This window comes from Armigeres subalbatus, chromosome 1 (genome assembly GCF_024139115.2).
Source record: "Armigeres subalbatus isolate Guangzhou_Male chromosome 1, GZ_Asu_2, whole genome shotgun sequence".
Classification (NCBI taxonomy): domain Eukaryota; kingdom Metazoa; phylum Arthropoda; class Insecta; order Diptera; family Culicidae; genus Armigeres; species Armigeres subalbatus.
Genome location: NC_085139.1, coordinates 303,046,032 through 303,118,120, shown reverse-complemented (window position 1 = coordinate 303,118,120; position 72,089 = coordinate 303,046,032). Strand labels below are relative to the sequence as shown.

Genomic DNA, 72,089 nt, shown 5'->3' with positions numbered 1-72,089 from the left:
CATGTGGAAAGGGGATAGGAGTCTCTGACCGTACATTCATTTAGTTTTCGCACATCCAGACAAAGGCGAACCGTCCCATCTGATTTGTCCACCGGGACTAAGCGTAAAGCCCAGTCACTGTAGGACTTTTCAATAATTTTGCATTCCAACATTTTGTCGAGTGCTTGGTTGATCTGTTCTTGCTTCCTGGGAAAAGTGGGAAACGGATTAACTCTTGCGGGTGGAAGCTTCTTGGCTTCCTCCATAAGTTCAATACGGTGACTAATCCACCCTGTTGTCTCCAGTACCCCATCTGAAGCAAACTTTGAATAAAGACTTCACTTCATCTAAGCAAGTTGCTCTTCGGTCAATTCTATCACCGAACCGCCGTTCGATACCAAATTTTTCGCCTCCACATCTTCATCAATTGCCACTTCCTCCACCTGAGATTGGCCAACAGTGGGACGAATTTCGAATGCCAGGCAAAAGTTCATCCCGAGAAGGATTCTTCTTTTGAGTGAGGGTACGATGAGAGTTTCAATTATCTTAGTAGCTCCATTGAAGGTAACTGGCAGGTGGACTCGACCAGTGATTTCCAATTCCTGTCCATTCGCGGTGCGAAGACTTACGTCAGACGGAAAAAATTGAAGTCCACATTTACATTTTTTTTTGTGGCGCCAAAGCCGAGAATGCTTAGGTGAGCCCATCCAACAAGCCTATGAGAGGAATTTCAAAGATAGATAGTTCAACGAACGGCCTATTATCATTTTCGACATTGATAATCGCCTCATTAATCTGATAGTCGTGGGTGTGTATATAGACCGAGGCTGATACTCGGTTGAAGCCTTGGTTCTGTAGAGTATCTGCAACATCGGTGGAGTTAATAAGGGACGTTAGTTTTGGTTGAACTGCCGGCCCTCTGCGACAGTTTTCAATTCGTTTTTTGAACACTTCTGGCATGAAGCTGTTTCAACATTTTTGAAACCACACTTCTGGCAACACCTTTGCCTTGGACGATCACAGTCTCGAGTATGATGTCCTTTGGCAAAACAGTTTAAACAGTATTTAGAAGGTGGTTGAGTGAATTGGGAGGTTGTCGATAAACCACGCTGTTGTTTCAATTGCGCCGCGTTTTCAGTTTGTCTCCGCGACGGATTGTAATCCTCATCCGACCCCCGAGGGTAAGATGACGAGTTATGGAACGTGCGCGATTTCTGTTTCCCGTATTCGCCCTTAGGCTTCGGTTTTGGTTTTGCACCTGCGTTAAGCTCATTAACTTGAGAGGGTTTCCCGCGCGTAATAGACGGCTCATTAGATTGAGTCTGATATTTAAACCAATAGGTAGAGTCCAGACGTCTACCGAACTTTTTAAGATCGGCAAGGTTGTCGATTTCCGAGGACACCGCATGTCCTTTATAATCCGCGTGCATGTTACGAAACACGATTTCGAATTTGCGTCGTTCAGTCATAGGTCGGGTAAGCGAATTGAAAATTTTCTGTAATTCCAGAAAATAATCATGAAATGTCTCCCGTAGTCCCTGTTTTCTCGAAATCGCCCGTACTTCGGTAGAGTGATTATGGTCGGGACTCAAGAATTCCTTCTTGAGTTCCTCTTTTAGCTCTTCTCACGAGGTAAAATCCTCGTTATCAAAGCCTGTCATGAACCATGAACCGAAAGAGTTCTCTGTTTGACATATTTTCCGATTTCGATTAAAACTCCACCTCTCGTAGAAATTTCAAGACTTTGACCGTGATCCGACCCGTCGTATTTGAGCTTCCAATCTAAAACTGGTCGCCGTTTCCCCGATTTGAGGAAACGTTTCTTTTCGCGTGACGAATTTTGCGGCTTGTCTGAAGAACTACCGGCTTCCGTGTCAAAGGACTTTTGCGATTCTGAGCTCGACCGTTGTGACGAATGTTTCGACCGTCGCGATAATTTGTTCCGAGAATCTTTCGAATGTACGGTTCCCTGCACCACACTATGAGTTCGGCTTGCATTAGCAAAATATTCCGAAGCTTGTTCCCTCACCATCTGCTGAACCCAGTTTTGAATCTGTGGATCTCGCATAAACCACTGTTGAAGGGCTAATGGCATGGCATTTGCCCCACCATCCAGCGAATTGGATTGGTTAGGCGTATTGTTTTGGATTGATCTGTCGATTCGCGGTCGCGTGTTCGATGATTCTCCGCGCGGATTGATTTGTACCTCGGAGTTTGAAATCGAATTTTGTTGTTTACCGTTATTCGACGCGTTTTGATTTGTAATCAGAAGACTTGAAATCGATTGATTCAACTTCTCCATCATATCGCTGGACCCTGCCGATGCGTATGTCGAAAAAGGATTATTGAATGTTTCGCGAATACATACAAATTATCCATCTATCCCCGCGAGTTCATCGTCGTTATCTGTAATTTCTGTTACACATTTAGTTCGCTTGTAATAGTGAGCTAAACGTGTTTTTAGGCTTTCGCGTAAACCGTCGTATTTATTCTTCGGAGCCAGGAAACTCCGGATTTCCTTGACTTTTGCAATAATATGCATAATCTCGATTCTCGGCCTCTGCCGGAGCGTCGTACCGCGAAATGTCGATACCGGCGTTGGAATCAGTTCTAATGTGGTCTTTCAAACGTCTCATTGAAGCCGCGCGCGTTTCAGTTTCCTTACATGGAAGACCACGAATCGCGAGTTCATATACTATCTCCTCTCGTTCGAGGTGGTGAAGTAGAAGATTTTGGTACAGTAAATCAAATTCGACGTCCATTGCGATCAACGAATTGATTTAACACTTCTCAACTTAGAAAAACAATCTTCGTTTGGAGGACGAAGAAAAATTAAACCTGTGGTGTACGAACTAAGGGAATGCTTGCTTGAAGGAAATGCGCTACTTAGTCAACTTTTACATTAATAGGCTATTTATTGCCCCGACATGGGCTTTGAACATTAGTGACGTCACAACATTGTTGGGATACATGCGGTTGTTTTAGCCCCTGGGGCACTTGCTGACAGCGGCCGATGGTACTAGTCGGTGGGACTTCTTTAGCGATAGCGACTGGAGCGACGTTTCGATGGCGGGCGGGGATGATTTCCGGTGCGACATTCGAGAGTAGCGGACGATTCGAACGACTCCTGATCCCACCGTGCACCGGTGGATGCGATGCTGGATGCTGGTACACCCTTCGGGTGCCGGGGAACGGAATGCCGAGGATTTCGGCTCGATGGCGGATGGTGTGGCGGTTGTGGCTAGACGGTGCGGTTACGATGGTCAGCGACGATTTCGGCTCGATGGCGGATGATTCGAGCGGGCTATAGTTGACGGAGGCGTTTGAACTCGACTTTCGCCTTTACGAGTTGGCTTGTGAAGTTGGGCGATGGTCTTGGCTCGATTCGCTTTCAGGCTGTACGAGCGGGCTTCCGTTGACCCTGGCGTTCTCACTTGACTTTCGCCGGTAGAGGCGGGTTGGTGGAGTTCGAGGACGATTTCGGACACTAAATGTTGGTTTCGACGTGGCTGGCTTATCGTTTGGAACAATGGCTGAGTGCTCGGATTGCCAACACTGTTCCTTCGGAATCGCAATGGCGGAGCCGACCCAAAACGGCGTGCTCGGAACACGTGCGACGATACGATACAAATTCGGTCCGGGAGTATATCGTGCGGCGGGAATTTGCTTGCTCTGATCCGGAAATCGTTCCACCATTCGCCCTGGGAAGCGTCGAGTCACCTGAAGCACCGTGGAGAAGAAGAGAAGAACAAAAAAGGCCCACTAGGACCTGCCCACGTGTTAGTACCCAACATGTGACGTCACTCTAGCTACACTTCCTTTTCCTTTTGTTCTACATCAAACAAATGGTTTACCTTATCTTATTGACTTTTCCTTTTCTGAAGTCTACTTAGAAGTCTACTTCTTCTGTAACTATCAGCAGCAACATATACAATTCCCCTAACAAAAGGAACAATACAATTAACTATTTACTTTCAATTCGCACTCTTTTTGTTTCCCCTTACACGGAAGAAATAAACTACCCAATAGTGAGTTTAATTCACCCAACCTCGAACATCCGTACGGGAAGCCAAAATTGAGTAAGTAGGGTCGAAGTAGTTTGCCTTTACTCCCATGTTAAAAAAGTACCCAACGGAAAATTTATTTACCCAAATGTAAGTTTAATTCACTCAATCTCGACCTCAGGTAATAAAACTCAAAATTGGCTTCCCGTATTGAACTGGCGTCGTTGGATTGTTTGGCTCTTTTGTTTTTGACAACAAAAGAAAGAGTGGATGAAAGAGAAGAGAAAAAATAACTCAAAAGTAAGTTTAAAAATACTCAATTTTGGATACTTTTTTTCTTCCGTGTACTTTTAACTCTCCTACTAGCTAATACACCACTGGACTATTAACAAATTAATCACTATTTATGGGAACACCCGGCGCGCACTACTATTCCCGCTTGTAGTCACGGAACGAATAATCTCCCTAGTTAGTAGCTGAGCTATAGAAGCTGTAAATCTACGACGGGTGGAACGAAGATTGCCGAAGTTACCACTCAATTTGGCAACGCTTTCGGTTGCCATCTACTGACAGATGAGAGAGGTAGGGTGGGTTCTCATTTTTTGCCCACGCTCAAACCGCTGTAGGCTGAGTTACTGGTTGTCGGAGTACACGGTGGCTTCGACAAAGGACAACATTATTTGCGGCAGAAGCTGCATGTCCACTTTGGAACCAAATGGTTACACCTTTTCGTGTAGAGTGCTGCACAATGGGGTCCTGTCCGACCCTATCCGGGTCGTAGCTGGTGTGAGGCAAGGATGTATTCTATCACAGTTACTGTTCCTCATCGTAATCGATGAGAATCTGGTAGATGCGATTGACCGTGAACCAAACCGCGGGCTGTTATGGCAGCCTATAACCATGGAGCACCTAAACGACTTCGAATTTGCTGATGACGTCGCACTCCTCGCGCAACGGCGCTCTGATATGCAGAGTAAGCTCAACGACCTTGCCGAGCGCTCCTCTTTGGCAGGTTTAGTCATCAACGTCAACAAAACCAAATCGTTGGATGTAAACACGGTAACTCCTTCCAGTTTCACAGTAGCCGGGCAACCAGTGGAGAATGTTGAAAGCTTCCAATATCTTGGGAGCCAAATGGCGTCAGACGGCGGTACCAAGATCGACATGGGCGCACGGATCAAGAAAGAAAGGGCTGCCTTTGCGAGTTTAAGAAATGTCTGGAAAAACAGGCAGATAAGTGAACGCACCAAAATACGAATTTTCAACTCTAACGTGAAATCTGTGCTGTTATACGCTAGAGAAACATGGTGTGTATCAGTGGAGAACACTCAACGGCTGCAGGTGTTCATTAACAGATGCCTGCGGTATATAATTCGGGCCTGGTGGCCTCACAACTGGATCTCAAACAACGAGTTCCATCGTCGTTATCACCAGAGGCCGATAGCAACAGAAATTCGGATCGGAAGTGGGGCTGGGTCCGTGGAGTGTGGGACTTATATTTAGGAAATGCCCGTTTACCTGTTGTGAGAGGCCTCATTCCCGATGCTTGCTGTTAAGAGGCTATCATGGTGTTAAACTTCATAGAATAATCGGGCGTCCTTCAGGAAGCAAAAGATGGCAGTCATTGCAGCTTCATCATCCGCCAGTGCGTCCCGAATACTACCCGGTATTCCATAGAGAATTCGTCGTATTTGGGACACCGACAGACAAAGTGATCCACATTATTTTCGGTGCCACATAGATCCCAACGGGACCGGAAAGGGCCCCCATCAAAATTGTGAGAGACCCCGGTGTGTGGCCGGTGCCTTGAGATGACCTGCTGCTCTTTCTGGGTGGCTGGATCATTCCAGGACTCGGTGGTTCCTTTAATCTTTCTAAGGAAGTGCCCTCTATTGTTACTCCATATCCGAGCCCAGTCCTGGCCGACGACGCTCTTCGTCCATTTCTTAACGTCGGCCAGCGGGACGGAACGGGTGTATAATAGACCCTCGTGTCCGACACTCGCCAGGGCGTCGGCCACGGTATTTCCCCTAATTGGCCGGGGATCCAGGCAAAGGTGGTACCGGGGATCATCCCAGATAATATTCTTTGGATCCAGTGGGTGTCTCGCTTTGGAGGGCAGAAACCACGCTCGCGGAGTCCGTAAGGACCACGATTGGTTTGTTCGCTGGTGACCGCAACAAAGACGGCGGCGGCTTCAGCGGAAAAAATGTTGCACTGGCGTGGCAGGCTCTCCGACATGGCCAGATTGGGTCCATAGACTCCGAAGCCGACTCCTCGGCTGGATACGGAACCGTCGGTGTAACGGATCTCGCTGTTCCGGAAGCGTGTTGCAAGCAGTTCTAATACAGACCTTCGGAGTTCCTCTGTGTTGTCACCCCTTTTAAACCGCGAAGCGATGGTGCGGTCGATGCTTACTGAAGGCGTCAGCCAGCCCTTCGCTCCGTGCCAGTGGACCCGCGCCACTGGGGGAGGCTAGTACCGGCTACACTTCTCAGGATCCGGTCAGCCTCATCGAGGAGAGGGATCCTGACTTCACCTGAGGTAGTGGCAGCGAAGGAAGCGGCTTTACGGCAAATGGCCATTAAAATACGGTGCCGGAAAGGGAGGATGCCAGCGTCAGCACATGCAGCTTCAGCGGGAGTGGACGGGAGTAAACCGGAGGCTGTCCGGACGTAGCTGTTAAAAACAGGCATGTATGTTCTAGGCCATAGAGGAGGCGGATATCGATGATGGATTGTCCGACGTTTAATCTTGTGCTCCTGTTGTTAGTGCGGTGTTTTGTTGAGAGAGTTTTGATAAGATTAACGCTGGGTTTGCAAGTTTCCTTTACCGCCCAGAAGTGCGGTAGAAAGAAGAGTTTCCGGTCGATGTCGACGCCAAGTATATGGACGATCTTCCGGTTGGGGATGGCATCCGTGCCAAGTTTTATGGATGGCCCCGCTAACTGATGCCGGCCGCTGCAAACGTGTCCCCGGACACATTTACTGGCGTTCTGAACAGTCGACGGAGGAAGCCCAGTGAAAGATGGTGCTTTCTGCGGCATGAGTTCTGATCCTGGTCCTTCCAGGTGTTCTACCAACTACGACCAACAAGATGTCGTCTGAGTACACAAACACAAACATATATACGTTTGCGGGCCGAACGTTGAAGACCCCGTCCATAGCGATAAGGAAAAGTGTTATCGCTAGGACCGACCTTTGGGGGACGCCGGTTTCCTCAGGATACTCATTCGAAGCTGTGCCGCCGATAAGCACTTGGAAGGTTCGTCGAGAGAGGAAGTTCTTGATGAAAGCAAGCATGTTGCCTGTGATAATTTCCTAAGGTCCGGATGAGTTCCCGTTGCACTTGGCAAGCGCATGGGCCAGCTCTCCTGCTGAAAAAGGGTGGTTCAGCAGGCAGCCGGGAGGTCCGCGGGAATAAGAGTGGTGTCGAGGTGGAGATTGCGGGTAGCGATGTTTCTCTGGAAGTCGGCTGGGTACTGGGAAACTGCTACCAGGGAAGCGAAGTAGTCACCGAGAGCATTCGCAACTTGTGCAGGGTCTGAGATTGTACGGTTGCCTATCTTACATCATTGCCTCACTCCGGCGACTACCCGGATAGGGTTAGACAAAGCTCCGGTATGCAGGACTCTGCACGTAAAAGTTTCGTACTGCGCTTCAATGAGTCCGACGTTTTTATCTGGAACTCCCTTGCGTCTAAAAGCGACCCACAGATTTTCGTGGTTCAGATCGTCGGAGAGTCGAATCTATTTTCTCCTGTATATTGCTTTTCTCACCGAAGAATAGACTACCGTGCAAATTTGTCGAAGTACCAAAACAAATGCTCACACGTCCAATTGTATAGAAATTAGCGAAAGCACAATCCAAAACATCATTCTTGCACCTTATTTCACACCCCAAAAAGCTCTTTCTTGTAGTGGAGACGTCATCCATATATGGAGAAACAGGTGGGAACATATTTTGGTGGGACAATATTTTTTGCATGGGAGTCGAACACGGCGCAAAATGCGCAATATCCTGTGTTTAAGATAATTTTGCACAGAACTTTGAGAACAATGCACAGTAACATGATGCCTCGCCAATTGTCGCACACAGTCAGATCCCCTAAGATGCCCTGCATCCAGTCAGCCGGAAAAGGTGCGGTTTCCCAGATATCGTAGAATAGTTGATGCAACATTTGCGCAGATAGCATGGGTTCAGCTTTGAGCATCTCTGCTGAAATTTGATCGACCCCGGGAGCTGTATTGGATTTCATGCTTCGGATGGCTGCTTCAGTCTCCTGCAATGATGGAGCTTCGGAGTTGACACGGGTAATGCGTGGCACCCTTGGCGGCTCATGCCGAGATGTTGATGGTTGGTCGGGCGCGTAACTTGAAGAAGTTGTACGAAGTGGCAGTGTTGTCCTACACTCTGTGCAAAAAAATCTGCTCTTTCATTTTACTCCATCTAAACGATTTTATAGTCCTAACTAAGTAAGTGCGGAATGTATTTTCAGCACGCGCGCCCCTGTGGCATTTTTTTGACAGTTTGACATGACTTAAAGAAAATTCAAATATCCCTCTATTAGTCGCAATTACTTAGTTGAGATTATAAAATCGTTAAGGTGGAGTAAAATCAAAGAGCAGATTTTGTGCACAGAGTGTAGGACAACATTGCAAAGTGCTCAAACCAACGTTTCAGCTGATCAGTTGGGTCGGTGAGTAACAGACCTGCCGCGTCTTTCACCAGCATCCTCGGATTGATCCTTGCTCCACTCAGGCGTCGTGAGATATCGTAGAGGAGGCGAATATCGGACAAGCTTTCTTCGCCTGTCCCGTCTGTTCCTCTCCGGAGAGGCAAATCTTACTGAGTGTCTGTTCTCCATGTCAGGATCGGCTCACAACAGCGTCTGTTCTCCATGTTAGGGGCGGCTGATCATCGTCCGAGTGCCAGCGAGGGACTCTAAGTAAAACTGTGCACCATGGTCCACCGGGAATAAGGAGGAATAGTCCTCCGGAAAATTAGGGAGTTTGGTGTCAGGCCCTGCAAACCAGCCTTTAAAAAACAATCAACAAGAGAGTACGGACCGGAACCATCGGCGAAGACCACCGCGACGAAAAGGGACTAGCGATTGGAAACTCGCTTCTTGGAACTGCAAATCTCTCAACTTCATCGGGAGCACACGCATACTCGCCGATGTGCTCAAGAACCGTCAGCCCGGTGGCATCCCTATCTCACACAATAGGTTTGTTTTGCAGCCAACATTACGCGACCGTATCCCACTGACAATTCTGTATCCTGATAAGAATCAAATGTGATGCTTGTAAACAAAACACATAATATAATGAATTTTACACTGAGATGCTGGCTGCAAAAACATGGCGGCGTGCCACCCACCTGAGAACCGTGGATTCGGCAACGCAGCGCTGCAGAAGGTTTGTTGAAAGGGATCAATGGTGCGAACGTTTAGAGGTAATCATGCCATCTACCAGAGCTGCGGCAACACACACGACCTGGGAACAGCTTTCATAGTAATGGGGGATATACAAAGGCGCGTGATTGGGTGGTGGCCGATCAATGAAAGAATGTGCAGGTTGAGGATCAAACGATTGGTTCGACGAAGAGTGAAAACAGATTCTGAAGGAAAAGGCGGACGGTTGCGCTGCAGGAAGGTACCCGGCAGAACGTGGAACATTATAGACCGAAACGGAGACAGGAAACGGAAACCTTGTTCAGGAGAAGAAACGCCGCCTGGAAGAAGCGAAGTGCGAGGAGATGGAACAGCTTGTTCTCAAGAAACACGAAATTTCTATCAGAAGCTTAACGCATCCCGCAAAGGCTTCGTGCCGCGAGCCGAGATGTGAAGAGAAGCATCTTGACGGACAAACGTGTGGTGATAGAGAAGTGGAAGCAGCACTACGAGGAACATTTGAATGGCGCTGAGAGTACAGACAGTGAAAGTCAAGGCAGCGGAGGAGAGAGAGGGCCCGGAAAAGCTAGCCACTTGCCTGCACAAACTGATAGTCAGAATCTGGGAAACTGGAAAGCTGACGAAGGAGTGGAAGGAAGGGGTTATGTGCTCCATCTACAAGAAAAGCGACAAGCTGGAGTGTGAGAACTTTCAAGCGATCAACATCCTTAATGCCGCCTACAAAGTGATATCCCAGATAATCTTCCGACGCCTGTCACCATTAGTAAATGAGTTTGTGGGAAGTTATCAAGCTCAACAATGGACCAGATCTTTACTGTACGGCAAATCCTTCAAAAATGCCGTGAATACCAGGTCCCAACGCACCATCTGTTCATTGATTTCAAGGCGGCATACGACAGTATAGACTGCGTAGAGCTATGGAAAATTATGGACGAGAACAGCTTCCCTGGGAAGCTTACCAGACTGATAAAAGCAACGGTGGATGGTGTGCAAAACTCGAATCACGCCGGCATTACATCCCCACACTTTATCCCCCCCACCAAGTAATTGGGTCTTAAAGCCCTACCTCGTTAATGGTTGCAAACGATAGTGCATCGGCCAACAATACTGAAACCGATGTTATAAAAATTTTGGTAAATGTCTAAATCAGTAAAAATAATATTGTTTAAGACATTTTAATGCAAATTTTGAGCTATACACCATTTCAGAACGAATTAACCATCAGCCCAAAACGTCATGCCCATATATTAACTGTCAAAAGTTGAGTCAAGAGCCCTGCGGTGTTTTGCTACACTCAGCGAACTGGACTATCGAAATTCATAACTGGCACCTTATGAATCTTCGACTGATTATTCCACCAACAGTGATTTTTATATGCTGTTACCTTCCTGAGTAATCAAGCGTCGATGGGCATGTGGTCTACATACCGGCCTCCTAGCTCCGACTTTCATGGTTCGAACCCAGTCTGCCGCACTTCACTTTTTTCAAATGAAAATCATCATTCATAAGGCAACTTATTGAAATTCATACCGATTCCTTGTGGCAAATTTTCATAAGGCGTTTGATTGAAAATCATACGTCCATTTTCCTCAGTGTAGGGCGTTTGAATCATATTATTCCGTATGTCAAACGAGACCGAAAATGTCGAGGAAGCTATTTTTAAATTTCAAATTAAACAATGTTCCTTTCGATTTCTAAGTCAAAAGAAAAACTGACGCGTTCAGGCAGGATGATTAGCTTCATCGTTCCATGAAAGAAAATCGAATATCGATTCTTCATTTTAGGATCCTAAAGCCCTACATCGTTTATGGTTGCAACCGATAGCGCATCGGTCAACACTACATGAACCGATGTTATTTATATAAATTCTGATAATAGTCAAGGGGGTCGAAAACTAATAACGAAAGCACTGATGGGGGGGGGGGGGGTCGGCCATTGTCTTACGCTCCATATAAATAAAAATTTATTTGTATGGGAAAAATCTTACATGGGAGGAGAGGGGGTTGAAAAACCCAAAAAAATGCTTACGTAATTAGTGTACGGCCCCTAAGTCAGGGAAAATGATATTTTTGTGTTTGAGACATTTTCAGACGTGTTTTTGGCTGAGCAACGTCTGTTGCTGAAAAGGCAACATATCAGAACGAATAAACCATCAGCCCCATATATTAACTGTCAAAGGTTGAATCAAGTGCCCTGCGGTGGTTTACTACACGGTTAGAAAAAGTACCTAATTTTAGGTACTTTTTTCTCTTGCATCCTCCCTCTTCCTTTTGTTGTCATAAAATGAAGAGCAAAACCACTCAACAAGGGCATTAAAGTGTGGGAACCCAACGTTGGGTTCTCTCATGTTTTGCAAAAGTTGATTGAAATTTACCTAACTTTTGATTAGTTTCTATTTAAAATTAAGTTTATTTTACTTAATATTAAGTGAATTTTACTTAATTTAAAGATAAAATTACTTAATTTTTTTGTTCCCGCACTGAACCCCCGATTTGAGTGAAAAGTACCTAATATTAGGTACTTTTTTAAACCGTGTAGAGCGTTTGAATCATATTATTCCGTACGTCAAATAAGACCGAAAATGTCGAGGAAGCATTTTCCATCTATTTTAAAATTTCGAATTAAACAATGTTCCTTTCGACTTTTGAGTCTGAAGAAAAACTGTCGTGTTCAGGATGATTAACTTCATCGTTCCCTGAAAGAAAATCGAATATCACTTCTTCATTTTAGGACCCAATTGAATACGGCGAGCCGATCTAGGCGATCTGCATTAAAACCCATCATCTGAAACTTCAAAGAGATAAAAATTCTCTTGAGGATGATCGTCAACACTTCTTCCAGGACACGGACATCTGAGGTCCAGCGTCTGGTCGGGAAAAAAACTCTCTAAAACGATTTGTTACTTAATAGGCTCTCGACTTTTTGAATCTTACTAATACATTTTCGGCTTTCAGTCTTTACTTTAGAGGTAATATTTTCTAATTCTTGAAAAATATGGAATAAACCATTGAAACGTCGGGCGTAGAAGAAATATGTCGTTTTAATAGCCAAATAAGACTGAAAGCCGAAAATTTATTAAAACGATTTGGTGAGTCTAAAAATAATTTCAGTGCCCACTGCAAAGTTGGAAGGTGGCAGAGCACTAAGCATGTTAAATTAGGAAATACACACAAATGAAAGAAACCCATTTCAAAATTCAACCTCTAAAGTGAGTTAATAATGGCTGCTACACCTATATAATCCAAATCCTTCTACTAGACTAGAAATCCGCCAACTAACGGTTAAAATCATTTTACATTAGTTGGGATTTTTGCAATGTGACAACTCAATTCGATTAAACCAGACAATGATTTATCGACAAAGAAAATCATTGTCCCTCTTATTTTAGGCTGCTCTAACGTTCCCAATTATTCTGAGCCAAAGACCTTTCCTACCATTTCCGGAGAGTGCAAGAAAAGACACCTAATTCGATTATTTTTTAATTACATTCGTTCCCTACACCCTCTTGTTGTGCGTGCGGAAACATTTCCGAATGATACATGTTGAACAAATTCTATTATTCCGCACTAATCCAACGCATTAGCTGCACCCCACACGGGGAGGGAAGGGAATTCGAATCGGTCACGTCCGGAGGAGGGTGATCTCTGTTGTGACTGGTACCACTTCCCAGATTGCACATCATCATCCGGTAGGCTTTTCCTGCTTGTCTGTGGTGAGATAAAGCAACAGCATCATCATCATCTTCTTCCACCCCTCCGTTCTGTCGATAATTCTCGCGAATAATGTAAATGGGAATTTCTGGTCCAGTGCCCCGGTGATGAAGTGCACACACCATCAGGTTCCGAAGCAGTGCCGCCGAGCCGGAACGAAACAGAACAAGTGCCACTGTGCTGTGGTGGCGGTTCTTAGATGTGATGCGAATCACCAGATGGCATGGTTAGTTGTCCTGAAGGAGATTTTCGGGCGAACCCTCCGAATTTCGGAACTGTCAATGTGCGTATCGGATTGTAAAATCAGATATCAGATCTTAATATTGAAAGTGAAATGGGGACGAAGTTATACATATGATAATCTTCAAATCAGATCGAGCTTTGTCCTTCCCATCATACGTCTCCATATTCATCTCACCACCTAACTAAAAAAAATGTACGTAGTCCACGGAGCATCCGCAAATCGTCACCACGGAAAGTGGGGTCCATAATAGGAAATTGCTTCCCTATAGTCGACACTTCATTTGATTTTCATGTTCCATTTCGTGACGTTCTTCTTCCCTATTATGGACCCCCCAAAATATTCCTATAATGGACACTCTCGTGTTTATTTTTTATAAAAATGTAAAAATTCATCTAATTTTACGTTTCGCCGCCACGAAATCTGATTCGCATTCTGCGACCATTGGTACTTCGCTGAAGGAATAAAATAGTCCCCATCTCGCGATCCTTAGCCTCTTACCCAGCAGCTCCTATCCCTACCTCCTCGTGGTGCTGGCCGAGATACGAGCAACCTTAGGGAAGGATCTGGTAACCAACCCAGGTGGGAACTATGGTCGTATGCTGACAAGGAAGGGGGGGAGGTTGCTTTGCTACGGGGGTGCAAATATGATCGAGAGTCTATTGACTTCTCCAAATGAATAGAAGTGTGCGTGATTCCGCAGTATTCCTTTCAAAGTGTTTGTGATAGTTTTTCTGCAACTGGATTACCACCCACTTTTATTTTACACATCCTACACAGTGACATTAGTGTTAGTGATTCTGGCTTTGGAGAAGTCAATTCTCCATAGTGGGAGTGGCTCACAACAGCGCGCTGTAAAGATTGTCATCTGGGATGCAAATGCACAGATCGGAAGAGAAAGTTCCTTTGCCCTGTCATTGGTACGGAAAGCCTTCATTCCGCTACCAACGATGATGGTCTGCGACTTGTGACCTTTGCTGCTGCTAGATAGATGTCAAGCAGCAGTACCTACTTCGCTCGTAAGGATATCCGCAAACACACCTGGCAACATCCGGGTGGAGACACCTGCTCATAGATAGATCACGTGCTGATCGACGGACAGTATTTCTCGGATGTTATAGATGTAAGGTCCTTCAGTAGCCCAAACATTGACTCATATCATTACCTTGTAGTTGCAAAAATTCGGGCGCGACTTTCCAGCGTCAGGAATTCACGAAACAGCGGAACGATGCGTTTCAATATCCAACGCTTGTCAGTTGAAGGAGTTGCTGAACAGTACCGCCAGAAGCTTGACGAGCGGATAGCAGATGCCACCGGATCTGGCGACGTCAACAGATTGTGAGAAAACATCCACGAAGCTGTGACTACAACAGCGCAGGAAGTGTTAGGAAGTGCACAGCGAAGCCAACGAAATGGTTGGTTTGATCAGCGAGTGACGGACGAGAAAAATGCCATTAGAAGTCGAATGCTAGTGGCTCGTACCCGTTCCAACACCGAGCGGTACAGTGTAGCAAGGACAGAAGAAAAACGAATTCATCACAGAAAAATGACAACACGAAGAGAGTGTGATAGCTAAGCGCAGGAGAACATGGATAGAAATGATATGCGGAGGTTTTACGCATCTGTCAATGGCGCGCGGTATAAGACTGCGCCAGTGCCCGCCATGTGCAATGACCGAGAGGGGAATTTGCAGACAAACAAGATTACGGTGGCATCCAGGTGGAAGGAGTACTTCGAAGATTTGTTGAGCGGTGAAAATGAAAGTGTATTAAGGAACAGGATGGACAAAGTCGGCGACGGTCAAGCTGTGGTACCACTTTTAAACGAGCCGAAAACAATAAAAGCTGCTGAGAAGGACGAGCTCCCGATCGAGCTTCTCAAACATGGAGGTGAGCAGCTGCATCAATCGATCCACCACATTATCCACAAAATATGAGAGGATGCAAAATGGTGGGGTGACATCAAGGAAGGAGCGCCCAACGTCTGCTTGGTACCCAGCGGCTGCTTAACGAAATTCTGTATCGCGTCAGCTATACCTAAGGTGGCAGCCCGAACAGCGCGATGTAGGTAACGCGACCCCGGTAAGGTAGCTTACTGAAGCCTCTCAAATACCACGAAAAATGAAGATAGAAGAAAAAGAAAACTACGAACTACAGGGACTACGATTGGAAATTCGGTACCTGGAATGTCAGGACCCTAAATGAACCTGGACGAGTGAGCCTTCTGGCTCGTGAACTGCAGAAGGTTGGAGTGAACGTGGCCGCTATTCAAGAAGTCCGATGGCCTAGATCCGGAGAACGTGAATTCTGAGCCGTGGACCCCACGACCAACACTGCATTCAAATATAACATCTATCACAGCGGCGGCGGAAAAGCAGAGCATGGAGTTGGTTTCGTAGTGATGGGCAAGCAGATGAACAGGTGGAAACCCATTTGCAAATGAATCTGTGTGTTGAGGATACGGGCAAATTCTTCAATTACAGCCTAATCAACGTTTACGCACCGACAAACGATAAATCCGACGACGTGAAGGACACGTTTTATGAATGTCTTGATAAAGCCCATGGAGAGTGCTCAAAGCATGACGTGAAAATTGCTATCGGAGACGCTAACGCTCAGGTCGGTAGAGAGGACTTTTTCCGTTCCATAATTGGTAAGGAGAGCCTTCACATCGCTACCAATGACAACGGCCTACGGATAGTAAATTTTGCTGCTACAAGAGGAATAACCATCAGTAGCATCTATTTTGCACGAAAGAATGTCCGAAAGCACACCTGGAGATACCCAAATAGTGAAACTTGCAACCAGATAGACCATGTTCTGGTGGATGGGCGCCATTTCTCGGATGTTATCGATGCAAGGACATTCAGAGGTCCGAACATTGACTCTGATCACTACCTAGTTGTCAGTAAAATTCGATCACGGTTGTCAACTATATCGAACGAAAGATCACAGCGAACGATGCGTTACAATATCCAGCGATTGTCGGCGGAAGGAGTATCGGCTGAGTACCGCCAGAAGCTCGACGAACGGATAAGTGCAATCAACATCAACGATCTATGGGAGTCGATCCATGGAGCGGTGAGCACAACAGCACGAGAAGTGGTAGGTGTCGTGACTCGTATTTTTTTTAATAATCGGACTTGATAAATAATTTACTTTTTTTGGCACTTGTTTGGAAACACGTTTATTCCACTTCAAATCATCCAACAAACTCAAGCTAATCTCCTAAGCCAGCTGCGATTCCAATATTTTTCGAATTCGATCACACCGCTTCATTTTCAAATATACTATGCTTGCTGCGATTGAATTCCATTGTTTGAATTCTACTCGTTCATTCACACCATCTGTTTTCAAATATCCTACGCCTACTCCGATCTACCCCATTAATCTTTTATCATGCCCATTCAATTACACCATCTATTTTGAATACCTTATGCCTACTGCGATTCAAATGTATTCATCCATCATCCTCGCCTGTACCTGCCTTTTTGGAATAAATAATCTTTGTTCCGATTCTTCTAAATTATTATTATTAATATTTTTATATAATCTCATTTCAATCTTATTTTGAGAGTTTCTTATACGACTTCAATTCATAATATGTATTTATTTATTTTAATCCGTGCGCTTCCCTACAGTAGGCACTGCACAGAGACGATCCAGGACGGGTTGATTCGATGTGAAGTGTCAGAAAGTGACAGACGAGAAGAACGTTGCCAGAAGCCGGATGTTGGTGTCCGGTACTCGATCGAATAGAGACCGGTACAAGGAAGCAAGAGCAGCTGAAAAACGAACCCACCGCAGGAAGAAGAAAGAATATGGAGAACAAGTGATTAGCGAGGCCCAGGAAAAATTGGAACAGAATGATATGCGGCGGTTTTATGAGTCTGTCAATGGCGTGCGGAGAAAGACAGCACCATCTCCCGTCATGTGCAACGACCAAGAAGGGAATTTGCTGACAGATAAAACCGTAGTGGCTGCCAGGTGGAAGCAACACTTCGAGACTTTGTAGAATAGTGGAAGTGACGGAGCATCGGTGAACAGAATAAATATTAGCGACGATGGACAAGCTGTGGAATAGCCTACACTAGATGAGGTTAAAAAAGCTATAAAAGAGCTGAAAAACAATAATGCTGCGTGGAAGGATCAGCTCCTGGCTGTAGTTCTCAAACATGGCATGGTGAGCAACTTTATGAAGTCCTGCACCTTACAACATTATGTCGGAAATATGGGGAGACGAGGAATTCCCTGCTAGCTGGTTGGACGGCCTCATTTGCCCCCTTCTTTAAGAAAGGACACATACCGGAGTGCCCGACGGAACAAATGTTTACCCTGAGACCCTAAATTCTGGGAGTACAACTTGCAGACATATCATCTGTTTATTGATTTCAAGGCGGCGTACGATTCAGTGAAAGGGAATGAATTATGGCAAATTAAGCTTGAACATGGTTTTCCGACGAAACTGATTTGGCTGATTCGTATAGCGAAATCAAGTGTGAGGGTTGTGGCTGAAATATCGATGTCATTTGTTACCTAAGATGGATAAAAGCAGGGTGATGTACTATCGAATTTGCTGTTCAATATAGCGCTCGAGGGAACAATTGGGAGAGCTGGTGTGCATACACAGAAAAAACAAATATTAATACAATTAAAAATGATGTCCTTTGTATCTGAAAAGCATGTTTTTTTCTGCAAAATAAAAGTCAAATCTCTAGCAGTAAAAGTATTTTGTTTGATTTGAGAGTAACTTTCCTTTGTTGAAAACCTAAATTTAAAAGTTCCCCTTTTCAACTTGAGAATAACAACTGTCAAATCACCTTGCACGCTTAGCACCTTATCACAAAATAAAATAGAAATCTCGGTTTCATAATACTATGGGATATTCCAATAACAAAAATTAGGAAAACGTTTTTCAGCTTATAGTATAATAATAGTAAAATATAAAATATTTTTCATGAAAACTAAGTTTAATAATCAATAACTCAAAAAGTCAATAATGTCAAATATACGCTACCTAAATAATTACATATAATATTCATCAAAATCCTTATGAGAATAAATACAATGTTGACCATCTACCGAATTGCTGTTTACCCACAGTGCAATCGACGGCGGCTCGTGCTGAGTGCTGACATCGCAGTAAAAAGGGTTATTTATCAGGTTTATTGTGCCTACTTAACGAGCAGAAGATCCTGGTTATGTGCACAGATACTTTATTAGGTAAGTAAATGAATATTATTCTGGTAAAAATCCTGCTGCCCGAGTTTTACCTCATACTTCGTTTCGTTTTAATCATTGCAGAAATGCGCTCCGTTTTTATCATATGAAACCGTCCATGAGTCCGGAAAAACGGGAAGTTGAATTAATTATGTTTCAAACCCTGGGAGTTCGTAAGGTAAGAATATTTCATTGATGCGCTATTACTATAAATCAAGAAACTCGCGCAAAAAATTGATTCTCGCATCATTGAAAAAATAGTACCCTTAGCGTAGTGCCATAACTGCTTGTGGGAGGTTTGCAATAATGCGAGGGAAATAAGTTAACACGACTTCTGCCTTCTATTTTACCAAGACTAATAATTTATCGTCGTAACCATGTTTGCAGGCTGCGAAAGTTGGAAATCTACGGATTATATTTCTGAGCGGTGGCCGTGACAGGAAACTGTTAAGATGGACCGACGAAGCCTTATATGTTAAATATTGACACCATCAACATCAAGCCCAACCCTGAGCCCAACCCAATGTACAATGGCAACAATGGGATAAACATTTTTCAACATGTAAAAGTTTTTTACTACGTACCTACTGGTTTAATAAACTAAATATCGAATTCTAAATATTTTGAAAATCAAAGTTTCCATGAATTGATTTCGAAAAGTTTGTGAGTCTAAAACCAACTCCTGTTGTGAAATCGAAACAAGTCGGTTTTTGCACTCACGAACTTTTTAAAATTTTTGTTTGAAATATTTTTTGTTTACAAAATTCAAAACACCTGCCATTATTCCAATTAAGAGTATCACACTTTTATTTTCACGGTGCATTTGACACTTCTACAACTTCGTTTTGAAAGTTCAAACTTTTAATTTTAGAGTGGAGTGCCATTTTTAAACCCTTGTTGACACAAAAGTTCCTGTACTTTTATTTTAAACATAAGCAACTCTCTACGAAAAAGAACCAACGCAACTTTTTATTTTAACCAATGGTTTTTTTTAATTTTATTAATGATATTTCTTTCTGTGTAGAAGCGGTACCATTATCACAAGATCGCATATACTCCTGGGATTTGCGGAGGATATCGATATTATCGGGAGGACTGGAGTGGACTCACGATCCATACCAGCAAAACGAAGCACATGGTCGCTGGCAATCAACGTGGGTTCATTAGTGCTGGTGGTAGTGAAATGGTGCTGGATGGTGAAAAATTTTAAGTGGTAGAAGAATTTGTCTATCTTGGAGCATTTATGTTACCCGCGAGGTGAAAAGGCGTATTTCAGCTGCAAATAGGGCTTATTACGGACTTCGTAATCAGCGTAAGTCCCGTAGTCTGCTGCAAACGAAAACAAAATTCGCGATGTATACTACTCTGATTCTTCCGATGACTTTATACGGCCATGAAACATGGACGTTAAAGGTAGCTGATCGGAGAGCTTTCGGAGTGTTTGAGCGTAAGGTGCTGCGGACAATACTCGGCGCTCGACGGTAAACAGCGTCGCATGAATCACGGCGGCGTCGCATGAATCACGAGTTGTACCAGGTGTATAAAGGGCTGGATATTGTTAAGCTTATACAACACGGCAGACTACGGTGGGCTGGACACGTTGTTCGTATTCTGGAAGAACGTTAAGTGAAGATAATATTTAGTAGGGCCAGTAGGGAACCCGGAAGAGGCAGCTGGCTTCGTGGAAGACCGCGTGCACGATGGCTTTTTGCAGTTGAAGGGGCGTTGTACAGGGCGACTGGAAGCGATTGGCTCAGGATCGAGTCCAGTGGAGAAGGATCACAAGCAGCACAAATTGTTTCACTACTGAATATTTCACTGTGTTGCAACTATTCGGAATGAAACAATCTTTGCGTATGTGCTATCAAATATAACTCTCTTGCAATCTAAAAAGCGCAAGAGAAGGAGCCTACGGAAACATCCTTCGATTGCAGTAAAATTGCAATAATGTTGCAAAATACTACAGCGGAAAAAAAAATAAAAATATAAAACTGGATTCGATTCATGGATCTTGTGATTGATAGTCCTACACTCTACCACAACACCATTCAAAACTTCGAAGGGACTGCTTGTTGACTCACAATAAAAACCATACGATTATGAAGTTTTGTACTCAGGTTTCCTGGGTGTTAGACCATTAGGCCGAAGGCCATTTGGCCGAAGGTCATTAGGCCGAAGCAAAAAGCATTAGGCCGAATTGGCAAAATGAAGCAAGAAGTGAAAAATGAGAATTTCTTTTTTCACCTTACCCCTTTTTCCTTCTCCCTTCTTGCATCTTCTTTCTTCTTTCTTCCTTCTTCCTTCTCCCTTTTTCCTTCTTCCTTCTTCCTTATTCCTTCTTTCTTCTTCCTTTTTCCTTCTTCCTTTTTCCTTCCTCCGTTTTCTTTTTTCCTTCTTCCTTCTTCCTTCTTTCTTCTTCCCTTTTCCTCTACATTCTTTCTTCTTCCTTCTTCTTTATTCTTTCTTCCTTCTTCCTTCTTTCTTCTTTCTTCTTTCTTCTTCCTTCTTCTTTCTTCCTTCTTCCTTCTTCTTTCTTCCTTCTTCCTTCATCCTTCTTCCTTCTTCCTTTTTCCTTCTTCCTTTTTCTTTTTTTCCTTTTTCTTTTTTACTTACTTACTTATGGGTCCTGTACACCTCCGGTGGTGCAAAGGGCCGACTTGAAAGATCTCCATCCTGAGCGTTGCCCGGCTATCGCTTTAACCTGTTGCCAGGTTAGGTTTCGGTCGACTTCTTTTATTTCTTTATTGAGGCTTCGCCGCCATGAGCCTCTGGGTCTGCCTCTAATGCTAGGTTCCAGTCTAATGCTTGTTTACAGATTTCGTTTCCGCCCCTACGTAGAGTGTGGCCGACCCAGCCCCACTTCCGATTCCGAATTTCTGTTGCTATCGGCCTCTGGTGACAACGACGATGGAGCTCGTTGTTTGAGATCCAGTTGTGAGGCCACCAGGTCCGAATTATATACCGCAGGCATCTGTTAATGAACACCTGCAGCCGTTGAGTGTTCTCCACTGATACACACCATGTTTCGCTAGCGTATAACAGCACAGATTTCACGTTAGAGTTGAAAATTCGTATTTTGGTGCGTTCACTTATCTGCCTGTTTTTCCAGATATTTCTTAAACTCGCAAAGGCAGCCCTTGCTTTCTTGATCCGTGCGCCGTCTGACGCCATTTGGCTACCAAGATATTGGAAGCTTTCAACATTCTCCACTGGTTGCCCGGCTACTGTGAAACTGGAAGGAGTCACCGTGTTTACATCCAACGATTTGGTTTTGTTGACGTTGATGACTAAACCTGCCGAAGAGGAGCGCTCGGCAAGGTCGTTGAGCTTACACTGCATATCAGAGCGCCGTTGCGCGAGGAGTGCAACATCATCCGCCAATTCGAAGTCATTTAGGTGCTCCATGGTTATAGGCTGCCATAACAGCCCGCGGTTTGATTCACGGTCAATCACATCTACCAGAATCTCGTCGATTACGATGAGGAACAGTAACGGTGATAGAATACATCCTTGCCTCACACCAGCTACGACCCGGATAGGGTCGGACAAGACCCCATTGTGCAGCACTCTACACGAGAAGGCCTCGTACTGTGCCTCGCTGAGGCCGATGATTTTCTCAGGAACTCCCTTGCGTCTCAAGGCGCCCCACATATTCTCGTGATTGAGATGGTCGAAAGCTTTTTCGTAGTCAATGAATACCAAGTAAAGGGACTCTTGGAATTCGTTGACCTGCTCCAGAATTATGCGAAGCGTGACAATATGGTCCACACAGGATCTTCCGGCACGGAATCCGGCTTGCTGCCGCCGGAGAGTCGCATCGATCTTCTTCTGAATCCGGGGTAGGATAATTTTGCACAGAACTTTGAGAACGGTACACAGCAACATAATGCCTCGCCAGTTATCGCATACAGTCAGGTCACCCTTTTTCGGCACCTTCACTAAGATTCCTTGCATCCAGTCGACCGGGAAAGTTGCGGTGTCCCAGATATTACGAAATAAACGATGCAGTAGTTAAGCGGATGTCAAGGGGTCAGCTTTGAGCATCTCGGCTGATATGCGGTCCACCCCTGGGGCTTTATTCGATTTCATGCTTTGGATGGCTGTTTGAATCTCTAGCAGTGATGGAGCTTCGGTATTGACGCGTGTTATACGTCGGATCCTAGGCAGGTCATGCCGAGGTGGTGATGGCCTGGCTGGCACTTGAAAAAGTTGTTCGAAGTGCTCGAACCAGCGTTTCAGCTGGTCAGTTGGGTCGGTCAATAACTGATCATTCGCGTCTTTCACAGGCATCGTTGCATTCATCTTCGCCCCGCTTAAGCGTCGTGAGATATCGTAGAGGAGGCGAATGTCCCCGGTTGCGGCGGCTCTCTCCTTCGTCGGCCAGAAAGTCTCCCCACGCTCGCTTGTCCCGTCGACATGAGCGTTTTACTTCCTTCTCAAGAGCCGCGTATCGTTGACGGGCTAAGACTTTGGCTCCTCTGGTTTTCGATCGCTCTATCGCGGCTTTGGCTTCTCTTCGCTCCTCTATCTTCCTCCAGGTCTCATCGGTGATCCATTGTTTTCTCTGGGTGCGTAGTTCACCCAGATTGTTCTCGCTGGTGGCGATGAAGGCATTCTTGATGGCGGTCCATTGGTCTTCCACGCTGCCACCTTCCGGAATATCTGCAGCACGCGTCTCCAGTTCTTCAACGAAGGACCGTTTCACCGTGGCATCTTCCAGTCGGCGTGTGTTGAATCGTCGTCCAACTCTTTCCTCCTGCTGACGAATCCGCGCAATGCGCAGGCGTATTTCGCCGATGAGGAGGTGATGATCAGACGCGATATCGGCACTACGTTTATTCCGTACATCAAGAAGGCTCCGTTTCCATTTTCGGCTGATGTTGATGTGGTCGATTTGATTTTCTGTAAAGCCGTCACGGGAGACCCACACGTGACCTTGTGAACCGGTCGATGTAAAGAAGAGCGATGCCCCGATCACCATGTCGTTATTACCACAAAATTCTGCGAACAGCTCTCCGTTTTCGCTCATTTCTCCGAGACCATGGCGTCCCATAATGCGCTCATGGTTCGAGTTGTCGGATCCGATCTTCGCATTGAAGTCGCCCAAACAGATCTTGATATCACCCTTCGGAATTCTATCTACGACGGCATTGAGTTGACTGTAGAAGTTCTCTTTGTCTTGCAGATCGGCAGCATCGGTTGGCGCATAACATTGGATTATAGTAAGGTTTCGGACCCGTGTTCTAAATCTGGCAACGATTATCCTTTCACTTATAGGTTCCCACTTCATAAGCGCAGAGTGTGCCTGACGGCTTAGTAGGAAGCCAACTCCGCGATGCCGGGGAGCGTGTTCACCTCGTAAACCAGAGTATAGCAGAACTTGTCCCGACAGCGTTCTGTGTTCTCCAAAGTTTGGCCAACGGACTTCACTCAGTCCCAGGATCTCAAGCTTCATGCGGCGTGCCTTATTGGCAAGTTGTGCCAATTTACCCTGCTGGGCTAGGGTTAAAACGTTCCATGCTCCTATTCGTGTTCTTCCTTTTTCCTTCTTTCTTTTTCCCTTTTCCTCAACATTCTTTCTCCTTCCTTCTTCTTTCTTCCTTCTTTCTTTTTCCTTCTTCGTTCTTCCTTCTTCCTTCTTCTTTCTTCCTTTGTCCTTTTTTCTTTCTTCTATCTTCCTTCGTCATTCTTCCTTTTTCCGTCTTTCTCGTTTCTAATTTCTTCCTTCTTCAATCTTCCTTCTTCTGTTTTCATTCTTCCTTTTTCCGTCTTTCTTCTTCCTTCTTCCTCCATTCTTCTTCCTCCATTCTTCTTCCTTCTCCCTTTTTCCTTCTTCCTTCTTCCTTTTTCCTTCTTCCTTTTTCTTTTTTCTTCCTTCTTCCTTTTCCTTCTTCATTATTTCTTCTTTCTTCCTTTTTTCTTCTTCCTTCCTTCTTCTTTCTTCTGCTTTCTTCCTTCTTCTTTCTTTCTTCTTCCTCCTTCTTCCTTCTTCATTCTTCCCTCTTCCTTCTTCTTTCTTCTTTAATTTTTTTTCTTTCTTCTTCTTCTTTCTCCCTTCATCCGTCTTCTTTCTTCCTTCTTCCTTATTCCTTCTTCTTTCCTCTTTCTTCATTATTTCTTCCTCCTTTCTCTTACTTCCTTCTTCCCTTCTTCTTTCTTCCTTGTTCCTCCATCCTTCTTTCTTGTTGTTTCTTTTTTCTTCTTTCTTCCTTCTTCTTTTTTCCTTCTTCCTTCTTCCTCCTTTCTTCTGCTTTCTTCTTTCTTCTTTTTTTCTTCTTCCTTCTTTCTTTTTTTTCTTTCTTTTTTCTTCTTTCTTCTTTCTTTCTTCTTCATTTTTCATTCTTCCTTCTTCCGTCTTCCTTCTTCTGTCCTCCTTCTTCCTTTCTTTGTTCTTTCTTCTTCCTTTTCCTTCTTCCTTTTTCCTTCTTCCTTTTTACTTCTTCCTCATTGCGCACTACTCACTTCTCACTCCCCAGTTCTCATTCTCCCTAATGGCCTTTCGGCCTAATGACCATTCGGCCTAATGACCGTTCGGCCTAATGACCATTCGGCCTAATGATTATTAGGCCTAATGCTCATTCGGCCTAATGGCCATTCGGCCTAATGACCATTCTGCCTAATGGCCTTCGGCCTAATGACCCAGCATCGTTTCCTGTTACTTGATTGCAGCATCACAGGAAAAACCCGACTTAATCCACCTACAGTGAACGCAACCCTTCTTACACTTTTGAATGGTTGTGTGTGCCCAGTGAATATTACAATTTCTATGCATATGACCTTCAATTGAATGTAAAATAACTGATATTATCATGCTTTTATCGATTTCAAAATAAAAAAAGGATATTTCTGGAAATTTAACAATTTCGAAAAATACTGAAAGACTGCAGATTTGATTTGCCGCCTTAAATGGCAATATTACAGCTTCTTTTTAAGCCCAAAAGAGTTCAAATCGGGTCATAGACGGCTGAGATATTGGTGTGACAATTCTTCATTAGTAGTCTGAAAATATGTCTCATATTCGTATTTCACAGATATCTCTGAAACCGAATTTCCAATTGCAGATAAAAATGAATGGGTCCAATGACAAAAACATAGCTTTCGTTTAAAGATAAAATCGCACAAATCGGTCCAAGGACGACTGAGATCTTGATGGGACATATTTTACCAATGTGTGAAGTTGATACGTCTAATGCTTTATGTTCGTATTTCAGAGATATCTCCGGAACCCAATGTCTAATTGCAAAAACAAAATACAATGGGTTCAATGGCAAAGTCATAGCTTTCGTTTAAAGATAAAATCATGCAAATTGGTTTACAGACGGCTGAGATATTCATGTGACATTATTATGTTAGTTTTCTGAAAATGCACTTCATGTTCGTATTTCTCACATATCTCTGGAACCAAATGTCCGATTGCAAAAAATTGAACTCGTACAATGACAAAGTCATAGCTTTCGTTTAGTGTTAAAATCGTGCAAATCGGTCCACGGACGGCTGAGATCTTGATGTGAGATTTTGTAACGCACACACATACGCACACACGCACACACGCACACACACACACACACACATACATACATGTGCTCAGTTCGTCGAGCTGAGTTGATTGGTATATACGACTTGGGTCTCCGAGCCTCGGATAAAAAGTCGGTTTTCAAGCGATCTTTATACCCTTCTTAGGGTGTAAGAAGGGTAAAAAGGGATATTTCTGGAAATTTAACAATTTTTAAAAAATACAAATAGACTGCAGATTTGATTTGCCGCCTTAAATGGCAATATTACAGCTTCTGTTTAAGCCCGAAAGAGTTCAAATCGGGTCATAGACGGCTGAGATATTGGTGTGACAATTTTTCATTAGTAGTCTGAAAATATGTCTCATATTCGTATTTCACAGATATCTCTGAAACCGAATTTCCAATTGCAGAAAAAAAATGAATGGGTCCAATGACAAAAACATAGCTTTCGTTTAAAGATAAAATCGCACAAATCGGTCCAAGGACGACTGAGATCTTGATGGGACATATTTTACCAATGTGTGAAGTTGATACGTCTAATGCTTTATGTTCGTATTTCAGAGATATCTCCGGAACCCAATGTCTAATTGCAAAAACAAACTACAATGGGTTCAATGGCAAAGTCATAGCTTTCGTTTAAAGATAAAATCATGCAAATTGGTTTACAGACGGCTGAGATATTCATGTGACATTATTTTGTTAGTTTTCTGAAAATGCACTTCATGTTCGTATTTCTCACATATTTCTGGAACCAAATGTCCGATTGCAAAAAAAATTAACTCGTACAATGACAAAGTCATAGCTTTCGTTTAGTGTTAAAATCGTGCAAATCGGTCCACGGACGGCTGAGATCTTGATGTGAGATTTTTGTAACGCACACACGCACACACGCACACACACACACACATACATACATGTGCTCAGTTCGTCGAGCTGAGTTGATTGGTATATACGACTTGGGTCTCCGAGTCTCGGATAAAAAGTCGGTTTTTCAAGCGATCTTTATACCCTTCTTAGGGTGTAAGAAGGGTAAAAAGGGATATTTCTGGAAATTTAACAATTTTTAAAAAATACAAAAAGACTGCAGATTTGATTTGCCGCCTTAAATGGCAATATTACAGCTTCTGTTTAAGCCCAAAAGAGTTCAAATCGGGTCATAGACGGCTGAGATATTGGTTTGACAATTCTTCATTAGTAGTCTGAAAATATGTCTCATATTCGTATTTCACAGATATCTCTGAAACCGAATTTCCAATTGGAGAAAAAAATGAATGGGTCCAATGACAAAAACATAGCTTTCGTTTAAAGATAAAATCGCACGAATCGGTCCAAGGACGACTGAGATCTTGATGGGACATATTTTACCAATGTGTGAAGTTGATACGTCTAATGCTTTATGTTCGTATTTCAGAGATATCTCCGGAACCCAATGTCTAATTGCAAAAACAAACTACAATGGGTTCAATGGCAAAGTCATAGCTTTCGTTTAAAGATAAAATCATGCAAATTGGTTTACAGACGGCTGAGATATTCATGTGACATTATTATGTTAGTTTTTTGAAAATGCACTTCATGTTCGTATTTCTCATATATCTCTGGAACCAAATGTCCGATTGCAAAAAAAATTGAACTCGTACAATGACAAAGTCATAGCTTTCGTTTAGTGTTAAAATCGTGCAAATCGGTCCACGGACGGCTGAGATCTTGATGTGAGATTTTTGTAACGCACACACATACGCACACACGCACACACGCACACACACACACACATACATACATGTGCTCAGTTCGTCGAGCTGAGTTGATTGGTATATACGACTTGGGTCTCCGAGCCTCGGATAAAAAGTCGGTTTTTCAAGCGATCTTTATACCCTTCTTAGGGTGTAAGAAGGGTAAAAATAATGAGTCCAATGACAAAAACATAGCTTTCGTTTAAAGATAAAATCGCACAAATCGGTCCAAGGACGATTGAGATCTTGTTGGGACATATTTTACCAATGTGTGAAGTTGATACGTCTAATGCTTTATGTTCGTATTTCAGAGATATCTCCGGAACCCAATGTCTAATTGCAAAAACAAAATACAATGGGTTCAATGGCAAAGTCATAGCTTTCGTTTAAAGATAAAATCATGCAAATTGGTTTACAGACGGCTGAGATATTCATGTGACATTATTATGTTAGTTTTCTGAAAATGCACTTCATGTTCGTATTTCTCACATATCTCTGGAACCAAATGTCCGATTGCAAAAAATTGAACTCGTACAATGACAAAGTCATAGCTTTCGTTTAGTGTTAAAATCGTGCAAATCGGTCCACGGACGGCTGAGATCTTGATGTGAGATTTTGTAACGCACACACATACGCACACACGCACACACGCACACACACACACACATACATACATGTGCTCAGTTCGTCGAGCTGAGTTGATTGGTATATACGACTTGGGTCTCCGAGCCTCGGATAAAAGTCGGTTTTCAAGCGATCTTTATACCCTTCTTAGGGTGTAAGAAGGGTAAAAGGGATATTTCTGGAAATTTAACAATTTTAAAAATACAAAAGGCTGCAGATTTGATTTGCCGCCTTAAATGGCAATATTACAGCTTCTGTTTAAGCCCGAAAGAGTTCAAATCGGGTCATAGACGGCTGAGATATTGGTGTGACAATTTTTCATTAGTAGTCTGAAAATATGTCTCATATTCGTATTTCACAGATATCTCTGAAACCGAATTTCCAATTGCAGAAAAAATGAATGGGTCCAATGACAAAACATAGCTTTCGTTTAAAGATAAAATCGCACAAATCGGTCCAAGGACGATTGAGATCTTGTTGGGACATATTTTACCAATGTGTGAAGTTGATACGTCTAATGCTTTATGTTCGTATTTCAGAGATATCTCCGGAACCCAATGTCTAATTGCAAAACAAACTACAATGGGTTCAATGGCAAAGTCATAGCTTTCGTTTAAAGATAAAATCATGCAAATTGGTTTACAGACGGCTGAGATATTCATGTGACATTATTTTGTTAGTTTTCTGAAAATGCACTTCATGTTCGTATTTCTCATATATCTCTGGAACCAAATGTCCGATTGCAAAAAATTGAACTCGTACAATGACAAAGTCATAGCTTTCGTTTAGTGTTAAAATCGTGCAAATCGGTCCACGGACGGCTGAGATCTTGATGTGAGATTTTGTAACGCACACACATACGCACACACGCACACACGCACACACACACACACATACATACATGTGCTCAGTTCGTCGAGCTGAGTTGATTGGTATATACGACTTGGGTCTCCGAGTCTCGGATAAAAGTCGGTTTTCAAGCGATCTTTATACCCTTCTTAGGGTGTAAGAAGGGTAAAAATAATGAGTCCAATGACAAAACATAGCTTTCGTTTAAAGATAAAATCGCACAAATCGGTCCAAGGACGATTGAGATCTTGTTGGGACATATTTTACCAATGTGTGAAGTTGATACGTCTAATGCTTTATGTTCGTATTTCAGAGATATCTCCGGAACCCAATGTCTAATTGCAAAAACAAAATACAATGGGTTCAATGGCAAAGTCATAGCTTTCGTTTAAAGATAAAATCATGCAAATTGGTTTACAGACGGCTGAGATATTCATGTGACATTATTATGTTAGTTTTCTGAAAATGCACTTCATGTTCGTATTTCTCACATATCTCTGGAACCAAATGTCCGATTGCAAAAAAAATTGAACTCGTACAATGACAAAGTCATAGCTTTCGTTTAGTGTTAAAATCGTGCAAATCGGTCCACGGACGGCTGAGATCTTGATGTGAGATTTTTGTAACGCACACACATACGCACACACGCACACACGCACACACACACACATACATACATGTGCTCAGTTCGTCGAGCTGAGTTGATTGGTATATACGACTTGGGTCTCCGGGCCTCGGATAAAAAGTCGGTTTTTCAAGCGATCTTTATACCCTTCTTAGGGTGTAAGAAGGGTAAAAAAGGGATATTTCTGGAAATTTAACAATTTTTAAAAAATACAAAGAGACTGCAGATTTGATTTGCCGCCTTAAATGGCAATATTACAGCTTCTGTTTAAGCCCAAAAGAGTTCAAATCGGGTCATAGACGGCTGAGATATTGGTGTGACAATTTTTCATTAGTAGTCTGAAAATATGTCTCATATTCGTATTTCACAGATATCTCTGAAACCGAATTTCCAATTGCAGAAAAAATGAATGGGTCCAATGACAAAACATAGCTTTCGTTTAAAGATAAAATCGCACAAATCGGTCCAAGGACGACTGAGATCTTGATGGGACATATTTTACCAATGTGTGAAGTTGATACGTCTAATGCTTTATGTTCGTATTTCAGAGATATCTCCGGAACCCAATGTCTAATTGCAAAAACAAACTACAATGGGTTCAATGGCAAAGTCATAGCTTTCGTTTAAAGATAAAATCATGCAAATTGGTTTACAGACGGCTGAGATATTCATGTGACATTATTTTGTTAGTTTTCTGAAAATGCACTTCATGTTCGTATTTCTCACATATCTCTGGAACCAAATGTCCGATTGCAAAAAAATTGAACTCGTACAATGACAAAGTCATAGCTTTCGTTTAGTGTTAAAATCGTGCAAATCGGTCCACGGACGGCTGAGATCTTGATGTGAGATTTTTGTAACGCACACACATACGCACACACGCACACACGCACACACACACATACATACATGTGCTCAGTTCGTCGAGCTGAGTTGATTGGTATATACGACTTGGGTCTCCGAGCCTCGGATAAAAAGTCGGTTTTTCAAGCGATCTTTATACCCTTCTTAGGGTGTAAGAAGGGTAAAAAGGGATATTTCTGGAAATTTAACAATTTTTAAAAAATACAAAAAGACTGCAGATTTGATTTGCCGCCTTAAATGGCAATATTACAGCTTCTGTTTAAGCCCGAAAGAGTTCAAATCGGGTCATAGACGGCTGAGATATTGGTGTGACAATTTTTCATTAGTAGTCTGAAAATATGTCTCATATTCGTATTTCACAGATATCTCTGAAACCGAATTTCCAATTGCAGAAAAAAATGAATGGGTCCAATGACAAAAACATAGCTTTCGTTTAAAGATAAAATCGCACAAATCGGTCCAAGGACGACTGAGATCTTGATGGGACATATTTTACCAATGTGTGAAGTTGATACGTCTAATGCTTTATGTTCGTATTTCAGAGATATCTCCGGAACCCAATGTCTAATTGCAAAAACAAACTACAATGGGTTCAATGGCAAAGTCATAGCTTTCGTTTAAAGATAAAATCATGCAAATTGGTTTACAGACGGCTGAGATATTCATGTGACATTATTTTGTTAGTTTTCTGAAAATGCACTTCATGTTCGTATTTCTCACATATCTCTGGAACCAAATGTCCGATTGCAAAAAAAAATTTAACTCGTACAATGACAAAGTCATAGCTTTCGTTTAGTGTTAAAATCGTGCAAATCGGTCCACGGACGGCTGAGATCTTGATGTGAGATTTTTGTAACGCACACACATACGCACACACGCACACACGCACACGCACACACACACACATACATACATGTGCTCAGTTCGTCGAGCTGAGTTGATTGGTATATACGACTTGGGTCTCCAAGTCTCGGATAAGAAGTGGGTTTTTCAAGCGATCTTTATACCCTTCTTAGGGTGTAAGAAGGGTAAAAAGGGATATTTCTGGAAATTTAACAATTTTTAAAACATACAAAAAGACTGCAGATTTGATTTGCCGCCTTAAATGGCAATATTACAGCTTCTGTTTAAGCCCAAAAGAGTTCAAATCGGGTCATAGACGGCTGAGATATTGGTTTGACAATTCTTCATTAGTATGTAGTCTGAAAATATGTCTCATATTCGTATTTCACAGATATCTCTGAAACCGAATTTCCGATTGCAGAAAAAAATAATGGGTCCAATGACAAAAACATAGCTTTCGTTCAAAGATAAAATCGCACGAATCGGTCCAAGGACGACTGAGATCTTGATGGGACATATTTTACCAATGTGTGAAGTTGATACGTCTAATGCTTTATGTTCGTATTTCAGAGATATCTCCGGAACCCAATGTCTAATTGCAAAAACAAACTACAATGGGTTCAATGGCAAAGTCATAGCTTTCGTTTAAAGATAAAATCATGCAAATTGGTTTACAGACGGCTGAGATATTCATGTGACATTATTTTGTTAGTTTTATGAAAATACACTGCATGTTCGTATTTCTCATATATCTCTGGAACCAAATGTTCGATTGCAAAAAAAATTGAACTTGTACAATGACAAAGTCATAGCTTTCGTTTAGTGTTGAAATCGTGCAAATCGGTCCACGGACGGCTGAGATCTTGATGTGACATTATTGTAACGCACACACATAAGCACACACGCACACACGCACACACACACACACATACATACATGTGCTCAGTTCGTCGAGCTGAGTTGATTGGTATATACGACTTGGGTCTCCGAGCCTGGGATAAAAAGTCGGTTTTTCAAGCGATCTTTATACCCTTCTTAGGGTGTAAGAAGGGTAAAAAGGATATTTCTGGAAATTTAACAATTTCGAAAAATACTGAAAGACTGCAGATTTGATTTGCCGCCTTAAATGGCAATATTACAGCTTCTTTTTAAGCCCAAAAAAGTTCAAATCGGGTCATAGTCGGCTGAGATATTGGTGTGACAATTCTTCATTAGTAGTCTGAAAATATGTCTCATATTCGTATTTCACAGATATCTCTGAAACCGAATTTCCAATTGCAGATAAAAATGAATGGGTCCAATGACAAAAACATAGCTTTCGTTTAAAGATAAAATCGCACAAATCGGTCAGAGGACGACTGAGATCTTGATGGGACATATTTTACCAATGTGTGAAGTTGATACGTCTAATGCTTTATGTTCGTATTTCAGAGATATCTCCGGAACCCAATGTCTAATTGCAAAAACAAAATACAATGGGTTCAATGGCAAAGTCATAGCTTTCGTTTAAAGATAAAATCATGCAAATTGGTTTACAGACGGCTGAGATATTCATGTGACATTATTTTGTTAGTTTTCTGAAAATACACTTCATGTTCGTATTTCTCACATATCTCTGGAACCAAATGTCCGATTGCAAAACTTGTACAATGACAAAGTCATAGCTTTCGTTTAGTGTTAAAATCGTGCAAATCGGTCCACGGACGGCTGAGATCTTGATGTGAGATTTTTGTAACGCACACACGCACACACGCACACACGCACACACACACACACACACATACATACATGTGCTCAGTTCGTCGAGCTGAGTTGATTGGTATATACGACTTGGGTCTCCGAGCCTCGGATAAAAGTCGGTTTTTCAAGCGATCTTTATACCCTTCTTAGGGTGTAAGAAGGGTAAAAGGGATATTTCTGAAAATTTAACAATTTTAAAAATACAAAAGGCTGCAGATTTGATTTGCCGCCTTAAATGGCAATATTACAGCTTCTGTTTAAGCCCGAAAGAGTTCAAATCGGGTCATAGACGGCTGAGATATTGGTGTGACAATTTTCATTAGTAGTCTGAAAATATGTCTCATATTCGTATTTCACAGATATCTCTGAAACCGAATTTCCGATTGCAGAAAAAAATAATGAGTCCAATGACAAAAACATAGCTTTCGTTTAAAGATAAAATCGCACAAATCGGTCCAAGGACGATTGAGATCTTGTTGGGACATATTTTACCAATGTGTGAAGTTGATACGTCTAATGCTTTATGTTCGTATTTCAGAGATATCTCCGGAACCCAATGTCTAATTGCAAAAACAAAATACAATGGGTTCAATGGCAAAGTCATAGCTTTCGTTTAAAGATAAAATCATGCAAATTGGTTTACAGACGGCTGAGATATTCATGTGACATTATTATGTTAGTTTTCTGAAAATGCACTTCATGTTCGTATTTCTCACATATCTCTGGAACCAAATGTCCGATTGCAAAAAAATCGAACTCGTACAATGACATAGCTTTCGTTTAGTGTTAAAATCGTGCAAATCGGTCCACGGACGGCTGAGATCTTGATGTGAGATTTTTGTAACGCACACACATACGCACACACGCACACACGCACACACACACACACATACATACATGTGCTCAGTTCGTCGAGCTGAGTTGATTGGTATATACGACTTGGGTCTCCGAGCCTCGGATAAAAAGTCGGTTTTTCAAGCGATCTTTATACCCTTCTTAGGGTGTAAGAAGGGTAAAAATGTGAGTTGTCAAAACGTTGAACGATGCTAAATTAAACATGAAGACATATTCACCCTATCTGCAACTTAATTTAACCAAACAATTAAATTTGGAAAGACGCATTGAAGTTACATGGTAAAAAATATGCAACTTTATGATATTGTTTCGTGTTTGCAACATGAAGTGCAGTATTCTTTGTTTGTTTGTTTCCAAATGTCAAACACGTACTGCATTGCAATTTTAATGAAACATTGATCACAATTCGAACGTTTTTGACATCTTGATGCATTTTTTTCGTGCTTTGATGTTTTTTCAATGCCTTTATTGCCTTTAATGAAACTGAATAGAAACAAGTTGCTTTTAGGAAGATGTTGCTTGTGCTACTTGGGATACTCGGCGTAGGTTCATCGAAGAGCTGTAGCCCATCAAGTATCAAGTAAGTATGGGAGGATGAAGAACCGCCTGCCGGCTGGTTGGATGGCCGCATATCCTTGTTCTATCCAGCTTTCCACGCTCGGTAATGGCGGCTTGCTGCTGTGTAAAAATTAATCGGTCACTGTACTGTTTGACACTAGCTGGATGAAAGCTCACTGGCGTTCCTGGGTGAGGGGAAGGGAAAAAAGGCCTTTTCGCCAGTGAGTTTTCCTCCAGCTAGTGTCAAAAAGTACAGTGACTGATTGATTTTTACACACCGACAAGCCGCCATTACCGAGCGTGGAAAGCTGGATAAGAAAGGGCATAGCCTACAGTGTGCCAATTACAGAGGGATCATTCTTCAGAACTCGGCGTATACAATTCTGTCGCGTATCCTGCTTACCAGACTGAAACCACTTGAGGAGTCCTTCGTCGGCGACTACCAGGCAGGTTTTCGTGAGGGCTGAGATCAACGGCGGATCAAATGTTTACCCTGAGACAAATCCAGACTCACCATCTGTTCATTGATTTCAAAGCAGCATACGATTCACTGAAAAGGAATGAGCTGCGACAGATAATGTCCGAACCAGTGTTGTAAAATGTCATTTGCATTCGTTTGTATAATTTTCCTAGAACTTTTTTCCGAAGGTAGCTATCAATTCATGATGTATGGCGAACTTATAGAGCTTGAATGTTTCTACAACTTTGTCTAACAAGACATTGCTGTAAATATGTAATCTGGGGCGTGGGAGGCAAAATGTCATTCAAATGACATTATGTCAAATGACACGTGACATTTTGGAGAGTTTTCACTCTCCAGCCTCAGATGTTATATTTAGAGCAATGTACTCTTGGACAAAAATATAGCCCTACTCAAGCGTTATGAGTACATCTAAAATTATGGAATAAATTTGGCTTCTAAAGAAAGTTATGAACAAATTAGTCAAATGACATGCAGATGACATTTTACAAGCCTGGTCCGAACATGGTTTTCCCCCAAAACTGATTAGACTGATACGTGCAACGCTGTTTGACTCGAAATCAAGTATTCGGATTTCAGACGAAGTATCGACCTCGTTTGTGACCTTAGACGGATTGAAGCAGGGCGATGCACATTCGAATTTATTGTTCAACATTGCACTCAAAGGCGCTATAAGGAATTCTGGCGTGCAGAGGAACGGCACTATCATCAAACGGTTTCATATGCTTCTAGGCTTTGCGCACGACTTCGACCTCATTGGAATCGATCGAAATTTTTGCAAAATTTTCCACAAAATAAAGATTCCCCCAAACACACGCGACGCGACAATCGCGACACAATCCTACCGCTTGGTGACTGCGATTCTGTCTTCGTTGGTATAGAAGCGTAAATGGAAGATTGTCTGCTTCGACACAGCGATAGAATCGCAGCGACTAGTTGTATAAATATAGAAATATAAATCATTTGCTTCAGGGGTGATATTGCAACAAATTATCAAATTTTTATATTAATTAAATCAAAATCTTCTCCACCAATAATCAAACTATCGTAAATATTTACGATCGGCTAATGGCCGGCTCAGAGAGGCACTGCGGCAGTCTAACGCACTAACATGGAAAAATCTCTGATAAACGACCCCATCGAGTGAAAATCATAGCAATAAATTCATTCACCCCAAACCACATGCACCTGCTACAATGCTTACATACTTTATGCTCCGCAAACGACCGACATCATGCTGGCTTTTGGCCAGGTTACCAATTTTGGTAGCCCTCCCCACACGTTTCTTTCCCGTTTGCCAAGTTTTGTGAATGTTTGCGTTTTCCAAACAGGCATACATTTCAACACCACCGTCTTCAGTCACTGGGGTGTGTGTGAGTGACCGCGCGTCTGCTGGAAGCCACGCCCCTTTGGCTCCGTTTTCCTTTCGTTCGTTCGGTTTGGCTTGCTGAAGCAGCAGCGCCTTCAAGTGGCGAACACCGGTATCATCGAACCGGCGGCGTCGTCGCGCCGATCGTTCCCACTACAGTGTTGGTGCTTATACGCCGCACAGCACGTGGTGCATCGGGAATGCGCGTCGCACAGAGAAATGCCGTTGGTTGGAACGGGGTGGTGGCAGTATGTTTGCTTGCTATCCGTTGCTGTAAGCATTGAACCGAATGTTGCTTACAGACCGCAAAGTGGGAATGCGACGAAGGCAACGAGCGCGGTTGCGTTGGTGGTTCAGGAGGAAAGCGCAATGCTGTAGCCGTAAATCAAATGATTTTATGTTTGTTTTAACAGAGGTTCACAACAGTTGTTACTGTATGAATAATACTGTTGCTAGTGTAATCATATTGTTTTATTGGGATGAATCATCGTTTTAAATATATAAATAATTTTATAAATATGTGAGTTACAATCGAAAATTATCAACATGATTTAATTCATTTTTGACATAATATGTGTAACATTGTTTTACAGTGTCAGTAAATTACTTAATGAACGATGATATATTTTTGTTTAAAAGGAGGCACGGGGCATTGTGCCTCCTTGTTACCTATTAGAAATGGCGTATTCTTTCAATGAATGAGAAAGGAGCAATTGGTGGATTGGTCGGGGTATTTAGATTCAATAATAATTGCATAAATCATATGTCAATTATTGATGAATTTCGATAGTCCAGCCAGTCGCGTAAATTAAAACTTGGAAACCTCTGGCTCCAAACGTCCGGTAGCCTCTCTCATCGAACCCTTCGAGCCAGTTCCTCATCCCCATCAGCGCGCAATCCATATGTGGTCGGTGTGGCTGTCTGATGTTGCAACTTTCTTCTCTTCCGTGGGAGGGGGGGCTGTGTGGGGGTGTCGGCATGTATGTGTGCGTTGTTGAGCGCATGTGTGCGGCGTGAAAAGTGCACAAGCAAAGCACATCAGCAAACCGCGTGTTTGATTCGCGTACGCGCTTCTCGTGCTTTCTCTCTCTATCCCGCTCGCACTTACTCCCTTCGGCTATCTGCGTGTTTTATGGAAGGTCGGAATGTACATCTTTCATTTGTTTTTCTCCAACCGTGTCCGAATCATCTTGGCGCGCGATTCTCGGTTCCACGGTGGTTGGCGCTACAACACTGTCCGGGCTCGGAAATTCTTACGGCGGAAAACCTATGGGAAACCGTGGGATTTCGTGTGTAGGCTAATTTGGTAATCGGATCCGGATCGCTCGTTTCGCACTCCGTCTCGCTCGCTCGACTCCCTTCGGTTGGTTGATGCGTGACGCGCGGCAGATCATGTAACGGGCGGTTGTTTTGTCCGGCTGGTAGCTGGGAACAGTGCAGTTGAATTGAAATCTTCCGTTTGGCGGCGGTGCATTGCGCGACGGCGATAATCGCGATTCGCGTTACGGGTCGCATTAAGAGGGCCACATGTGCAGGCCAAAGTGAAGTGGTCAAGTGAAATTGGATTAGCGCGAGTTTTCGTGCGTGGTTGTTTAGCTGGGTGACTGGATAACGGCTGAGCGCAGCGGAACAACAATGTTGGTCCCACCGGAGATGATTGCGGTGCAATCAAAGACCATATTCCAAATCAATAAATACTATGCCGAGAAGGTGCAGCTGCGGATGGGGAACATTTCTCGCGTAATTCGGGAGATCTGCAAGATTGTTCAGGAGGTGCTGCGGGAGGTGGAAGTGCAGGAGCCGAGGTTTATCTCCAGTTTGGTTGAGTGCAATGGAAGGTGAGTTGGGGGTGTTTTGGGTTATTATCACATTCTGTCTTTTCATGGTTCGTCAACGTGAATGTTATTTCCCATTTCGGTCTCGTCAATTTCTGTGTGGTTTGATCGTCCTTTTCGTAATCAACGACGAGATTAAAAACACATCACATCACATTAAATCAGCGTTCATAATTATCGTGTTCGTTGGGCGCCAATGTAACAACATTCTAAGGTTTTAAGCTGGTTGCCATTGTTACACATATTTGTTGTCAAAATTGACAACTGATGTCCTTTCTTCATGCCCCAAGAAGATGAAAATATCCTCATTACGAAATATGACACAGAATCATGCAAAATTTTCGCCCATCAGTCTAATCCAGTAATCTTTTGTTTTATTGCGTATTGTATTTGGTCGTAAGCAGTTATGCTGAAAATTGTATGAGAACTCAAATCCTCATTCGCTTACTAGCTATGTTTTCATCGTTCATTGGTAAAGGCACAGAGGTGGCGGGGTGGGTTTCTGGAGGGTATTATTATAGGCTTTAAGCCTCCATATATTTGCTGGCTCATCTCTAATTCGAGATAAATTGCTTATTTTTTTCAAAAAAATGTTCATGTCATCCAAAAAAAGATCATTTCGGCCGCATTTGATCTAGCGATTTTTCTGATCCCAGCAAACCAAAAACTTGTAGGACCCTACTAGGACAGTAGTGAAAAAACAAAGCAAAGCCATAGAATATTATGTAACGGGTGGTTCCCAAAAAACGGGAATTTCGATTCTTCAATACTTTTCCATGAGAGCATTAATGCTTTCAGAGAAATATTTCCTTATGTAAATGAATCCTTAGAATATTTAGAAAATTGTCACCCACAAACTTTTACTCTAAGGACTGTTCATTAAAGAAAGTGGACACCGGTTTTTCAAAAGAACATGTTTATTTTGGAACAAATTCATAAGGTTGCTTCATATAAATAACAATCAACAAGCATATGAACGAATTCACATGATTTTCTTGACTTCTCTTTTCTAAAGATTGCTCGGACTTTTCTCTTGACAGCTCCCATTAGATTCTGCACAACTTCTTCCGTAACTTTTCATTGTGCGGCAGACCAAATTTTCTTGAAGCAGTCAACAGAGCTTGCTTCTCTCCCATCTACCTTAAGGTGATTATAGAATGAAGCCAGAATTCGGCCATTTTGTAAACCACGTGCTTTTCCGATATTTTTTTCAAGAGCACGAGATGAAAGAACCATAATGCGTATGGGGCTGAAATGATGGCAAATCGTTTGCTTAGCTATGCTGAACAATCATAATTTGTGTCTCGGCACTGTACGAAAACTATTACGCCAGATTTGGGCTTTTGGGAATGTATGCAGATAAACGTGTGGTGAATTTGAAATTCACCACGGGCTTCATTCTATAATCACCTTAAGATGCCGCGTAATTATTGCCCTGTATTTTTCGATAGGACGCAGTTCAGGGCAGTTTGGTGGATTCAGGCATTTTTCGACAAGATCGACTTTTTCCTTCTTCAGCATCTCCAACGTAGCAGAAACGTAGTGAGCCGATGCCAGATCCGGCCAAAACAATAGAGGATCCGTATGCTTTCGGTAGATGGTTAGAAGTCGTTTTTTGATACATTATTTTCTTCAATTTTCACCGTTGTTTGTGAAATACGGAGTCACATTAGCAAATTGCTTGCCATACCAAAACATTTTCCCCAATTTTTTCGGTTCGGATAAATCACACGTCATCAGACACATCTGTCCTCTGTTCAGCGTTGAAAAAATGTGGCCCTGGAAGTGTACTGGTGTCCAATTTGACGTATATCTCGTCGTCCATCAAAATGCACTGTAGCAATTTGGCAGAATTAATCTGCGAGTTGATAAACTAATCCGACCTATCGTTCGGAATTTCTAAGGTTTTTCTAAATTGCTCAGGTGTGCTGCAAAAGTGAACAATTTCTTTAAACACAGAGCGGAAATTACCAATTTTTCGTTAAGTTTTAACCCTAAACCATTCATAAAGGGTGTCCACTAACTTTAATGAACAGTCCTTAACATGTTCAGTTGTTTAAAAATGCCGTCAAAACAGAAAGGATACAGAAAGTAGACTGAGCTCCATTGTATTCAAAGGTGATTAGAAGGCCAAAGACACGAATCAACCCATCAATAGGATCAGAAGCATCATTTGAAAATGGCCGCCGTCCAACGGTCATGTGATACCTGCAAGATCGAACTACGCCGCACGGCGTACCACGGACCATATGCTATTATCTAGCAACCCTATAACCAGAGACCGGCGGAGTGAAAAACTGTCGAAATGGCAACGTATGAAAATGCATGAAATCGTGCAAATGATACTGGCAGCACTTGAACTTTTTGCTTGCTTCTTATGGATGCAAAAAGTAAACAAGTCGAAATGGAACCACTTTTGACGGTTCGATTGGAAACAAGATGGCGTCTTCGCCGATCTCTTATTCTACTATGTCTACTATTATCCATTAATCTAAGTTTAAAGACTAAGGCCAACTTTTTATATAAAGTATATCAGATTGCACTGTACTTCTTTGTGGTTTTCTTCCCGAGCCACCCGTTAGATAATATAATTTGACTTCTTCATTGAGATCTATAAGAGTTGAAAAGCTTAAAAATATTTGTTTTGTAAAATTGGTTGGCATTAGACGATTGGAGAAGAATGTCCTTAGGGTGAAACTGTCCGGAATCCAAATAATTTTCATCTCGCATTTTCAGAGGCACCAATCTCAAAAAAGAGCAACGAATAACTTTTATTTTTTTATTTTAGCTTTGGCGTGTCGCAGCAAGCGTGGAGCAAAAAGATGACAGCTGATTTTTTTATGCAGTTGATTTTCTGTATGCAACTAGGATCAATAGCGATTCCGATCATCGTTCAACCCACTTCTTAGCTGAATTTAATGGTCCAATGGTGTTTTAAAATCATTGACATACTCCTGAGTTGGATTTTTCTTGATCTTAGTCTCAACGAAGTGTTTTTTTGGCTGAAGAAGTCTATTTTTGACTAAATATTTAAGCGCTTCACTAGCTTCCAATGTTTGTTGGGTTGGGGTTGGTCCGATTTCGATTTGAGCCGCTAATCCATTCCAGGGACGGGTAACAAACAGGGTTATGGTGGTTCCTATCATCGGACTACTAAGTCCAGTAGTATTCCGCCAAATCACCAACCGGCTTTTGATTTTTCTTGATCCAAATAGGTTCGATGGTGATTTCGGTCATAGGGCATTTCGTGATCCAACAAGGTCCGACAACGACTCTTATCATTGAGCATCTCACTTCAGAGTTGGATTTCATTGACCCAACTGGGTCTAGTAGTACGTCGGTTTTCCTTTTGAGTTGCGTAAGTTCATTCTATGTTTTGGAAATTTATTGAAATTTCAAGAGTTGTCTAGTAATTTTATGGATATGTGGCAATCTATAAATTAACCAGACACAAACATAGATAACAAAAATAATTGAGGCATTACGATCAAACCTTTTGATTTTTACCTCCGTCACTCTTCTCAAATCACTGGCGAAAAATTGATGAAATACAGTTCGAATAAAATTCAATTTAGGCGAAGTATGGGCTTGCAAGAGATATGCGTGAAGTAGGGCTCCAATTCCGGGAAACGAATCCGAATTTCCCGGGAAATTAATATATTAAATTATTGTGTAATTTTTTTTTTAGTTTTTCAAATACGATGGTGACTATATGATTTCGGCGAATCAATTATAAGTTTTCCAATAACATTGTCTCATCGGTCCTTTGAAAACTTTATTGCAAGGGCATAATTCGCTTTTGAGATTAATCACACCTCATATTATTGGAAAATGAAGTTATAAACTACAGAGTTTTACGATGCATGTTGAAGAGAGGTGGAACGAATCGGATTTTTCAATGGTTCGTTCAAGCGCCAGTGGACGTTGCATAATCTAATATAAAATACTATTGTCTGTGATTAAACTTTCCAATTGCAAGAACACATTCATAAATTTATATAGAGCTACACATTTTTATTAGATAGCAGATATTTAAGCAAGGGCAGTCACGAGTTGGGTACACATGCCTTTGCATTGTTAGTGGGTTTTTCTTAGAAAAACCATTTTGATTCAGTTCACGAACAGACTCAAATACTAAAACCCGTTTTTAGTTGGCAAAACTATTTCATTTGAATATTTCAGAAGCTGTTCCAAATCATGAAGGACTTCTATTTAATGCTGGATACAATTGAGTGTTGAAGTAAACAGATTTCAGGTCTTAAAGGTAAGGTCATTATAATGCAATTACTTATGCAATTTGATGCAATGATCATATGGGCATAATTGCACTGATCGATTTCTCGCTTAACTTTTCAGAAGGTCCTAAGTAACATTTTTTTCATGAATTAATTTTAGTACTGCAATCAAAAGCTTTCATGTTGTTCTGTTGATTGCGCTATTCAAATTAATTCATGGAAAAAATGTTACTTAGGACCTTTTGAAAAGTTAAGCGAGATTTCTCTTCATCGATTTTTTCTTTTGTGTATCACTCCATTGGGTTGAAGGTTACAACCGTGATTGATGATTCTGGTGCAAGATTCAACCATACTTTGTCACCCAAATACATAACATCTTCGGAAAACTTCCGAAATTCGCTGCGTTGATCAAAGGAAAACATAGACGAAGGGAAATCGTTTAATGCAGTTACGCCCGCATGATACTAAGCGCGTGATTTATCTGTTGAATGTTTACAACAAGCCCATGCTACGAGGTTACTTTAAGGTGCTCTAGGCGTAGCAACACCAACACCGACACAAAATAACGTACGTCAAACCTGCAGAAGCTTAACACCATAAAGCATCCAATGTCAGCTTTGATCAGTCATTTATTTAGTTTACATCTAAACAGATAATACTGAATCAACAACTTGACGCCTCAATACACGGTTCGAATGCGCCTCACGCTCGCAAAGTCGTTCTGTACATGGTCAGCCCACCTCGCTTGCTGCGCTTCACGCCGTCAGGTACCTGCTGAATAGGAAGCGAACACCATCTTTGCAGGGTTGCTGCCCGGCATTCTTGCAACATGTCCTGCTCATCGTACCCTTCCGGATTTAGCTACCTTCTGGATACTGGGTTCGCCATAGAGCTGGGCGAGCTCGTGGTTCTTTCTTCGCCGCCACGCATCGTCTTCTTGCCCCACTCGTCTCTCGAATACTCCGAGTGCTTGCAAGTTCTCCTCGAGTATTGTCCATGTTTCATGTCCGTAGATGACTACTAGTCTTATGATCGTTTTGTACATGACACATTAGGTGCGGTGGTGAATCATTTTTGACAGCATGTACTTTGTCTTCGGACGACAATGTCCGCGAAACAAATAAATTGACTGGATCTGTTGAAAATCGTACCCCGGCTGTTACACCCGGCTCTCCGCATGAAACCTTCTAGCGGAATGTTGAACAACAGGCACGAAAGGCGTCGGAAGATGATCTGGGATATTACTTTGTAGGCGGCATTAAGGACGATGATCCCTTGAAAGTTCTCACAATACAGCTTATCAGTCTTGTCACCTTTCTTGTAGATCGGGCACATGACCCTTTCCTTCCACTTCTCCGGTAGCTGTTCAGTTTCCTGGCCCATCTTTGCCAGTCGTGTTTCTCCAGTAAGCAGATCGGTCGGTCATCGAAATTTAGTTCTGCTTTGCGCGGAAACGATCGGCTGGTCACCGAAATTTTGTTCTGCATTATTAAATTGATCAGAAAGAGAAAATTTAGTTCGCATCCAGTTGTGTAGTGCGGTCGATAATTAAAACATTTAGCGTTCTTTTTTTTACAATATTATGAAAACTGATATGTGAATATGTACATTATGTGGAAGATAATGATTTGAAAAATGTATTGGAGGTAACCACTTTCCCTTCGATGGGACTCGAACCCATGACCCTACAGTACGTTAGACTGGTGCTTTAACCAACTAAGCTACGAAGGACCTCCGTCGGCCTTCGCAACATAGCGGCTACTGAATGAGCTCGAGATTCCCAAATTGGACGCATAGTGATTTCTCGTGGAAGTGCAGATGACTCGTCCGCCTCTATCAAAACGAGTATCACGTCAACGATTCCCTACCTATTTCTTAATTGACCTGCTTTCGAAGCTGGTATTGCTTATTTTTGGGTCACCAGTTCTTACACATTGAAGATGATGTTAGTCCCAAACTTCATCTGTAGTTTAGTTGCTGTGAAAACCAGAGTGGCACCACTAAAGTTCCTTTCAATTCCTAGATTCGAACTTCAAGCAGCAATGATTGGATCTCGATTATCTCGGTCAATTTCTGCCGCAATCTCGATCCAAATTTCTCGTCGAGTGTACTGGACGGACTCGCAAGACGTATTACACTGCATAAAATCTGATCACAGACGATATTCACAATTTATGGCGTTCCGCATTAGCGAGATTCTCGACACAACTGAAATGAACAAATGGAGATATGTTTCCACCAACTTCAACGTGGCTGATGCTTTTTGGCAAACGATATTGATATTGATACTTCGGACCATACGAAATAGTTGTCGGCCGCCGATCTGAGAAACGGTGGGGAATGTTAGCTACTTGCCTCACTGTACGCGCGATACACATTGAAGTTGTCAACTCCCTCACCACCGGTTCGTGCTCTGCGAAACTTCATTTCGCAGAGAGGAAAGCCGAGGGCCTTTTATAGCGACCAGTGGTGCGAATTCTCAATCTCAGTAACTGAAATTTGTAGAATATTGAAACCATTGCCTCTTCACACTCACTTCGTAGCAGTGAAAACTGAAAATGGTTAGCAGCTACAATCAAAGATAAAGTAAACAAAAAACCTCTTTTCTCATACGCGAGGAGAAGTGGATGAACGCTGTCATCAGAGGAAAAGTAGAATCACTGAAATTTAACACAGCAAGGTATAGGCAATGGAATTGAAAATAATTTTAAAAATTACAAACAGAGATTTTTTTGAAAATGATTTATTAGGCGGGATTAGAAATTTAATAAAGATTAAAAGTAGTACCATCTCCGGAATCATTTCAAGAAAAAACTTCATTGTCATTAACAATCAAATTAATTTATGTATAAAGTAGATAATTAAAATTCTAACCTCATGATATAAATTATTTGTGAATAAATTTCATTTTGAAATTTTATAAATTATTTTGAAAGCTGCATCCCATACCTCGCTGTGAAATTATTTTCATGATTCTACTTTTTCTTTGGATGACAGAATTCATTCTTCTGCTAGCGTATTGCACACGCAGCCCGCAGTGACAGTTCATTCAGTTTACTCGCTGCGGCGTGAATGTGATGGCCCTATCTAAATGCATGGGTGAATACTATCACTTGAAAGACAAAGACAGGAAATTCGTGCCGAATGATCATCAGCTTCAGCCCGCTGTTGGCAAACCGAGTTGGCTAAGCTACTTCTGCTTTGTCTTTCTGACTGAACCGTACCGTCACCGGCACCGTCATAGGCAAAGAGGAGCAGAGAAAAATACAAAACAAAAGAATCACACTCAGCAGGCATTGTTGATAAATTGCACCACTGATAGCGACCGAGGTACAAATTTTATCGGAGCGAACAGAGAGATCAAGGAAGCGGAGCATTTGGTGAACCAGAATGAACTGATGAAGGAGTTTATCGACGCAGAAACCAGCTGGAATTTCATACCCCCAGCTTCACCTCACATGGGCGGCAGCTGGGAGCGACTAATCGGCTGCGTAAAAAAGAATTTGATGGAGGCCTTACCGGGGAGAAAGTTATCAGATGAAGTTTTACGAAACCTGTTGACTGAGGTAGAGAATACTGTCAACTCCCGCCCACTAACGCATGTTCCTATAGCATCCTCGACGACAGTGGCACTGCACTTCGACAGTATTGGCGGCTGTCTCAGGTTCAAGCTAACCAGTTCGGGAAACGGTGGATCCGAGATTATCTGCCGAAATAACCCGCCGCACAAAGTGGTTTATCGATACGAAACAAATAGAGGAAGATGATGTAGTGGTGATCGTGGACTTCAAATTACCTAGCAACTGTTGGCCAAAAGGCAGGGTTATCTGCACATATCCAGGACGTTATGGTCAACCCCGTTCAGCTACCGTAAGAACATCAACTGGAATCTACGAGCGCCCTGTCGCCAAGTTAGCCATTTTAGACGTACGGCGTGAAAAGGAGGAAGCTGGCCAAGAGGCCATCGTACCTGGGGGAGTGTTGGCGAACTCACGCCAGTGCGCCTCTATAATTGCGGTATCTACAACAAACCGACGCAAGTACCCCTCACCAGAGTCATCGGTACGTATCGGAACGAGTTAGAATGGAATGCGATGACAGCCTACTCGACGACATCGGTGAGTTTGTTTAGTCTGTAAGGAGATAAGAAAGATCGAGAAGAAGGCAAACGATATATTATGAACTATACATTAGGGTGGCTCAAATTAGTATGGGAAAAACTTTGTTCAATTTTTTTGATGGGCCGCCCTCTTATTCGATTCTATTTGATGCCCTGATGCTATGGACAAAATTTCAGCCAAATCGGTCAACGTTTGGGCGGTGCTAAACTTGATGGAAGTTTATATGGAAAAATGTATGCAGAGGCATCCAAAAACAGTAAATTGCAGCTGGACTACACAACTTACGATGAAGAACTATGATACTCACTCAGATCTTGGAGAATTTAATACAGAATGTTATGCAAAAAACCGCGAGAAGATTCGAGTTTGCCCGGCTAAGTTATTAGCATTTCTCTGCAGTGGGGTTTGAGCAAATTTCGTTTCTTTTACCTTTCAAAAGAAATAAATTCACCCCTACAACACTCCAGTAAAATGCTAATATCTTTGCGTAATAAACTCTAATCTTCTCGCGGTTTTCAGCATAACATTCTGTATTTTATTTTACGAGAACTGAAAGAGTATCATAGTTCTTGATCGTAAATTGTGCCGTCCAACTGCAAATCACTGTTTTTGGATGTTTCTGCATACATTTTTCCATATAAACTTCCAACGAGTTTAGCGTTTCCATATAAACTCCCAAACGTCGACTGATTTGGCTGAAATTTTGTCCAGTGCATCAGGGCATCAAATAGAACCGAATAAGAGGGCGGCCCATCAAAAAATTTGAAAAAGTGTTTTTTGAGCCACCCTACTATACATGCACGTTTAACCGCACAAGTGAATTTCTGCGATAGCAATCCTTTTATTATATACATCGTGAATTCGAGGGCTTAAACTATCTAAAAGGTAAAAACTTATTACTTATATTATATTGAATCTGTCTCAAGTAAATTATATTAGCTAGGAGCACCAGTGAGTTAACAGTACACTATTCTTATCCTAATTCACGAACTGAACCTACGACGTAAACAGGTAATTCTAACTAAATCTAAGGAATTACATGCAATACCAATATGCCTTAATATGTTATAGTACGGAACGGAATAGTAGTACGAATAGTTGAGCTGGACGAGTTACGCGAGATTCAATTCTAGACTATATTGCGACAGACTGGACAAATACGCTAAAACGGGACTAAACGTAAGTCTGAACATTTTCCTGTATTGACAATTCACAGAGCATAGATGAAATTGAATTATTGAAGTGTGCATGCAACTATCAATCGGTTATTGACATACAAACCTACTCGTATGACCTTTCAGGAAAATAATAATCCCTTCAAACGTAAACTCTACGCGCCGGTCGTTTCATTTCGGGTTTATTATTTCGGAAACTACCCTATCTGTTGGCAACTCCCAACAAGATGCTCAAGGTACTCCAAAACGTTCTGAAGTTCTAGTCACGGTATCTACCAGATCAATCAAGGCCTTTGCAATGTCCTCATCTTTAGTATACCCAAATCCCATTCAATAGGTATATACGAATCATGCAAACCCAATTTTAGTAAATATGTGATCTTCAACCTTCAAGTTACTCTAAAATATTCTAGAGTTTAGTTCATAGTATCTTCCAGATCAATCAAAACATTCGCAATATCCTCGTCATCGGTATTTTCCCAATCCGGTGTAATAAGCACATGATCCTAATTTCCATGAACATGAGATCCAATGTCCAAGGTGCTCCAAATTAATCTTGAGTCAAGATGCAAACTGACAATAAGGTTAACCTGCGATTTGTTCTGCATATTCTGACTTTGAGGATCAAATAGTTCAATCGTTACTGTTTCCAGGACGTTTTGATGAACCTAAAAGGCCTGTAGTAGCTTGTATGAATGATAATTGAAGTCATATCAATTCAAAGAACCTACTGGGATATTATATCATACACCATTCATATGTTGGTTCAATGGATAGATCACATGATCCGAGCTCCAAAAAGGGTCTATGATACAGCCGATCCTCTATGAGTTGCTAATGAAAGGACCATTGACTCATACATCGAAATGTGGAATAGAAGTTCATTGGAAATTTTTTCGAGAGAACCATCGGAACCATACAAATTGATGAATAGAAATCGATTAATGCAGTTACGCCCGTTGATACCGTGTGCCAGATGTGCGCTAAGTAAGTTAGGTTGTTCTGCTGATATTCCATTACCGGCCTGCTAAACGCGTACTGCCACAAAATCATAGACCGCCTCCCCTCCTAAAACCTAGGACGTAAGTTTTAAACGACCCCTTATAAGCTGATGTTTTTCACAGCGAAAATATAATTTTGACTGGTTATAAGTTACCATCGGTTTGCCTGGTCAAATTAGTTATTACATTCTTTTGTGATAAATATTATCTATTTCTGTTCAGTAAGTTTTCCTTCTCCTTTCACAGGTTCGAAGGCATCGAAGTGGTCACGCCCAACTCCTTCGAGGTGGTGCTCTATCTCAACCAGATGGGAGTGTTCAACTTTGTCGACGATGGATCCCTTCCCGGGGCTGCCGTTCTCAAGCTGAGCGACGGCCGAAAACGATCAATGTCACTGTGGGTGGAATTCATCACCGCGTCCGGGTACCTGTCGGCGCGGAAAATCCGCTCCCGATTTCACACTCTAGTCGCCCAAGCCGTAGAGAAGTGTCCCTACCGGGAGATGGTTAAACTGGTGCCGGACACGACTGAGGTCAAGCTGAAAATTCGCGAAAGGTACATCGTGCAGATCACGCCGGCCTTCAAATGCACCGGAATATGGCCGCGATCGGCTGCCCATTGGCCCATTCCGCACATTCCCTGGCCCCATCCGGCCCTGGTGGCCGAAGTGAAATCCGAAGGATTCGACTTACTCTCCAAAGAAAGTGTCATCCTGCAAGGGAAAAACGCCAACATCGAAGGGGACGCATGGATCTTGCACTTTACCGAGGCGGAGAACCGCCTGCTGCAGGGAGGCTACCGGAAGCGCTGCTTGAGCATACTGAAGACGCTCTGCGACCGCCACCTGGATCTACCGGGGACCCCGATAACGTACTACCATCTCAAAACGCTGCTGCTGTACGAGTGCGAGAAGCACCCGCGAGAAGCGGAATGGGACGCCAACTGTATCGGCGATCGGCTGAACGGGATATTTCTGCAGATGATATCGTGCCTGCAGAACCGCCGCTGTCCGCACTACTTTCTGCCCAGTTTGGATCTGTTCAAAGGGAAGTCACCGACGGCGCTGGATAACGCTTCGAAGCACGTGTGGAAGCTGTGTCGGGACATTCTGACCAGCACGAAGGCGTTCGATCGATTGTAAGGTGGCGGGCGCGGCGGCGCGGCGGTGGCGGTTGTGGTGCAAATCGGTGAGTCATATCTGCAGCAGTGAAACTAGGAGCAAATAATTGCATAACGAATGTATACGATATTGTGACAAAAGTTTTCTCGTTTTCTAATAAGTAGATTCAATTATTAACTAATATTTAAGTGTTATTGGAAATGTTTTGTTTTATGAGAATTGTGGTCAAACTGGAAGGTTAGGTCCACTTTTTAATTCGAACTAGAATACACGATGGAAGTCATCAGTTCATTTGCCATTGTAGGTGCAAGTCTCGTATTTATATTTAGGTCTTTATTGATTTTATAGTTTCTTTTTCGATTCGAGATATATGCAATACCTTTGATTTACATATACATATATACATATATTACTAGTGCAAACAAAGCTTGTTCAAACAATATTTAAAATATAATTAACGAACATAATAATACAGCTTTTGTGGAAAGTTTAACTTTCAAAAGTGATAAGCGTAAATGGTTGTGTTTTGTTTTATAATAATATTGTGAAATGCCCTTCTTCGAGTCGAGCATCAAAATATCACCAACAGGATTATACCTAAATGATAAATAAAATAAAATACAATGAATGATGAAGGTTTTCATGTTTTGGATCTTAATTTGTTCTTTTCATTCTTTTTCTTCTATGGCTCTGGAGCTTCTTCTTCTTCTATGGCTTGGCCAACTTCTCAACTTAGCATTCTATTAAAAATTCCTCAGTTATTAATTGAAAGCTTTTCCATGCCCGCCATTGCACGAGTATGTATCTTGTGTGGCAAATACCATGGATACACTATGCAGGGAGTCGAGATCGAGAATGTTTCCCACCCGAAAACATCCTAGACCGGAATGAGAATCGAACTCGCCATCTCCGGATTGGCTAATCCACGCCTTTACTCGCAAGCGCTGCACGATGGGCAACGCTGAGAATTTAGGAGGAAAAAATAGGTAATCCTAAAAGAAATTTTCGGAACGATTTCTAACGGAAAAATTAAAGGTTCAGAAGATTTCCTATCCCAAGATGTTGAAGACCCAAGGTGTGAACATTAACCATTTTAGCTCAGTCACTCCCAACGATCAACACTCCCAATCATCAACTTATGATATAAACGGATCGGTTGGTACGAGATGTCCCCGTTCTATGGCTTAATTGTGAAATCAAGTTAAGAATTAATTCTCAGGTATTTTAAACAACGCTGCACCAGTAGAGTGATTCAAATTTTGACTTTTTTTGATTTTCTACACAGTTAAAAATTCTGAAAATTACTCGCAACGTAAATAATTAATCCCATATTTTTGTGTTCAAAAGCCTTTAATTTTACATTCATTTTTTCTTGTACGCAATATTGAATACAAGCTCCATAGTAACGACGACCTGTAATTTTAAAAAGTGATGGAAAAATGAGTCAAATCGAACGGAGCCTTTTTGTTACATCATATATGCTGTAACATTTTTATACTGTGTATGCTTGAACAATTACATTTGCTGTTTTTTTTTGAATCCTCCTAAATTTTTAGCTAATTTGGATGTAACTAGGCTAGAAAACAGTTTTTGTTGTGAAGCGATCTGACTTTTGTAAGTAAAGTTATAAAGAAAACTAAAATGCTTATTAATGGTATTGATGTTACTTTTTTACGTGTTAAATTAAATTTACCACGATTCAGTATTTTCCTAATAATTTATCTTTCAAGCATAGAATCGTTTCGCAACAAAAACGATCAGTTCCATTGCAAAATTTTCTATATTTCCAACTTAGTCATATATTTTTAGAGTTTATTTGCTGCTCAATAAAAAGGTTTTCCACAAAAGTTGCTGTTTTCATAGCAATTTCCATACAAACTACAAACTGTGCGTGCTCAGTCTCACAGTATAAAAATGTTACAGCATATATGATGTAACAAAAAGGCTCCGTTCGATACGACTCATTTTTCCATAACTTTTTAAAATTACAGGTCGTCGTTACTATGAAGCTTGTATCCAATATTGCATACAAGATGTAAAATTAGATGCGGATCTTTGAGTTTCCCATTGTTCTGTTGAAATTGAGTTTCCCACTGCTAATTCTATCTAGTAAACAGCCCACTATTCCGAATTGTTTTTTTTTTTTTTCAAATAGACGTTATTATCTTTCATCATTTTTCGTGAACTTGCGCGCAAGTATGAATGCGAGGTGTATTTCAACGCCTTGACGCTTGCAATACATTTTCATATATCGATTGGCATCCAGCGCTCCACTTTGCCAAAATATCATGATATTTAAAACATATTTTCAATGTTAGGTTTTCGACGACTATGATAATGCCTTTGTTTTAAATTAATCGATGATTTTAATGCTAACATCAGAAACATGGCCGCTTCGCAGACTCCTGCGCTACACAGTAGGCCTGGCCGCTGTTATGATTTAACTACATTTATGATGTGCTTCAAACATAAATATTGACTAGAAATATGATAGATGTGGTCGAATCTAATACTTTCCAGCACTCTTTCACGAACTGATTGTATAAGAACTGTAACGGTAATAAGTTATCCACTTTCAAAGTGTTACTAATCAAAAGCTCATGAAGGTATTGGTTTGTTTCATCCTGCATTAGATGTATTCACATGTTAAGTTTCAAATCAGAATTGTTTTATTTGTTAAAACTTTGTTGTTTCCGATGTATCGCATATTGAAAGTGATTTATTTGTTATTCTAAATAAATATTCGAAGGTGTTGAAGAGTTTCTAATTAAATTTTTGGAAGAATACCGGAAGAATGTTTGGTGAAGTCTACCTTTCATCACTTGTCAGCTCACTTCTAGACACATTCATAGTCGGCTTTTATGTCGGTTGAATATAAGTCATTAAATGTTATTGCACATTCTACAATTTGATAGTTGTTTTAAATGAGTAAAGTACAGTATACCCCCGCTGATCCGACAAATGTATGGCCGGACTATCTCTCGTTAATCCGACTGTCAAATCCATATCAAGGCGACGATGGATCGGGTGATGTGCGTAGTTCGAGTTTCAGGGGCATTCTCGAGTCCCTTCGAAACCCGCAGAGGGTTACGGCAAGGTGATGGTCTTTCGTGTTTGCTATTCAACATCGCTTTGGAAGGGGTAATACGAAGAGCAGGGATTAACACGAGTGGTACAATTTTCAATAAGTCCGTCCAGCTATTTGGTTTCGCCGACGACATAGATATTATGGCACGTAACTTTGAGAAGATGGAGGAAGCCTACATCAGACTGAAGAGGGAAGCTAAGCGGATCGGACTAGTCATCAACACGTCGAAGACGAAGTACATGATAGGAAGAGGTACAAGAGAAGACAATGTGAGCCACCCACCGCGAGTTTGCATCGGTGGTGACGAAATCGAAGTGGTAGAAGAATTTGTGTACTTGGGCTCACTGGTGACTGCCGAAAATGACACCAGCAGAGAAATTCGGAGACGCATAGTGGCTGGAAATCGTACGTACTTTGGACTCCGCAAGACGCTCCGATCGAATAGAGTTCGCCGCCGTACCAAACTGACAATCTACAAAACGCTCATTAGACCGGTAGTCCTCTACGGACACGAGACCTGGACGATGCTCGTGGAGGACCAACGCGCACTCTGAGTTTTCGAAAGGAAAGTGCTGCGTACCATCTATGGTGGGGTGCAGATGGCGGACGGTACGTGGAGGAGGCGAATGAACCACGAATTGCATCAGCTGTTGGGAGAACCATCCATCGTTCACACCGCGAAAATCGGACGACTGCGATGGGCCGGGCACGTAGCCAGAATGTCGGACAGTAACCCGGTGAAAATGGTTCTCGACAACGATCCGACGGGCACAAGAAGGCGAGGTGCGCAGCGGGCAAGGTGGACCGATCAGGTGGAAGATGACTTGCGGACCCTCCGTAGACTGCGTGGTTGGCGACGTGTAGCCATGGACCGAGCCGAATGGAGGAGACTCTTATATACCGCACAGGCCACTTCGGCCTTAGTCTGAATAAATAATAATAAATAAAATAAATAATAACAAATCCATACAAATGAACCAAATCAAAATCACAGCACAAATTTGAAAACTGACAGCATAATGTGTTTAAATGTGTGTTGATACTTTTTAATCCGGAAAATTCCGAATTAGCGAGTTCCGGACTAACGAGTCGTCGGATTAACGAGGTTCGGATAAGCGGGGGGATACTGTACACAATAAGCACACTCAGTACAGTCGAATGAATGAGTTGGTGCACCCAAACAGGGGATGGCAGATTTTAATACAGTTCTGCATAAGAACCTTACAGAAACTGTATAATAATTGGGCATATACAATTCTGTAAGCTTTTGATTAAAATAATACAGATTTGTATTATTTTAATACAATATTTCAAGCATAATTTTTCAAATAGACGTATGTAACATTCCATGTGAAATGAGAAAAACGATGTTGAAAAATAATGCAATTATTTTAAATCCTATTTAATATATATTCATTTTTTTTTCTCGGGAGATTGTTTACAAGACAGAAAAATGAATAAAGTTAAATATTAAAACGACTCATTCTAAAAAAACTTGCAAAAAGAGCCAAAAAATATATTATAAATAAATATACCTATTCGCATTTCATTTCTCACATACACCATGAGCCATGCGTCTTTGGGTAACCTTGATATTGACATACACCTTGACTGATTCGTCGATCTGACAGTTTTGTTCAGATAGATAAGTCAGTATTATTTTGAAATGAACACATACGTCGGGTTGATGCAATCGATGCAACGTACCAATATTGTAAAAGTTAATGTACAAGAATGGCGAAAACACTTGATTACTTTATCATTTCAATCATTTACGCATTCTGTAGAATCTAATAGAAATGGGATCTCGACGAGCACAATGGAAATTGGTGTTACATTAACGCCAACATGGGTAAGTCTTACTGTTATGCGTGATAAACTTGCCAAATTATCCGGAAAGGAAAAAGTTTTGAAAGAATGTTCAATGTCTTGCGATACATCCTTCAACAATGATCTCTTTTTTTGTTTATTTTGTTAGGATGCTGAGACGAAGGAAAAGGGACATGAATTATCGGCACTCCACGAGACTGACTATCCAGAAGGAGACTGCGTTAGATTTTCTGGTTCGGTTTAGGGCATTTTTCGACTTTCTAGGATTCTAGTATTCGCGTTTGTTATATTGGATAAAATTTAATGATGGTACTTTGCATAGAAACCTTGCTGTTAAGATATATGAAAGTGCTTCACGAATGCTCAGTTGCAAGGCGGCAATGTATAAAAATTGTGCCTCGGCACACCAAACTCATAAACAATTTGAAACGACGTTGTATGGTACTTTGTAGTATAGCTGCATCGTGAACTCTCGAATTTGGTGTCGCCGAAGTTTTAAATTTTTAGTGGCGGCCGGAATATCATGTCAATTACCTTCTTCACTGGCTCTACATTCAATTGGTATCTGACTTGCTTTTCAACTCTCACTTTGTGCTATATTTAAGGTATTGTGGGTTTTTTGAGAACTGGTGAGAGTGGGATATCATTGTTCATCTCAAATCTAATTCAATAATATAGTGATGGCTTAAGAATCCTATGCAGCAAGCTTTAAATTTGATACAAGCCTATACAATATAAATAAACCTGAGTAAATACTGTTTTCTGAAATCTCTATGAAGATTCACAGAGATTTAAACCAGCACGCAAAGAGATTTGAGTAGAGTATTTTCACTGTTTTATTCATATTGGCTACAGTAGATCCCGTATATAAATTATATACATAATATTATATATTCATTATATTGAATAAAATAAGCAGTATGTAAAGACTAATGTGAAACCACTACACGCTTTAGAGTTCAATTAAGTTAAGAAACATTCAATATAATTCCTTTTTTATAAACGTTTATTTCATGGAAACGATGTACAATCATACTGTTACCGTATGGATAATTAAACGATGTATAATATATGCAATGAACAGTTTTACTTCAGAACTAAGAATCCGAATAAAATAATCAAATAAAAAATATGTGAAACTCTTAAACTACGAATCTTCGTTTAAGTCCAAATCATTCTCAAAATGATCTTCTGTAGTCGATTTTGCTTTGCGTCCTCTCTTTGCAGGCACAAGGCTTTTTAAGATCTTGAGTGACGTCGTACTTGAAATCGACTTCTACTGGAGAAGATGTGGAGTATCTGAACACCATAATGTCTCTGAATTTACACTATGCCATACGTGTGGAGGCAATCCTTCTGTAGAAGCACTCATCCCCACTTCTTCGTAGCAGCCCACGCTAGGGATAGAACCAGGGGTGACATTGCGCATCTCGAATCGAATCACTCGATTCGTACGTTTTTGCATTCGTTTCGAAAAAATTGCGGCATTATGTATTTCGTTCGACTTCATTCAGTCGCAGTACAAGATTTCGAATGGTGCTGTACTAGCTCAATCGAGTATGTTCTGTCAAACGAAATGTAAACAGAGATAATAAGAGATAACTGTCTCTGTGTTCATTATGCCGCCTGCTGGAGAGACAACCTTCAGCGCATTGCGAATGTGAGTAAACAAACAGAATAAGAGTAATTTCATCTGCGTGTAGCATGTTGCCTGTTGGAAAGGCATCCTTCATGGCATGAATTGGCAGTTAATTAATAAACAAGCAAATCGTGCTCAATGACTATAAAAGCAATATTATTTATTGAGCAGTTGAAACCGATTAAAACATTATGCCGATACGACATGTTTTATAAATTGAGATATAGTTACGACACAAATTATAAGTTATAATAAATTATAAGCAACTCGGCCGTACGAAAACTATTTTGTTTTTGTTAAATGACTTGGCTGTGCATGTCTTTTCTAAAGCATTTGTTTAGTTTGATTGCTCTAATTGTAAGTGTCGGTCTTCCACCGTCGTTAGTCGTCTGAGTACACGCGACCGCATGCGTGGAGCAATAAAACTCATCAAATACTTTAGCATTTATTATCGAGTTTATGCCACATATCCAATTTTGAGCTAAATAATTTAAAGCTAAAAAAGGATTCGATAATAAATTACTTTGATGTTTCCATGTGTTTTAGTTAGATGCACTTGGTCCATCTCTTGCGCGTTTTTTTTTATTTAACTCAACTATTTTTACGTAGAATTTGGGATATGTACGTTTTTACGCAGATTTTCCCCATAGATTTTTCACGCGGTTTATCGAAATTGTCAAGAAATACGTGAAAACTGCAAAAAAAAAAAAAACGATTTTAGTTGAAGTCGTTTTTACGAGGTTTTTACGTTTTTACGTTTTTACGAAGGATAATTAGAGATTGCATATTGTCTGGAAACTATAAAAGTAGGTATCCTAATGACATTCTTTCCTTCAAGATACAATAATGAAACATTTATACTCTTCCCGTTGAAAAATAATATCAAATATAATGAAAAACTTTCAACAAGAAATGACTCTCGAACAACATTCGAAAGCTTTAAAGGTGACGAATGATTTTCATTCGACTTGAGTCGTTTCTCAGTGTGCTATCGAGTCTCCATAATGCCAAAACATCTCGTTATTCTTGTACCTCCTCGAGCATACTCGAACGATGAGTCGTTTTCGAGATCGAATCGAAAGCCGTAATGCCAAACATGTTCGACTCGATAGAATTACGTTCGAATCGAGATGCACAATGCCACCCCAGTATTTACCGTAGCATTTTCAATCGAATGTGATTCATCGAGCTGAGTCGCGGCATGTAGGAATTTTTTTATGAGATATATTTAATCATAAATATTGGAATAAAACATACCTAACAGCAACTGGAGACCGCCGAAATCCATTTTAAGCTCAGTTGCTTCACTTGTCGTATGTGCTGATCGCAAAATTTGCTTTCATTTCGTACTTAAGTCGATTGACTGTGAGCTTATCTGCTGTTGCTTGTTATTTTTCAGTTTTGACAGTTCGGTCGTTTGTTAGAATAAAAGGGTGTATGTAACTATTTTGGAAACAACAAATGAAAAGCACATAAGACGGTTTAAAAAAATATTTTATAAAAATCGAATACAGTTTAAAATAACAGGTTTCCAATTATTTATAAATAAAGCGCTTATCGCAAGCGTAGTTAAAAGAGAAAACCATTTTGTTTATTTTTGTGACTTACGTCCTTTTGAAAAATTATGCTTGATTTGTATAAAAAGCTTACAGAATTGTATATGCCCAGATTTTATACAATAATTGTCAGATTTGTTTTTTGGATGTGGGATAGACGTCGGACTATGCCATTCCATGTTTTGAATAATCATGCGATGCTTGTCAAAACTCGGATCGAAGTTGCTTCATGAAGATGAATATTTTAAGCTCTGGTCCGAAGGTATTCCTAAATGAAATTTTGAAAGAATTCCTGGCAATTAAATTCACTCCCAGTTCGATACAGAAGCACGTACGGACGTGTTTTTTTGCTCACGCATTTTTTCCAAGTGTTTTTTCTCGTTCGTTCGCTGTTTACGTTTTTGCTTCGTCGCGTTGGCGTTATTTTCTCCCGGACCCGTCATGGGAGACTCGGTGGCCGATTCGGTCGCTGGAAAAGTGCCTAAGCGCACTGATTTGAAGGCGCGGGTAACCCCTCCAAGCAGCTTTTGCAGAGCAACGTGTTCTCGCCGTTGCCGCTTGATGACGCCGGCAATCCGCCGAAAAAGAGGTAGAAGCAGCAATCGCAGCTGCCGCAGGTGCAACCGGAGCGGAAGGAGAAGTGAAAGAAGGGCGTGAAAGTGATGCCGGCAAACAGGGACCATCATCAATCCGTCGTGGAGTTCCTCGAGGTCCACAAGTATGAGTACTACACTCATGACCACCCCGGCACGAAGCCGCTCAAGGCTATGCTGCGAGGACTCCACGACATGAAGGAGGAAAAGCTCCAAGCAGCGGTTGAAAGTTGCGGACTGAAGCCAGCAGCTGTGCTCAAGATCGCTCGTCACGACAAGGCGAGAAGATATCGCGACCAGCTATACCTGATCCATCTGGAGCACGGCTTCAGTACTTGGAATGACCTGAAGCTGGTTGGCGTTATAAATTACACCGTCGTTGACTGGGAGCTATATCGTCCAGTGCACCGCGACGTCAGGCAGTGCACTAACTGCTTCAACTTCGGGCACGGCACCAGGAACTGCCGCATAGAGCCGTGCTGCAACAAGTGTGTCGAACCCCATCCGACTGACGAGTGCGACAAAATGGAGGTGGCCGATCCCAAGTGCGCCAACTGTGGCGACAGACATCGGGCCACCACAAAGGGCTGCCCAAAGCAAGCCGAGTTCCTGGAAATCCGGAAGAAGGCTTCCACCAGGACCATTCCGAAGAAGAAACGTGTTTCTGTAATTAACGAGGTGAACTTTCCAGCTCCCCGTTGTGTGATACCAATACTCCCACCGCTACAGCCGCACAAGTGACTGGCAGCGGCTGCTGCATCGCTCCAAACTCCAGCATCGTCGGCACCATCCACCAGCGTATGGCCCCCGCTCCCTCCTCCTGGGTTCCGTCGGCAGTCGGAGAACGAAGCCGTCCACCTGAAGAATCGCTGTACATTCCGGAGCAACTGATGCCGATCTTCGCGCAACTCGCCGCTTGGCTGCGCGGCTGCAAAACCCGCTTCGACCAGGTCTTCACTCTTGGCACGTTCAACATTGAAAATGGCTGCTAGGGTGGGCCTGGTCAACTGGAACGCTTGCTCACTAAAGAGCAAAATAATTGAGCTGAAAAATTTCCTTGAGGAGAAGGAAATAGACGTGGCGTTCATCACCGAAACGCACCTAAAACCGGAGGTGAACGTCAACAGCCTGGACTTCCGCATCGTGCGACTCGACCGGTCGACCAGGGGAGGCGGTGTGGCCATCGCTCTTCGCTACAACATCAACTGTCGTCTGCTTCCAAGTTTCCAGCTCAGTGTCATCGGGGCGATCGGTGTCGAAATCACCACTTCGGTCGGCACAATTGCGCTCATCGCGGCATACTGTCCATCGCAAGCCAAAGCCGGCGATGGATCATCGGCTGCCCTTCGGGAAGACATCGTCAAGCTTACGCGGAGGCAAGGTCAGTTTATCATTGCCGGCGACCTCAATGCCAAACATCAAGCCTGGGACAACAGTCGCGGCAATCGAAACGGCACCATCTGGAGCAACGACATGGAGGAAGGCCACTACACGATCTTGAGCCCGGATTCCCCCACTCGGCTGACTCGGTCCGGTGTCCACGCAACCCTCGACCTCTACATAACAAACCTGAGTGACCACGTCTCGCTACCAAGAGTCTACCAGGAGCTCATTTCGGATCACTATCCGGTGATGGCTGAACTGGGCTCCTCGGTAAATCGGCACCAGCAGTTACGGCGAAACTACCATCGAGTGAACTGGCAGCGGTTCCAGCAGTGCGTCGATAAAACCGTCGATTACGAGGTGCGTCCGGAGACGCCGGAAAGTATCGACCGCCAGCTTTGCGCTATCGAGGAGGTGATCACGGCGGCCCGGGAGCAACGTGGTCGGTACATGTAAGGTAAGCAACTCCTTAAACATCGATACACTCACCAAGGATTTGATTCGATTGCGGCATGACACTCGCAGGCAGTTCCAACGTACTGGACTGCCTGAACTTAAGGCACGCTGCAACCGAATCACAAAAATTATCCAGGCCTCAAACCTGGACCTCAAAAATAACGATTTCTCAAATAAGAACCGCACTCTCCCAGATTATGCTAAGCCGTTCTGGAAAATGACCAAAACACTAAAATCCAAGCATCGGCCCATTCCACTTTTGATCCCACTAGACAATAATGGCTCTAAGGATCGCTTTATAACTCCTGCAGAGAAGGTCGCTGAAATAGGTCGTCACTTCGTCAGCTCACACAATCTTGGGCAGAACATCATCAGTCCACACGAAGCAGCCGTCAACGAGCATGCTAACAACATCCATTTGATTCCCAACGACTTCTCGGAGGAGTTGGAGATCTCAGCTGACGAATTGACGGCCTATATCAAATCGTCGAAGAACATGAAGGCCCCAGGCTTCGAGTGCTCCGTTCTTTGAGCACCTCTCGCTGATCTTTAATCAGTGCCTCCGGCTCAGCTACTTCCCATCGTCCTGGAAGTCAGCGAAAGTCATCCCCATCCGGAAGCCTGGGAAGGATCCTTCCTCCCCCAAAAGTTATCGACCCATCAGCCTTCTCTTAGGGTTATCCAAGCTATTCGAAAAAGCTATTCATCATCGGTTACTTGAGTCTGCCGAAAATCTCAACATCTTGCTCGAGGAACAGTTTGGTTTCCGATGCGGTCGGTCAACTGTACACCAACTGACCCGACTTACCAACGTCCTCAGACGGAACAAGTTTGTCTCGAAAACATCCGCTATGGCCTTACTCGATGTCGAGAAGGCATTTGACAATGTATGGCATGATGGCCTGGTGTACAAACTACAGCGCTACAATCTTCCCAGCTACCTGTGTGAAAATCATCAACAATTACCTGTCGGCCAGGACATTCCGGGTCTCAATCAGCGGAGCGAGTTCCAATGCGCACAACATCGTCGCAGGCGTCCCCCAGGGCAGCATCCTCGGGCCCCTGCTTTTCAATCTGTTCACCTCCGACATGCCAGAACCTCCAGAAGGCGGCATTCTGTCTCTGTTCGCAGATGAAACATCCATCGTCTACAACGGTAGAGTGATCAGAGCGCTAGTGGCAAAACTCCAACGAGGCCTGGATGCCCTGACAGAGTACCTCACCAGCTGGAAGATCTGTATCAACGCGGCGAAGACCCAGGTCATCATTTTCCCCCACTCCAAATCTCCTAAACTTGTTCCGCCTGGGGACTGTAAAATCATCCTCAATGGCACGACTGTGGAATGGGCCAATGAGGCCGACTACCTTGGCTTGACCCTCGACAGCAAGCTTATTTTCAGGCAACAGGTTGACAAAACGGTGACAAAGTGTAACGTCTTGTTGAAACTACTGTACCCTTTGATCAACCACCGGTCGTCATTGTCCCTGAACACTAAGCTTGCTGTCTACAAGCAAATCATCCTCCCTGTGATCGTGCCGGTCTGGGAGAGCTGTGCTAAAACCCACCACCTCAAACTTCAACGGGTCCAAAACAAATTCCTGAGGATGATCCTCAACACCCCTCCCAGGACAAGAACATCCGAGGTCCACCGTCTGGCCGGAATAAAAACCTTACATGAACGCTTTGGTGAGTGTAAAGAAAAGTTTAGGGCCCGTTGCTTGCACTCGGACCAAGAAGCGCTTAGGGCGCTAGTTCCAATCTAGGTTATCAAATTTTTATTGTAAATATTAGTGTACATAGTAGTTAGGTTATCAAATTTTAAAAAACACACTAGCGCCTCCTGAAGGCCGTCATGATACATTATATTTTAAAAATTAAGTAAAATCATAATAATAATAATAACAATAATTGAAATTGAAGTTGGAGGGCCAAGCCGGCCGATCACTGTACATGTTAAAAATAATTGTAGAACAAAAAATGTTTTAAATAAAGAAGAATTTTACTACTACTACGCGCGCGAGCCATTTCGATCGGGATTCCACAGACAACGGGTTCGGAGAATGGCAAATTCTAAGAATCCAATGAAATTTTCTCGCTAGATTCTGAATTTGTTTATGAGATGTTGTTTATCTAAGATGCGTATTGTTGCGAGGAATGACAACAGAAATTTGACTCAAGACGAAGTTTCTTCATATTACAAAACATTATCTTTCGGCATCTGTCTGTCCGAGCGACGTTCACCTGTAGATAGTTTCCACTGAGGTGGCGTCTTCATTGATTTTATACAAAAGAAGGTTGATCCGACTATCCGAAATAAACTTTCTTCAAAGTGCAAAACTCAATCGTAAATAGCGAATTTGATAGCGCGTCGGAGGGATCTGATGTAGTGAATTTTAATGGATGGAATCACTAACAACAACCAAACTATCACGCCAAACCCGATGACACCGAAACAATCCATTTTCGCAATTAACTCTTTCTTTTCGTAAAATGTTGGTCCTGAGAAGAACCAATTTTCTTTTCCCAATGTTCCTTTCCAACTAACTGACACCGCAATTTGTAATAAATTTTCAGCATCGGCACTGGCGGTGCGGGATCGCCACAGTGCTATTTTTATGATCAACCTTTTCTTCATATGAAATTCTGGTTCGTTGAGGTTGAATGATCTGCAGCAACACATCGCGCACCACCACCAATGCGATGGATTTTCTTTGAAAATGTTATTAGTGCCTCCGTGATGCTGTATCCGCTCCGCTGCGATCGCTTTGATGCGTCTGTACTGCGTAAAATCTTGTTCAAACTGAGGATTAGATCCAAACCCGCAAGTGATTGATTTTTGATGTCTGTACTAGTGATGCATGTACATAATTGGTTGGTTGACCTATTTCTAAACTTTTTATCAATTTTCGATAATAAATAGCTAAAAATCAGTATTTTCATATAAATACAAAGAAGCGTTGACTGATCCTTGATCGAATGGTCCAAAAAAATTGAAAATCCATCGAGAAACGGAATATTAAAGTTTAAATATTTTCGTGACGGTCCCCGATTTTTGCAATCGTAAAGTGTACCCCAATATAGAAAACACAGACGTAGTCCTACGTCAAAAAGTGGGGATCAGGTGTGTCCAGTTTCTTCTACAATAATGCACAATTTACGCACTGTCTCACTACACTTTCATGGAATATCAGTAGACTGATAACTATTCTTCACGTGTAGGCACTGTCGAAACTAAGAATATAAATCTCGACATTTAATGCTGAGTAAGCAAACTATCATCATAAGATACGGCTATGTAAACTATGTACATATATTGTTATAATTTGACTATTCTGTACGCATTTATCTGGCATCTAGAATCTTATTCGTAAGTTTTCCTTAATACGTGATGAACGTTATCTGTTCAAAAAATCACGCTTAAAAGCTATTTTTTTTCCTTAATATCCGAAGAAGGTTAAGCCTTCCATTTGAAATTTACATCACCCTTCAGATACTGTTATAAAAATAGTTCGAAATTATGTGGCGATTGGTACATCCATCCTACTTAGTTTTTGTTTCCTGTCCCATTCAAAGTTCTTTTTAATTAAATTACTTTTATGAATATTTTCTCGCGTTATGGTATTTTTGTCAGACACGTTCATCTCATTTCGTTTTTTGTTTGTTTTCAGCTTCGAGTTCAACACTCGCCTGTTGACAACATTGATATATCTTCATTCATTTGTACGTACATAATAATGCATTTGGGCACATTCCGACATCGCGCGTTGTCGGTCGGTCGTCGTAAGGTCTTTTTTGTTTTCTACGAGTGCCATTCCGCGGGTGCTCACTACAAATTAGCCAATTCTACGCCACCGTATACTCGCGCTCTGCGCCTCCGCTTCGAACCTCGTCTAATGGGACAAGACGTGCATTTCAGAACAAGAAGGCACATTCGTCGTCGCGTCACATCCTATATTAGAACCCAACGTTTGACATGGCCAACACGTGTTTTTCCCGGCGCTTCGGCACGCATACTAAACTCGGTCCGACCGAGATCCATCGTGCTCTGCAAGCTCATCGCCGGTTGTTCGGCGGGGGAATCGAAAATTGATATTCCCACCGGGTTCCGAAGTTTAGAGGAAAAATTATGCTAAATTTATGAGCCTTTGATGAGCATCAACTGGTCGCCGTACGTCGGACGTGTACCGGCCGTGGGGCGGCGAACCGATCCGGGCGGACGGTCTGAGGTTGATCGCGCGACGTCCGAGGACCGAGCAAGCGTTGAAGTTTTGATTAATTTCGAAACTTGCTCGAATGGCTGCGACAAGAATAATGAAGCACGCGATGATAGCTTTTGGTCTCAGTCCATCCGTCGGTGAAACTGGTCGTGTACGTGTTGTTTTGATTTTTAGCAGGTTTTATGTTCACAAGTAAAGCGGATTTGAATCATCGCATTGGATATTGATCATATTCTAAAGTTTTTTGAATTGAATTGGGATCTTAAGAAAAATCAATTGGTCGATCAACTTAATTTCCAGTTTAGAACTCGGTGCTTCAAAACGTACAAATAATTGGTTTTCCGGCGAAACTAATAGACTTGCGACTTCATACTTGATTGTCTGTAATTGCTTCTCCCTCAGCTCATTTTCAGTAAAGTGTCTATAGTTGTATTTGAAGCAAAGAAAATCAAGATCATCCTAAGGAGGATTCATCCGGCCATGTTTCGTTTACTTTTATTTATGAATTTTGCAGACGATTCAGCGCAATTTTTCACTTGAAAACGCGACGCAAACTCTTATTAAGCAACCATAACTCAGTCGCGGCAGAACGTGAACGCGATGACAGATGAAAGATAAGCGCACGCAGCCAACTATTTATTCATTCCGATTCGTTGCGTTGCAACTTGCGAGCGCAACTGCATCGGGGTCAACGCTTGCCTTGTTGTTATTTGCATTTGACACTTCTCCGAAGCGACCAGCGGAGGAATTCCAACGAAGACAAACAAGAAACCTGTCAAAACTTAATTAAGAAAGTTGCCAAAGTCGCATCATTGAACATATAAAATTAACAATAAACGTAAAGGAGTCCACGCGGACGGCACGTCATCGATTGGCGACGACAACACTGCACCGAGTTCCCAGACAAATTTGCATTTTTGTTATTCCTTTTTAAACGCAACCTACCTCGTTATTGTTTTACTTTTTTTCCTGCCCGCTTCCCGGTCTGTGGTTCTTGATGCGGTCGTACGACATTTATTGAATATTAAAATTTATTGATTTTTTTCCTCGCTTTCGACACGAGAGAGATCGTCGATGATCGCCGGGTTCTGCCGGTTGCTTGTCTCAACTCGATGACAGCATGGGAGGGGGATCTGTAAGGCTATGATGGTAGTCAGGGCTGGTTGCTCTGATCGGAGACCCGATCGATCCCCCGTGCCAGACGTATGCCCTCGGGAGGGGTATGTAGCGTAGCAGGCAATGATCGTATCATTTGAATATCTTTGTCTTTTCGTCTCTTTACATTCTGTTCTAAGCCTTCGTATTTTTTTGTGATGTTGGGATCATCGGAAAGGAATAGCATGAGCAGTGGTGACGATCGATCGATGCTGATAGTATTGTAATATAATATTATGTTGAATATTATATTTCCACAAGTGGAACTTTTTTTTGCTGATTGCTGATGTCAATAGCGGTTTGAATTTACAGCAATTGTAAAGGTTTCAATTATTCTATACAGAAGAGAATTTTTCGAAAACTCGAAAACCAGTAATGAGATGAAATCAGCCGAAGTAGGTCGTCATCTCGTCAGCTTGCTAAATCTTGGACAGAACATCGTTAGTCCACACGAAGCAGCCGTTAACGAGCATGGCACGATATTTCTATAAATCCTAATCACATCTCGGAGGAGCTGGTGATCTCAACTAGCGAATTGATGGGATACATCAAATAATTTAAAAACATGAAGGTCCCAGGCTCCGAAGACGTCCTGAATCTCAGGTTCAAATACATGAGTGTCTCGTTTTTAGAGCACCTTTCGCTGATCTGTAATAAGTGTTTTCGTCTCAGCTACTTCCTATCGTCCTGGAAGTCAGCCAAAGTCATCCCCATCCGGAAGCCTGGGAAGGATCCTTCCTCAGGAGTCACCCAGCGCAGTATCCTCGGTCCCGTAAATTAAGTCGTGAGTGAGAGTGCCTTTGTAGCTATGTCTGTTGTGGCACAATGAAAGTGAGGTGAAAGTAAACGACATCTTGTGGCCCTTATAATTCTTTCATGTAACTTGGAATACCAGAAATGGCTTGAGGAAGAAGTTTAAAACATTTCCGGTCATCAAGACGTTTTGTTCGCTAGGTAAGCGACCTTATGCAGCACGATCGACCGAGTCAACGTTCGCGTTGGATCTTGGTCTAATCGCCATTGATAAATTCGTCACCCTTCTCAACGTGGACAATACGGTCTCGGCCGTGGTACGTCAATTGCGTCAACGAAGGGCACGTTGGCTACGATTGACAGCGTCCCAGCGAGTGGGAAGACGCCATCTTGACCAAACAAGGCAACCCAAGACCTCGCCATTGACCTAAGCGGATTAAGCCGCTAACCCACTATCTTCCGACCAACCATCACCATCGACTACGCTGCGAGCGCTCGTCAATATATTTCAATAACACCACCGTTGCATACAGAACAACGGAAAACCGCCCACGTGCAATAGCCCAATAAATTAGATTCCTACAAACTAGCTTCAAACAAACTGATATAGTTCTTTTTTTACAAAATAATAATAAATTATTATCACAGTTTCTACACCCGTTGTTGCGTAGCCCCTCCTACTTACCAAGTAGCTTGTCGACCCTGCGAAACAATTCGGAGGTCTCATATTACTGAGCTTTTTCCCGGGAGTAGTTGATTCGCCTCGAGGCTTGAGAGCAAGCGGCGTTCTATGTATGTTTGTAAATGACATCTCTCTCGTCTATAAAGGTAGAATCACCAAAGCACTATTTGCAAGAATTCAACGAGGCCTGGATGTCCTGACAAAGTACACAGTTGGAAGATTTGTATTAAAGCGCCGAAGATCCAGGTTATCGCCTTAGCTCAAAATCTCCTAGGCATGTTCCGGTTGAGGATTGTAAAATTACATTCTATTGCACGACAGTGAAATGGGCCAATAAACTTCCTTGGCTTGACCCTTGTTAGCTTATTTTCTGGTAACAGATTGACAAAACAGTGACGAAGGGGGCTCCAATACGTAAAAAGTGGTTGTCGGCGGAACATACCCGGGCAGAAGCCATGAACAGAATAACAAAACATGATATGGACTTGATTGATATAAGAGATAAAAGAACAGGCCACAATATCAAAAAATTGCACCGAAATATCATTTAAATATCAAGATATGCTATGGATAAGAACAAACTAATGGCACATGATATTGATCACTTATTACAAATAGCATAACTTGATCTTCTAATGATATTTTAGTGCAAAATTTTGATATTATCCTCTGATCTTTTATCTCTTATATCAATCATGTCCATATCTCATTTTGCTATCTTATCAACATTTGATATTATTGAGCTATTTTCGTCTACTCGGGTAGCAGTTGTTCTCGGCAGGTGATCGTCTTCGGTGACGAACTGATTATGGACCCTGAAAAGGGAGATAAAGGTAAAGTATCCAATTAACAACTGACAAAAGAATGAATATTTATTGACACGTACAAAGTATCTTCTTCTTCAATAGCTGTACATTCTCACTGGAACTTGGCCTGCTTTTCAACTTTTCAACTGTTCTATTAGCATTTCCTCAGTTAATATTTGAAAGCTTTCCTATGCCCGCCATTGCATGAGTATGTAGCTTGTGTGGCAAGTACAATGGGTATTGGATACACTATGCCCATGATGTCGAGAACCCGTAAACATTCTAGACCGAACTGAGAATCGAACTCGCCATCTCCGGATTGGCAATCCTACGCCTTTTCTCGCAAGGCTACTGGAGACCCCTGGAGACAAAATATCGATTCGCCCATTATTCAACACAGCATTATTGCAACATTCTCGGCTTAGTGTACCTTTCCAGTGTTATCCACCATTTATGATGGATACGCTGTAGATCAGACCAAGGTCACGGTTCTTCCTTGCACGTGTAGTGCTTGCAAGTCCGCCTCGATGTGGTCCAAGTTTTATTGCCGTAGAGGACTATTGCATAGATAAAAAATCTGAAATTTACACTCTATGTCTGATCCTCATCACTGTGAGTAAAGGAGCCTGCCTAGGCTCACTACTCCAGCCCAGGAGCTTCGACAACGGATATTAGCATCAATCGACATGGATCCAATGCATAAAGGATGGACAGTTGTTAAGCAGTTGCGTTAAGCCGGGTTACACCGTTTCGAAATGGAGGGTGGGCTAATGTCACATCTGTCTTCCGTCCCGTAAAACCGTTGGAAGCCTTGGGGTACGCCGTCTGGTTTACCCAACCCATGGGAGTAGTACCAATTGATTCATCCATGGCTTACGCCGATCTGGCTCTAAACACCGAGGTGTCAACCCCCGCATGGCCGCGCTTCATTAGGAAAGAAAACCATGGGATCAAGAAGGTTATTCCAGCTGGGTTCAAGGGTTCAAGGGTAGCCCTAAGTGGACCCAACAATCATGAATAAATCTAAACCAACCAACAAAGCAACGGCAGTGAATCCCTTCGCAAGGAGATTTTTGGAGAGGTTTGCAGCCAACCTATCGGGTGCGAGAGAGATGGAGCTGAAGGAGACGAGTAGTGAAGCTGTCGTTGTGGAAAGCGCTAATAATGCGCCAATGCAATGCCCAATAGTCGGCAGGTAGCAGCACAATACTGTGAAGGCACCCAGCCGAGCTTGACCGTCGTCATGGTGTAACTCGATGACATTATCGACTACGATAATGGACGGGGGACATCGACAATGGACGGGGCAAAGTATCGAGAGACCTTAAGCTGAACCTGCCTAAGCTTCGCAATTTGGTTCTTCCTGCAAAAAAAGAACAGAAAGTGCTGGCGGCTAGGCTGGTAGGCTGTAGACTGCACATAGACTGTTCCCTTCTCCTTCCATAATACCACAACCATGGTACAGGAAGCGTTAGATTTCGCACTGCAGCGAAAGAGCGGCAAAAAGGAGGACAGACAAGCGCGCGAAGGAATCGCTCGGCATTAAGCGCCATCCACAGAGCGCAAACCAGGAGAACAGGCCCACGAAAGTTGCAAGGAAGGGTGAACGGCGTAAGAAGAAAGTTAGGGCGAAATAAGCCAGTCGACCACCCAGTCAACACAAAATCGTATATGATGCAACATAAGATGCTAAAGTGGAGGCGATATACGTACATTTTGTATGCTGAAGTACGTATATAGCCTCCACTTTAGCATCTTCTTCTTCTTCTTCTTATTGGCATTACATCCCCACACTGGGACAGAGCCGCCTCGCAGCTTAGTGTTCATTAAGCACTTCCACAGTTATTAACTGCGAGGTTCCTAAGCCAGGTTACCATTTTTGCATTCGTATATCATGAGGCTAACACGATGATACTTTTAAGACCAGGGAAGTCGAGAGTCTCGACTCGAGACAATTTCCAATCCGAAAATTTCCTAGACCGACACCGGGAATCGAACCCAGCCACCCTCAGCATGGTCTTGCTTTGTAGCCGCGCGTCTTACCGCACGGCTAAGGAGGGCCCTAAGGAGCATCTTATGTGACATCAAATACGATCTTGTGCTGACTGGGCACCGGAGGGGGGAGACCAAACCGACCAAGAGAACCAGCGGTCGGACGGCCCCTGGCAATCGGTAGTCAAAAAATCGAATATGGAGAAAGCGGCAACCACGCACCCGGCGAGAACCAGGGATACGGGAGAAGCGCTGCTCAATAAAGCAGTGAAAGAGCATTATGCCGACATGCGCAAGGCGATGCGCTGCGCTGAGAAGCAGGTGAACGTCGGTGAAGAGATTTGCAGCACAAGGTTGTGGCAAATGCATCCATCCACCTGCGAAGAGGACCGCGGGGGGACGCAGATTGCCACGGTGGAGTTATTGATCACCGACGTCAATAAAGTGATTAAAGATAAGCTGAAAGTTGGCTGATCAGTATGTTCAATTAGTCTCTACCAATCACCGGTACTCGATGAGTGCTTCCCCTGCCTTGAAGTGGGCCGTGCAAAGGGCCGTGTGTATGATAAATAATTGGTGGATAACTGTGAGCGTGTTTACTCTTTCGTCAGTTGAATTGACAGATGAATGCTTAAGCATGCCACGACTATGTGCGTCCTTCTCCATCGACCAGTCACCAAAGACGCACAGGCCGGACAGGTGTAACGTATGTAGGCTGTGTGTTAAAGATGACCATAAAGCGCACACGTGCGATAAAGGAACACAATATCATCGTAATACAAGGAAGCCGTGCAAGTTACGCAAGTAACAACCTCAACCACAGTTACCACAGACAGAGCTATTCTGGCCGTGGCCGTATCCCCACGGATTACGGGAACTGGCCCAAGCAACCAGAAGTTCGGATAAGAAGGGTTATTTTGGCTTAATCAGCTCTCATTTTAAGTAATTTTTTATATGGTGGGAGCGTAAAAGTGAACTTTAAAGTTCCGTTAAGGATGCTTGGAACTTGATGCGAACCATAGTGAACCAATTAGTTCGGTTAGGAGTAAATTTAAGTAAAATCTGAACTTCTGGTTGCTTGGGGGGTGCTTCCACATAAGGCTGAAAACTCATAAGGATGAACACGAAAGAAGGAAAATGTAAAAATCTTACATAAGGCTGAACTCGAAAGGCCGAAAAATCGTGAGAAACCGATTTCAATCGATGAATTCCCATTCGACGTTAATAGGAGCACAAACTAAAATCAACCGAAACCTTCTTGCGACTCCTTGTCATTCAATTTTTATATGGAATTCAAATTTTTTAGTCTGTATAGCTCAAGAAATTTGGTGGTAGCATAGAAAGGAACAATACTTTATTGTTCTTGATTCTTGGATTTGGGTTTTGATTCTTATCAAGATTACTGCCTTAATATTTTAATTTTTTTATTCTTCTCTTTTCTTCCTTTTTTGTTCCCACTCCTTTCTCTTTTTTCTTTTCTTTATTTCTTCCGTTTCCTTGTTTTTTCTTCTTCCTCACTTTCCTTGTGTTTTCTTCTTTCTTCCTTCTACCTTTTCCATTTCTGTCTTCTTTCTTCTTGTTTCTTTTATCTCTACCCATTATTTTTTCCTTCTACCTTTTTCTTTAGTCGTTCTTTCTTCTTCTTTCTGCTTTCTTTCGTCCTTTTTCCTTTTTATTTCTTTCGTCTTCCTTGTTCCTTGCCCTTTGTCCCTTCATTTTCCTGCCTTTTTTAATTTTCCCTTCTTTCTTCCTTCTACTTTCTTCCTTTTCTTTTTTCGTTCATTCTTGTTCTTTCTTTCTTCCTTCTTCATTCTTCTGTCTTTCTCCTTCTTTC

At 42.4% G+C, this 72,089-nt stretch overlaps 1 protein-coding gene, 1 long non-coding RNA gene and 1 other non-coding gene across 3 annotated transcripts; 2 read left to right on the top strand and 1 right to left on the bottom strand.

The window, feature by feature from the left end:
• Positions 1-18,450: 18,450 nt before the first annotated feature.
• LOC134216870 (uncharacterized) lies at positions 18,451-19,083 on the top strand. The gene is made up of 3 exons (XR_009980859.1): positions 18,451-18,568; positions 18,650-18,743; positions 18,953-19,083. It is a non-coding gene; the product is annotated as an uncharacterized LOC134216870 (long non-coding RNA).
• An 18,708-nt stretch (positions 19,084-37,791) lies between these two features.
• On the top strand, positions 37,792-50,612 carry LOC134216859 (protein mab-21-like). Its single transcript, XM_062695647.1, has 2 exons — positions 37,792-38,455; positions 49,231-50,612. The coding sequence occupies exons 1-2, from the start codon at positions 38,253-38,255 to the stop codon at positions 50,123-50,125; spliced, it is 1,098 nt and encodes a 365-aa protein (XP_062551631.1). The 5' UTR covers positions 37,792-38,252; the 3' UTR covers positions 50,126-50,612.
• Positions 44,343-44,418, bottom strand: Trnav-aac (transfer RNA valine (anticodon AAC)). Its single transcript has one exon. It is a non-coding gene; the product is annotated as a tRNA-Val (tRNA).
• Positions 50,613-72,089: the final 21,477 nt, after the last annotated feature.

Excerpts from the sequence above, each read along its gene's own strand:
- LOC134216859 (XM_062695647.1), top strand. The coding sequence starts at position 38,253 with ATGTTGGTCCCACCGGAGATGATTGCGGTGCAATCAAAGACCATATTC. Across the intron at positions 38,456-49,230 it reads TTGGTTGAGTGCAATGGAAG|GTTCGAAGGCATCGAAGTGG; the intron begins GTGAGTTGGGGG and ends CTCCTTTCACAG.